Genomic DNA, 72,089 nt, shown 5'->3' on the forward strand with positions numbered 1-72,089 from the left:
CCAAAACCACAGATTGGAAAACTTAAGGGTTTGCCAAATCTTCAACTAATCCAACTAGCCTTGGCCAACGAACAGGGATGGTCGAAGACCAAATCCCTTTGTACTTATGGCTCCACTAAACCTTGATAGGTATACCTTTCCCTCTCAAGCAAAAAAAGAGTTATTTAAAGTGGATTTAAGCTTTATGACTAGCAGATGCAAAACTGGCAAATGATTGTTCTGCAATTATGCTTTATTGTGTGCTTTAAGTGAATGCCTTTTAAAAGAAAAAGAAAATGATTATGATTGTATATTAAGAATAAGAATGCTTTTAAGACTTGAAAGAAATATGCAAAGATCGGTTCATATAGGAATTGGGAAGCATGCTTTCTTTATTAAGGACTTTAAATGCATAGCAAACTAGGACCTTAAAAGATGAACAACAGACCAGTGCCTCTATCTAGGGATATTTATGACACTTTGTGGACAAGAAATGTTATCAACTACATAGACAATATTAATCATCAACTATGAAGGTTTTAGTATGTGTTACACAAAAAATAAAAACCCAATCTCACATTTAATGTAACAACATGTGATGGCACATCATGGCTAATCAAATGACAAATTTATCAAGAAGACAAAGATAACTCATCAACAAAAAAGTATGCACAATATTTGGAAAAGAAAGATCGAACCTTGTACATTAATCTTTAGGAAATTATTGCATACATAAGCTGCACTTGAAAATACTCCATTACAGTTTGTTTGCACAAAAAGATACTTCTTGTTCCTATAGACTTCCCTGATACATATAACTTACAACCCTTACAGGAAGAAGTGAATGTTTCTTTTTTTTGTAATTGTTCTAAAAAATCCTAGATCCTAGATGTCATCTACATACAAAATGACTCACTACAAATATGTGAATCAATAGGCATAGATGAAAGGACACACCCTTTCATTTTGCTAAACTAAAATCTAACTAAAACCTAACCCTTAACTACTTAATTGCTAAGATAACATAAGACACTTATAAAAGCATGAGAAATAAAAACTTCAATTCTTTGGACCCATCTTCTTCCCATATTTCCTGATATGTTTAAGGTAGCCTTCATATTTGTACATAACTGCATTAAATATTATATCCCTAAGCACTATCTCTATCTTGATTAGGTTCTCTAACTGGTCCACTGTCTCATTCATATCCAGGGCATCTGCTTGGGTGATACTGGGGGCTATACTAAGTAAAGCCTTACATTCTGAGAGCCATGCACTTCTGTCCTTGATAACCCCTACATCATCAACAAAACTAGGAATCTCACTCTGCAAAACCTCCTAGCACTCCTGGAACTTTTCCTTCAACTCTTTTGTATACTTTTCATGATTTTCAATTAACTTTGTTATCCTTCTGACAACCTTTTCTTTCAATGTCTCATCCTGTAATAACAGATTGAGTCTATCATAAATCCTTTGCTTAGAGACTATATTATCCATGTTTTTTTGATATACACCCCAAAATTCACCCAAAACCTTTTCTAAATTTTCATATCTCCTTGTCATGAATACATAGGCAACATCCGTCCTGACAGTTTTCATTTGCTTCTTCATCTTATTTTGTTCCAAGGCTAGTTTCTCAAACTTCCTTTTCCATTGGGTACTAGAGTCAGTGATTTGAGGTACTAGATGTCCTCCTCTTTTTAAATCTTCTTCATACAATGCTTTGTATTTATTCTTTTCAGTAACTTCCCATTTCAACTGAGCCTTATTAGACTTGGAAATGTCAATCCCTATATCTGTAGTGACCATAGGATCCACCTCTCTGACTTTCAACCTCATCATATGACCAAAAGCCTTATCTACATCTATTATCTTAGGTCTCTTATTGGGAGGGTATAGGGCCCATAGCAACATTTCTTCTTCATTTGGATCATACCTTGATCCAATAAAAATATCTTTTACTCCTTGGATATCCAATTTCATATCCCTCTTGTTCGAGTGTAGCAAAGTATCAAAAACAAATGAGGCACTCAAGTCCCATCCTGGAAACACAATTATACCAGCCTCCACTAGTAATTGCCTCCCCTTTTGTGGGGTCATATTCTCAACTTCTACATTGATGTCTTCCTTCAACATCCTCTTCATTTCAGCTTCATTTTTAGGGGTAATATTTGGCACTACTTCCCTGAATTTCTTACCCTTGAAGTGATACAAGAATGACTTGAACTCTTTAGATTTTATGAATTGATCATCTGATACAAAAGTGATGTTCTCAATCATTCTATCATCTATCTCTACATTCAAGATTGTGATTAATTTTTCCTGTGCATCAGGCTCTTCTTCTCTATTAGGTACCTGTAATTTTGATACAACTTCATTGTCCCCTGAATCACTTTCTACATGTTCCTCTTCTTCACCTTGGAATTCCTCCAACCTTTGTTTTTTGTCCTATAACCTTCTCTCTAAATATTCCATCACACCAACCAATTCTTCCACTTCCTTATTTCTACACAGATCCTCCATATCATCAATAAAAAGGATATAACCTTTCAGGGCCTGCCCTTTCCTGCACATGTTTATATATCCCTCAAGATCATAATTCTTCCTGGGTGTGTGTAACAACAAATTGTATTCATCTGCTAACTTTCTGTCAATGGCTTCATAAGACCTGGTTGATACAATCCTGAAATCTCAAAACACCAAAGTCCCTAGCAAAAAGGTATGCTTACATGCATCCCCAAAGTGACGAGCATTGGAAACACTAAGCTGTCTAACAATTTCTAAAAATGCAATACGATTAGCTGCTGGTTTAGGCAATACATATGGTGAACCCTCAAAATTGAACACTCTAACAAAAGTGAAATTGGCAAAGGAAAACCAATCAACCCAATTATGATTCACTTTGGTATTATGGTGCTCAAATGACCAAAGAAACTTCTTAATGGTTTTTGAAAAAGATCCTTCAATAGTCTCATTGTACATTCTGAACAAGAGTTTGATGAAAAATTCTTCAAACTTCACATAATGGGAACCTACATACCTAGAATCCCATAAAGAAACTCATAGCTGCATAGGTTGCTCCTGTCCATCCTTTCCAAAATAGTTTACTCTCAAATCCTCTGGCCACAATCCTTTGAATTTACCATAAAACAATATTATACACATTAACAAAGAATAATACTTGAAATGCTTGTGAGGACTGTTCTTCAGGTTCAAAAAACCCTCATGCAATCCGTCTGCCAGATATGCAGCAAAATCAGACGCTCTTGGCTCATGGCTCTAGACAATAGCTGCCAAAAGTAGTGGTTCCTTTCTTTCTACGTCTGGAGCCTTGACTCCTCCAACCTATCCACAAGCCATGTAGGTATATTGGAAATATTTTTTGAAATTGATATCATAAGGTGGACCGTCTTCCTCCGCCAGTCTTCCTTTCTCAACCTTATGAAAAACCAAATTCCACCCTTGATATGTGGTGTCCATCTTTCTGTATTCCTCCTCCAAATCATTGAAAGACAGAGACACCTCTGCCTCAGAATTCAAACCAAAAACTTCTTGATTTATCATTACTACGAAACGAATGAAAACAGTCTCGTCGAGTAACAAGATGCATCTTTTAGTGGCATCATAATTTTTGACCAGGAGCTTGAGCAAGTCTATGTTTATATATACATTAGGGACCAAGAGTTTTCCTAGACCAGTGCTCCATGGGTTAGATATAGGCATCGAGTTGTTTCTCCTTATGTAATTAAATAAGAACAGTTTGTGTCCTCGCACTCTGGTCCATACATCACCTATTTCCTTATACCTATCCTCCAGCTGATCATGAATTGGAAAATTTGTCTTTGACCTTCTAGACTTAGCTCCCAAAGAACTCATATGTTCGATCATGTCCTGATTTATATTCCTCTAATTCCCAGCCTCTCCTACCTTTGATTTTTTTGATGTGTCAGTAGATATTTCTGTGACCTTCCTTTTTCCTTTCGCACTTGAACCCTCCATTTTGCGAATCCTCTGTTCTCCACTCTCTAACTTCAATTAGCACTTCAGAGATAAAAAACTGATGATGGATTACTTTGTGAAAGACAATGTACATGAGACCCCTTATATTGATTTATCTCCATCATAGTTAACATCTGAAAAAAAATCCCAGTTAGATTTGCTTCATGCAATTTCTGGCCTATGTGTTGGATACATTAAATAATGGTTGTCATATCTTTTTCCACACCAAATTTCTTAATGGCTAATCAGTGTAACTCTATCTAAGAGCTTTAATTATTTGGCACCACCTGTAATGTACACTTCTTTTATTTCCCTTTTGTCCTTTTGATTGGCGTAAGTCACTCTGATAGATCCGCCTTTCTTTCCTCTATGGCATCCTACCCATCGAAAATTGACATAAATCAAGAAATGCTCATCCTATAGTAGAAGCTACCCCGATGAGTTCTCTTTTATGGTTCGCACTTCTTTCCTCTCGGTTGCTTCATCAGGTGTTAGAACAACCTGGTTGATGTTTTACCAGTTCCCCGATGACACCGACTTTTATTTTGCAAAACCCTTCTACCGCTCCACTTTATTGGCATAGCTTTTCCCGACAAAGTCTCCATGTCTACATTCTACTTTAACTTCTTCATTGAGCATCAGGACAGCATGTAAACATCTCTCACTGATGAATATAAGTTACCCTGATAAGCTTTTCAACTCCACACTCAGCACTTCTTTATCGATATAACTCTAGCTGATATTGTCGCCCACCTAGCTTTCCTTTATCAGGTATCGATGTAGCTATTTTGGTTCCCTCCCGAAAGTTAACATTTTCTCCATTGAAACCATCCTACTTCCGGTCCACACCTTTTTCCTCTCAGCTCCCCTATTCATCCTGTCAGACATCGAGGTAGCCCCATATTCCCATCTCTCGATACTCCAATAATTAAAATATTTCATCTGCACTCTTCCTTATCGGTGAGGGTTATATCGATAGCTCCATCAGCTATCGGTATAACAACTTCCTCGCACTTCCGATATTGAATTCTTTTGCCGATGGATATATCCTCTTACTTAATCCTTGGTATAAGCTACCCCGATAATAACGTCTCACTTCTTTTGCACTTGGCTATGCAGTCTTGTCGGTATAACCTATGTCGATAATTGAAATTTTACAAATTTGAAAATTACCATAAATGTTAATGGCTCCAATTCTTCATATAGGGTGTATGTAAGCCAAAGGCACATCTAATTTCATCATACTGACTCCTCTGATATATTCCAGAATGTTGATACGATGGACTCTTTATGCAGGCTTTACTTAGTGCATGCCCTTAGTGTGTCCAAGTGATACCTTGACACTCCTGAAACAATAGATCCTTAGAGAAATTTACTCATGCTAATAAGGTTCCTGCCCATGCAAACCAATAGTAAATGCTCTTATGATAGGAAAAAAGGCCTTCATATAGCACAAAATATTTTGTAAAAAATATGTGCTAACAGTGGCTCTTTCTGGGGATGTATGTTCTCTTTAAGGACATAGCATGATCCTAGTTATCTCTGGAAAGCAGACCAAAATGAAAATTGAAAACAGAAAGCAAAAAGAAACTTAAACTACTATGATACAAAAATACTCCCTGCTCATCAAGAGAAGAAATGCTTAAGGTACTGAGCATGAACCGGGAACTCCTACACTTGACCATGAATATCCTGCAAGTAGTAAGAGTTTTCTCCACTTTTTTATGAGATGATGAAGGGTCATAGCCAAAGCGCATCAAATTTTCCATGCTTTCCTTTATCCCGATCCTTGGCATTCCACTCTAACACCCATTCTCCTCCTTCAAATGACCTGTCACAGGCTTTCTTGTCATGTAAAGCCTTTACCATTTGCTATCTTTGCAAATTTCTTTCCCGAGCCTCTTTTGTACATTCATCCAACTCAAGCAAAGCCATCAATCTGTCCCCCATAAAGTCTACTTCTTCTGAAAATTCCTCTGTAACAAATTTATAGATTGGGAGCAAATTACTCAAGGGTAATCTTGCTTCTTTTCCATATACAAGCTCATATGGAGCAAATCCCATGGACTTCTTGACTGTGACTCTATCAGCCCATACTGCTAATATCAACTTCAAATCCCAAGCTCTTTTATTATCACCCAACATCCTTTTGATAATCTTCAACAAGTTTTTATTGCTGGATTCTTCTTGTCCATTTCCTTGGGGATGGTAAGGTGATGAATAGGACAAAGTGATGCCATAATTTTCACAAAAATCAAAGAACTCCTTAGATCTGAAGCACATCCCATTGTCTACCACAATCTTTCGAGGTACTCCAAATCTAGTCAAAATGTTTTCTAAGAGAAACTTTGTCACCACTTTGCTTGTAACCTGTCTTGTGGGAATAACTTCAACCCACTTAGTAAAATAATCAGTAGCCACCAAAATCCATTTATGCCCACCACTAGATTTATTTTCTATTTCCCCTATGAAGTTAATACCCCACATCTGGAATGGTTCTTCTACATGTATCGGTCTGAGAGGATTAACTCAATTATACTTGAGCTTCCCTAAAAAACTTTTGACAAGCTTCACATTTCGTGATATAAGTATGACAATCCTTGAAAACTTGAGGCCAATAATAACCCTTATTAAGAATTTTATGAGCAGTAATTTTAGCTGAGAAGTGGCCTCCACATACACCTTCATGTAAGTATTTTAAAACGAAAGATGCTTCACACTCATCTAGACATAATAAAAGAATACCATCTCTATTTTTCTAGTATAGATCTCCATTAAGTAATACATACCTAGATGTTTGAAGCTTTAAAATTCTTTTTTGACTATCATTTAAAGTATCCAAACATTTCATGTATTTCAAGAAAGAAACAATATTTGTATACCAAGGACACCTTTCAATGCTCATTTGTGCATCTTCCAACTCCATTTGATTTACTTGTGCTGCTTCAAGATTGGATTCTGCCATCAATTTTGCTAGACCCTGACCTCTTACCAAGTTTGTGATTTTTAGATCAATATTCAATTCTTGGATCTGGTTTATCCATCTGCATCTCCTTCCAGTAGTTTCTGATTATCTGAAGATGTCTTTAACAAAAACATTTGGTACATAGGCAATGGCGGTGGCACCAACTAGATAGGGCCTAAAAGATTTCACATCTTTCACAAGAGCATAAGCTTGTTTTTCATTTAAATCATAATTCAACTTGAATGCTTGCAATGTTTTTCTAAAAAATGCCATTGGCTATTCATGACCCTCATCATTCTTTTGTAACATGACAGTAACAATAGTATGGAATGAAGCAGATGAAAACACTTGAAAAGGCTTAGAGAAATCAGGTGATTTTAATACAAGGGCTTCCTTGATGGCTCTTTTGATATTTACAAAGGCTTCAAGAGCTTCATTATTCCATTTTATTTCAGCACCTTTTTTCAACATTTTAACAATAGGCTTTATGATTTTAGAGAAATTTGAAACAAATCTTCTTACAAAGTTGATTTGACTGAAAAAAGATTGAATTGCTTTAACTATTTTTGGGATTTGAATTTTATCAATATTAGCAATCCTTTCTGGATTGATTCTCACACCATCTTTTGAAACAATATGACCTAACAATTTTCCTTCAGTAACCCCAAAATGACATTTTTTAGGATTTAAAGATATGTCATATTCTAATGCTCTAATAAAAATCTTTCCTAGATCATTACAATGATCTTCTTCCTTTTTAGACTAAGTAGTCATATAATCATGGTAAACTACCAAGATATAATCAATCATACCCTCAAAGGCCACGTCCATAGCCCTCTAGAATGTAGCTCCTGCATTTGTCAGTCCAAAAGGAATCCTAGCATAGTCATAGGTACCCCAAGATGTAGTGAAAGCAATTTTGAACTTTTATGCTTCCGTAACATTGACTTGATTATAGCCTGAGAAGCCATCCATCCTAGATAACAATTCATTTCCTGTGACTTTTTGTGAAAGAGTCTCCATGTTAGGTAAAGCATAATTATCTTTCAAATATGAAACGTTTAAATTTTTAAAATCCACACATAGTCTGATGTCACCATTCTTTTTTCTGACTTGGATCAAATTGGATACCCATGTTGAGTGCCATATAGGCTCAATAATACCAACATTCCTCATTTTTATCAGCTCCTTCTTCATCTTAGGAGCCAAAGTAGGGTTTATCAGCCTTTGTTTTTGTCTGAAAGGTTTTGCATCATGCTTCAAGGGTATCTCATTCTGGAACAAATCTTCCCTGTATACTTTAAGGTCATCATATGACCAAGCGAAGACATGCCTATACTTCCTTAGAAAATTAATCAATTTTGTTCAAATTTTTGGTGTGAGATTTTTTCCAATATATACTTCTCTTGGGTTGGTTTCACTTGCCAAGTTTATTTTTTCAACATCCTCACATCCTCCTGAATTAGGTCTAAAATTCACTACATCTTTATCATCAAACATTCTTTCAAGCTCTATCAATCCTTTTGGAATTTTATTTATTTTTAGCTATAATACCTCTTGCCCAAGTACAGTCCCTCTGCCATTAATTTCCTCCACGAGTCCATTCCAATCAATCTACTGGTTTGCTTATTGATCTTCACAAAAGAGAAATCTTGGCAGATCCCTGTCATCATCAAACACTTGCCAACAAATAACATTATCAGGAACATATGATCTTATTTTAATTTCAACTTGTGTAATATCATCAAAAGGGATATCATTATGTTTAACTGTCAGGTTAGCCATAAAGTCTGCCAAAATATTATTTGACCTTTTAGTCCAATTAATGGAAAAAGCATCAAAAAGTTCAATATAATCCCAAACCTCATTCCTATAAATTATTAATTTTGTATTTCTTGCAGCAAATTTGCCTCTAACTTGTTAAACAACCAACTCTGAATCACCATAAATTGTTAGTAACTTAATGTCATACCTATTTGCTAATTTTAGTCCTAATAAGAGAGCTTCATATTTAGCAATATTATTAGTACATTCAAAAGCCAATGAGAAAGAATATTTAAAGGATTTTCCGTTAGGTGAAATAAATACAACTCCTATTCTATTTCCATCCTTACTATAGGCACCATCAAAATATAATTTCCAAATCAAACTTTCATTGTGTTCAACAGCCTCTGCAATTTTTTCAATTTCTAAAGGTTTAGAAATACTTACCTGAAAGTTGTCCATATCGGAATGACAAAAGCAAGTTACTTGATCTAGATCCACTTCCTCTATGAGGTAGGGAGATCTTGGTTCTCTATTGATTCTTACCTCTGCTCCTTTGATGGGGATGGTAGAATATGATAGATCTAATTACACATATCCACCTACCAGGTTCGACCACTATCTGGATAGCAACATTCCATAGTTCGCAGGCACTTGCACAACTGTTACATCTGTTTTATAGGTAGTGTCTGGACAAGATGGAAACCTAAACTCAATATCCTTCATGATCCCGACCACTGGGACTGACCTATTATCCATTGCATAACATTTTCCATAAGGGGTATCTACCTTCATTCCAAGCTCTTTCATGACATCCTCTAGCATAATATTTATTGTTGCTCCTGATTCTATCATGCAATTTCTTACCATCTTATTGTTTATAAGCAATGTTAAATAAAAAGGATCTATCTGTGTGAGATTTTTGGTAACAGATGTGCCAAGATACACCACAGGAGGATCTTCTTTTGATTTAGGATCTTCCATACTCACTTCTCCAACATTAGATATAATTTTTAAAGTTGCATTCTTGTAATCTGGAAATTGCATTACTTCTAGCAAAGGCATAGATATCTTCACCTGGGATAGTGCTTGAGACATGAATGAGTTACAATTTGAATTGGGATTACTTGTTTCTTCTCTACAAGCTTAATGAGATTTGGCATTTCCATTTGTTTAGTGTGTTCTAGTTCTTTTCCTTTCTTGGCACTTGCATCCTTTCCCTTGGCTGCGTCATTATTGGTCCCACTTGATTTTGTGACCTTGGCAAAAATACTTGCCAGTTTACCCTGCTCATTGTTGACATTCCTATTTCTTAGCTGGTAATTGCTTTTCACTTGTTCTACAACTGCAATAGTGAAAGTTTTCTTCTCCTCTTTAGTCAAGTTTCTCAAAGAAGGCACCGCTTCCTCTTGAAATAATTTTCTCAAGGCAGGGATATCTTCATCATCATGAGAAAAAACCTTTCGTATGTTATATTGAAAATTCTCTCTTCTTTAATGCACATCAGAATATTCTTCTTCTTCAGATAAATCCTCATCTCTTCCCCAATATGGATCAAACGAAAGGGAATTCATGGTTGGTTCATAATCCTCATTTTTATCTTCCTCTTCTATCAAGCACTAGGAAATCATACACTGTTCTGCAACATGAGGCATATTACATACATCACACCATGGATATTCATCTATAAAGTTTGTGGGTTTCTTTAATGGATCAAGAGTCTCTTTGTTTGTATTAGGTTTTACTGGTTTTCCATCCTTCCAATTTGTGTTATATGGGATGTCATGCAAGCTTGGCCTATTGTAGTTTATCTGTATGGTGGCCTTTCATTAGGATTTTGCTTACCCTTTAGGTCCTTAAGCATGTCCATGATTTGAGTAAGATCATATTTCTTGGGAACCCTAGAGTTGTACAACTTTGGATCATCTCTCTTAGCAACCTTCCTATTATTCTCAATACTAGCAGCTATCTTGAATGCTTTCTACAAGGTATCAGGTCTATGAGACAAAATCTTGGTTGCTTCATCGGGTGTCGGAACAACCTAGTTGATGTTTTACCGATTCCCCGATGACACTTACTTTTATTTTGCAAAACCCTTCTACCGCTCCGCTCTATCGACATAGCTTTTCTTGATGAAGTCTCCTTGTCTGCATTCTTCTTTAACTTCTTCATTGGGCATTGGGACAACATGTAAACATCTCTCGCCGATGGATATAAGTTACCCCGATAAGATTCTAAACTCCACACTCAACACTTCTTTATCGACATAACTCCAGCCGATATTGTCGCCTGCCTAGCTTTCCTTTATCAAGTATCGGTGTAGCTATTTTGGTTCCCTCCTTAAATTTAACATTTTCTCTGATGAAACCATCCTACTTCTGGTCCACACCTTTTTCCTCTCGGCTCCCCTATTAATCCTATCAGACATTGGGGTAGCCTCATATTCCCATCTCCCGATACTCCGATAATTTAAATGTTTCATCTGCACTCTTCCTTATCGGTGAGGGTTATATCGATAGCTCCATCGGCTATTGGTATAACAAATTCCTCACACTTCCGATATTGAATTCTTTTGCCGATGGATATATCCTCTTACTTACTCCTCGGTATAAGCTACCTTGATAATAACATCCCACTTCTTTTGCACTTGGCTATGCAGTCTTGTCAGGATAACGTATGCCGATAGTTGAAATTTTACAAATTTGAAATTACCATAAATGTTAATGGCTCCAATTCTTCATATAGGGTGTATGTAAGCCAAAGGCACTTCTAATTTCATCATACCAACTCCTTCTCTGATATCTACTAGAATGTTGATATGATGGACTCTTTGTGAAGTCTTTACTTAGTGCATGCCATTAGTGTGTCCAAGTGATACCTTGACAATCCTGAAACAACAGATCCTTAGAGAAATTTACTCGTGCTAATAAGGTTCCTGCACATGCAAACCCACAGTAAATTCTCTTATGATAGGAAAAAAGGCCTCCATATAGCACAAAATATTTTGTAAAAATATGTACTAACATTCTTCATGTTATGGAACATTCGTTTTGGATGTAGCATGTTGCAAATGATTGAGGCATAATTGTTGGAAGTCTTGCATGGTTTTGGTATTGATTTGGGTTTAGACTATGTCTTAGCCGACATTATTTTGGTCTACATATATTGTTGTAGCGTGTGAGGATATTATCTTGTTATTTGTATTGAGGGTTTAGCCAACCTATATTTCATGAGTTGAGGGTTTATATAAATAAAAGTTTGTGAATTTATGTGAGTGTGTTTGATTGAGCTGTATGTGCGAATGAGTGATTTTATCTTTTGAAAGTGTGAAGGAGAGAAAAGTGTTGTAGAGAAAACTGTGTGCCTAACCAGAATCATACTCAAGCATATAGAGATGTTATTTTCATAGTTCATGCACTCTGGATTGTTGTCTAAATATTTTTGCAAGTCAGTGAGACTTCTTGTAAGGCAACGAGTCTTCCCTAAAGGTTGTAGCCTTTTTGGGTTTCTTATTTTGAGCAGTGAGCTCTAGGCAATGTGCCTGAATGCATGTGCATTCCCATTGTAATATTTTATTTACTCCTAACATGGTATTATCTCATTGTGGGTAGGTTCCCACTATGGTTTTTTTCTTAACCAGATTTTCCACATAAAAAATATTGGTGTTATGTGTATTATTGATGTGGTGTTATGTCATGCTTTAACTGTTAATCATCAAATCGGTTTTGTGGTTTAAGTTGCAGTAAGTTTTTGTGCAAACTGATTCACCCCCCCTCTTAGTTTGCTGCATTGTTTCCAACACCTCTCCCCTCACTTTCATAGATCTTGGGTGTAAGAGAAACACACACAAGCTCCTTTTTATTTTATTAGAAGGCCTTTCTAGGTATTTCATCACCCCAAAGGATGACCTAAATGATATGTATTGGTGGGGTATATAAAGGGGTGAGAACTAAATTTGTAGGCCAATCCATCTCACGTCATGTTTGGAAAAATCTTGAAGCTTGGGTAAGATAAGGGCACAGGGCTAGTCTAGAGGGCTTTGCTGACCTTCCTAGCCCATGCTTGTGATGGAGTGGTGTTCATGGATGGGCCTTATATACCTTGTGTATATCAAGGATTCCCTTAGTCACTTTTATAAACCTAGATAGAAGACTTCATCCACCACTACATTGGTGTAGAGGATGCGGATCATACCCCAAAGTTACTCACGATGTACTTATTTGGGTTGAGATAAAAATCTCTTGGTTGGGATTATTTAGCCTCGAGAGTGAGCAAAGGGAAATATTTTTATAGGCCCATACCTATAGCTATTTTCCCTATGTGGTATTAGTGCTTGCACTATGAGCTAAGTGTAGTAGATATTCCTACTTGTCTAGCATAGACATATAAGCATTTTTGGTGTGTTCTCTTGTACACATCCAATATTTATCTCTCATCAGTCCAATTGATGTCACCTTTTGTCTTCTTGTTTATTGTCTTCAGTCCTTTTTCCATTTGAGTCAGTTTAGTTTGTCAATCTATCCTTTAGTGAATTCATCTTGTCTTTTAGCAGATTAACCTTTTATAATTAGTCTATCCTTCAACAGATTTACCCTCTAGTCTAACGGATTTGCCTTTCTTGGTTAGTCCATCATTCAATGGATCTTCTCTCTAGTCTAGTTGATTCACCCTTCCTAGTCCATCCATCCTTCTATGAATTCTCCTCATCTTTTAGTAGATTTACCTTTCATAGTCGGTCCATCCTCTAATGGATTCGCTTCCTAGTCCAGTAGATTCGTCTTTACTTTTCATTCCATACCCCAATGGATTTTCTCACTAGTATAATGGATTCACTTTTCCTAGTTAGCCCATCCTTCAGTGGATCCAGTCCCTAGTCCAATGAATTCACCTTTCCTAGTCCATCCATCCTCCAACAGAATTGCCTCCTAGTCTAGCAGTTTTGCCTTTTCCTAGTCACCTCCAATTTCCAATGGACTCACCCTATTGATTGTCAGAATTAGTTTTTCATTTAGTGGGCCTAAATATACTTAGCACAATCACTCTTTAGACATTCTAGCAAGTTTACCCTATAGTCCAATTGGTTCGTCTTGTCTTTGGCAGACCCCTACATCCACAAATCCAAATTGTCAATCTAATCAATCCTTATTAGTTCTTGACCTCATGTCTCCAGGTTGATCCTGCCTACGTCTTAATATATCATCATCATTTTTCCTTCTCTAAGACCAATCACATCTAGAGTAGGCTAATTCATCATTGTTGCTAAATCACCTCGGTCCAGAGGTCCAATTGACATCGACTATCTCATTGCCTTAGAACATAAGTCCATCTTTGGTGATAATCCCATCCATCAAAGTATCAATTAGACATTTCAACTCATGCTCGAGTGTCAAGTAGTCCTTCAACATCACATAATCCTTCATCTAGTATCATTCAATCAGTCCATCCTTAGCTAACTAAATCATTCTTGTCATCCCCCATTTGTCTTCTCACCATCTTCAGGGTCAGTCCTCCTACTAGTTTGAGCTTAATTCCTATCCTAATATGAGCTTAATCCAAATCCTAGTCTAAGCTTGTCATTCATCATATCCTATGCTTTATTTCATCATCCACCCTTCATCCTTCACCCCTACCTAACTCATCAACTAATCATCATGTCACAATCTTATTGTGATGAGTTTGTCCACCCTTCCTTTTCTTCCACTTCATCCCATTTTGATGATGATGATGAGAATCTTGTTGATCAAGATGAGATGAAATTGAAAACCTTGTTTCCATCATCCTTAGTAATATTACACCAAGAATCAACTACCAAGATCCAATCATCCATCCTAGCTACCCCCCATTCCTCCATGCACACCAACTCATAATCCTTATCATACCTTTGATAGGGGAAATCCACTATGTCATCCATCCAAATCTCCCTTTTATATCATACCCACATATCCTCCTCACGTAAAATCCATACCCCCAACCTCTCCCATGGTCATATCCCAACCTCCATATTTTTATAATAACACTACCACCTATATCCATAATCAAAATCCACTATCTCATTATCCATTATGCAATCCATAATACTAATTCTCCATCTAATCCTAATCTTCAAATCTATCACCATAATCCCCCCATTATTCCTAATCTACTATCCACTCTATCTTACATTAATCCACCATCTTCCAATCCATCCTATCTCCTCCCACAACCCACCTACATTTCTCAACACACTTCATATGATATGTACCAATCCATTGCTTCCCCACCATTGTCCAGTCAACCATGCTAACAAGTTTCTCTCGCACCATCATATGTGAACTATCTTGTCTTCCCACCATCTATGAAAGCTAACCATCCACCTCAACCTCAAATATGTAAATTTCATCACATACACAATTCTCTCACTCCAAACACCTTCCATGGATTAATCACAAAGGAGTCCTCACAAAACCCAGCTTCTAGGGTTCATGAGTCATGTCACCCCACTCCATGATGTGAGGACACTTTTGATGAGGCCCTTCCACCTCCCACACATATCATTCATTTTCCTCCTCCTAGCATTATCCAATCCCAATCCATTCAAATTGTTGAGTCCACCCTCCTTCCATTCACCCCATTTGAATAACCTTCCATCCTTCCATCCACTCCATCTGAAGAGTCTACCCACTCATCTTCCATCACACCATCCACACCAATCCCATCATGCCAAGATCTTGTTCTAGAGAATATTGAAATATCCATCAATCCAAATCAAGATCCTACCATCCCACCTCCTCCATATCAAGATCCATTATCATCCCCTCATCAATATCATTATCCTACCATTCCACCTCCTCCATCTCAAGATCCATTATCATCCCCACATCCAAATCAAGATCCTACCATCCCATCCACTCCACTTAATGATCCTTTATCACTTCCTATCCAAACTATCCACCACCATCACTCTATCCCCTTGGCTTTCTTATATTCATCCATGTCAGTTCACTCACAAAAAAAGAACACCTCATATTTACCACCCATCCCCCTCCATCCAATAAAGGACTCGCATCTTGTTCCCTACATAACAAGTATCCTATTTTAGATAAAATGCACAAAAAAATAAACTATCAAGGTAAATACTTAGGCCTACATGAGAAAGGTACTTTGGAGCCCATCCATGTCAAAGCACATCCAAGATCTCATGGTCTTAGTTTCATATCCAGAGGCACATCATCCAAAAATGTTGGTACAACTAATGCAAAATCCAAGTGTTCTTCCAAACCCACCATCACATCTTCCCATTGTTCTTCCAAATCATGTATCACCATCCCCCCCTCCATCCAAAACAACCATCCATCATCCTCTTTCATCCTCCACATCTATTTTGGGTTCATATATCCCAAAATCAACCATCACATATCCCCCACATGCTAAATCCATTTTGGGCACTTATATCCCAAAATCTCATCCTCCATCTTATCTCGCTCATTCTCTCATGCACCCATCATAAACATCTCACTCCTTTAATTCCCAATCAAGATCAACAAAGGCACATATCCCTACATTTCATCCAACATCCTACATCCATCACCCTCATCCATGTTTCATCCACATCATACACCTTCTCACACTCATACCATTGCTAATAAGAGTAATTTGGATGCCAAATAAAAAATGCATAAAGATAAATAGCTACAACAATATAAATATCACCATGTCCCCTCAAAGAGACATGCTCAAACAAAAAAAAATCCAATCAAAAAATATGATAAATCCCAAAGTCCACAAATACCCACTAAAGCTAAAGCAAAAATAATGTGGATCCCCAATGGGGTGGCTAAGGGTAACCTGGGGCTGACTGGGTGTGGGGGAGTGATTAGAGATGAGAATGACAGATGTCTTGTGTCGGTGGCACTCCCCATGGGTAGCCAGACCAACTACCTAGCAGAAGCCATAGGTACCTATCAAATGCTGGAAATTGCAAGGTGTCTTAATTGCATAATGGTATGGATTCAAGGTGATTCAAACAACATTATAAAATTTCTTAAAGGGGAGAATAAAGCTTCATGGATTCTTGAAAATCTTATAAATTTCTCAATTGAGATAATTCAAACCTTTGAAAGATGCCTCATTTCTCATGCCTATAAGGAAATTAATATCATTGCTAATTGTCTTACTAATTTGGGGGTGAAATCCAAATCTAAATGCACTTGGTATGGGGAGGAAACCTTGGCGGGAGATGTTAAAGCCCTTCTATCATATGACCAAACACATGGCAAACTTAGCAATTCGCCCACTTTTTTTGATGATGCAAATTATTGATTAAGTGATCATTATTGCGATTGGAAATTATCAGAAAGCCTTGGATATCAATGATTTGATTTTGATTTTGCAAGCTTTCTGGTTTGTTCCTAGCTTTATTGGGTTTTTTGTCTCTTAAGAGAGATGTTTGGTTTTTTACCTATTTTGGGCTCAATTATCTTTGTTTTGCAAGATGGGTGGGAGTAGATGAAGGGTGGAAACTGCAAATTGTCAGGAGTGGAAAAATAATGGGACCATTTGGTATTAGCTGCAGAAAGGTGGGGTTATGCCTTTCCTCGAGAGGCTTCATGGGAATGACTAGAGAGTGACAAACTTTTATGAAGGAGTGGAAAAATAGGAAGATCAATCTTTTTGGTAAGGTGTTTGTGGTGGATGAGAGCCTCGTTGGAGAGGTTGCCGACCTTTCTATGGAAGGCATTAAATTTTATAGGGATAGAAATCTCTTCAATGGTGTTTTTAAGAAGTTCCCCAATATAATGAAGGAGAAGGCAAATTTGGTTAAGGTTAACTAGTCCAACTTTGAGCCAAAGTAGATAAAGCCCATTTGGAGGTAACTTCTGAAAGCTATTATGGAGTTATTCACTATGGATGACAGGTTTAGGAAGATCTATGGATACCACTTTGTTCTTCTCAACCACTTTAGGCATAAGGTGAATATTTCTTTCCCCTTTTACTTGCTCTCCTCTCTGAATGCCAACATTAAGGAACATAGAGAAAATTCCCACATTAATCCAGTTCTGCATTAGGGGTTAATTTTGCTAGTCTATGAGCATTTTAAGGCTAGGGCCTCTGAGAACCCTAATAAGGCTCTCTTGGTCTCTAATTATGATGGGGAGGGAAGTGGTAGCTCTGAGAATGGGGGATGGGACACTAAGGATGAGGAGGAAGATGTCATTCCCCCCCCCGTCCCAAGAAACCTAAAAGGGAGAAAAATCATTTGTCTGCAGGGACTAGCAAGGGAAAGGGTTCTCTTTTGTGGGGGGAGCTAAGTCTATGAAGAAAGCCAAGGGGAAAGGGAAAAGCTCTGCCCTTGTGATTTCAAAAATCTCCCAAGAGCATGATGCTCCTATCTCCCCTTCAGACTCTGAGGACTCTCTTTCTCCTCATGAAAAGGAGGGGAATTCTTAGGAGTTTGTGGACTTGAGCTTTCAAGACTTTTAGCCCAAGCAAGAGATGGATATTGGGGTTTTGGAGACCGCCAAAAATAGCTTTGTGTATCTTTTCAGACTCTTTAGATGGGATTTTTATGAGATTAAAATCCTCAACCTTAAATAGAGAGCCCTCTCCTTGAAATTTGAATATTTACAAGCTAAGGAGGATTTGGGGGAGAAGTTGAATGTTACTACTGAGCCTATACAATCTAGTGGTGTGAAGGAGAAGCCTCAAGGGACCTCTGTTTGTGCCCTTTAGAATGAAAATGAGAAGAAAATGATGATAGATTGTTTAACTAATAATGTGGAGGCTATTGAAAAAATGAAGGACTGGTATGATAACAAGTTCAAGGAAGAGGAACAGAGGATCAAAAAATGTGAGACTACCTTGCATAAAATTATGGAGGATAGTCATAAAATTGTTAAGTCTACAAATGATAATATGATGATTGTGGTGGGAAAGGTTGAGAAGTTTCACCAGGATAGGGTCTTTGTTGACTTGGACCAGGATAAGGACCTGGGAACTGAGGACACTTTGGGTCCAAGCAAGAGAACTAGGGAAAGTATAAAAAAGAAGTCTGCTAATCTGCCTCGGGATATCCTAGAGCTGAAGGATATGACCTAGAAGATGAATTGGCTTGAAGTTGAAGTTGTTGATACTTTAAAGAACCTGGGTTAATGTTGTCCCTTTTGTTGGTACTACTTTGTTCCTTTGTTGGCTTTTTATTGATGTTGGGCTATGTGTTTCTATGTTTGTCTTATTTTCCTGTCAGTCCTGTTGTCTTTTTGGTCTACTTTGTTTTGAGGGGCTTGAATGATATATCATATGTAACTTCTTTGTAAAGGGTTTCAGGTCCAAAACCCACTTTTGCCTTAATAAAAAATAATGTGGATCCCAAGGAAAAAGAAGCAGTGCACCAAAGTTGCTAATCCAAAAGCTAATTATTTCCCCCCTCCAACTCCTAAATCTGTTTTAGGTCTCTATGTCACAAAATTCCCTATCTTAACTCCTCCATCCATTTCTCCACCACTCATTCCATAGCCCCCACAACATGTGCCAATGTCGGTCCTAACAACATCCCCTTATCACACTCACTTTCTATCATTCCATCCCAACACTATGTACCATCATATACCTTACACCATATGTATCCCCCATAAAAACCATCTAATCAATGCCTTTGCATAATCCATCCATCATAATAAATTTGCACTGACATCCAATAATCACTACATATGGGCTCCTACTACCTTGATATGGAACTTGATTCTTGAGTCCTCCATCCATCTCCATTATCACCTATCTTCCAAATCCACTTATCCACATCCATCTCCATCCATAAAATTCCTCCCAAAAATTAAAAAAATTCAAAAACAAATTAAACAAAAAAATCCATCCAGTGGTGAAAACTTGGCAAACAGGCACCTTGGACAAGTACCCTGATGAAAACCTAGCAAATAGGTGTCATGTGTAATCCCTCCATCATTTTTCTCTCCACACTTGGGGGTATGTTCTTGTATCCATCCATCAATCTCTTTGTCCATCGATCCTATCTACCATACCCATCATCTCCTATCCATTTCACTTCCTCCATCCTCCTTTGGATCTTGATAAAACATAAGGGCCATAATGTATACATGCTTTGGAAACATCTGGGCATCCATTTCCCCATCATACTTTTCATCCTTCTAATCCCTAGCGATCCATCTTTCTTCCCATCCATATGATCCTTCCACATACCTTCATAGTCCTTATCCACCCATCATCCTATCTTCAATACACCCTATTACATCTCTCCTAATTCCTCAACACAAACAACATACACTAAGTGGAGCATCTTATTTTCTTTGTGATGTAGTCCTTGGAAGTCGTTTCACACCCACCATCCATATAGTAATCCCTTTTTCCAACAATCCTTATTTCCCAATTCCTCCCTCCATCCATAATATGTACCTCTCCCAATCCACATCTACTTCCATCCTTCATCCAAAATCCTTTCATTTTCCTATCCTTATCTCATAATCCTTTCATCTCCCAATCCTTATCGTCATATCCTCCATCTTTCAATCACTATTTTCATATCATTCCATCACCTCTTACATCCCTTGTCATTGGTATCTCACCTTATCCCACCTCCATGCAATCCAATACTATCCATCCAATCTTCTCCTCACAAGCCACCATCTCATGCAAATCCTATCCACATCCTCCTTGCAATACAACATCAAATTCAAATCAAATCATCCACGGTCTTGTTCCCAGCCTTGTTGCAAGCCTTGATCATAATCCAATCATCATCATTGGGATGTATCCTTCCCAATCCTTGTGTTGTTTTTGGATATATCGTTCCCACATAAAAAACACCCAATCAACCATCAATACATCATGTCTTTTCATCTTGATCAGGGCAACATTACATTTGTCTTTGGATCATCCATCATCCCAATCTTTTGTACATCTTGTAAATAGTGTCTTGTACATAGTGTCAGTTGTGCATCTTCACCTAGGCTCATATGTACATATGTTCCCTTAGGTCTCATCTTTTGTGTCACTCATTTGTGTGTCTTCAATACTATTTCCCTATCTATCTAGTGCTTCAACAATCATTTACCAGTCCCTTAGAGGTTCAGGTGTCTCACTTGTCTCTTATCACAGGAATCCTAGTTTAGTATCCATCATTGGTCTTCATAGGATGTATCCTTCCTCATATCAGATCAATCAATCATCATCCATCATCCTCCCTATAGAAAAAGGTACTTGAGATACTTTTTATTTCTTTGGTTCTTTTGGATCTTTGTTTATCTTTATCTTGAGCTTCCTATTTTTACCTCCTTATGGTCACCACAAACCTTTATATAATGGTGTGTTGTGAATGGTGAAACTAGGGGCATGGTATTTATTTTTTGCCTGTGTTTTTTTTCTTGATGTGTCCCATGTTGCTACCCCATGAGATCTTGGTTGTCTCATGTTACTCTAGGGCATATCTTTTTCTTGTGGTTTTTCTAGCATCATTTCCCTCAAAGTTCCTTGCAACTTTGTGAGATACTAGACTAGCATCTTTATTTGTTGAGTCAGTCCTATGCATTGGTTGTGAAATCACCTTGTTTCATCATACCTTGGTGCCTCATAGACAATGATAAATCAAAATAAGTGCTCACTTAATGGTAGTTATCATATGATGCTCAATCTCCCCATCCATTTATCCCACATATTTCTAATCCATCCATCCTATCTCCTCATCACCCATATTGTTTCCTCTATCCCCTCATCATTTGCATTGATCTCTCAATCCACTTTTCTTTCATTCATATTCCCTTTCATCCATCATATCATTACATTTCATTTTGTCTCTTCTATATCAATGCATTATCATCTCATTACATCTTGCATAATATAGATTGGTTAGTCTATCCATTATCATTATAATCTAGTTGCATCTTGCATAATATAGACTTGTTAATCTACCCATTATCATTCTCATCTATTACATTATCATCCAGTTGTACCTTGCATAATATAGACTTGTTAGTCAATCCATTAATCATTTTCATCCTTTCATCATCAACATCATAATCCTAATCCATTGCATCCATCATGCATCTACCCTAAACATTCATCCATAATGCATGCATCATCTCATCCATCCATAATGCATGCATCATCTCATCCATCCATAATTCATGCATCATCTCATCTATTTTGAGAACACATATGCTCTCTTGAACCCGCATGTCCTCTTGAGGGGGCATCCTCATCTCCCCATCTCTCATCATCTTTCCTCGTAGTCACCCTTTTGAAAGACTGGGGCATCTTCCCTAATCTAACCATTTTCTTCTAAGCTCTATGTTTTAATCTTCTTTTAAATGATGTTATTTTCTAACACCATCTCAAAGAGGGGAAAAATCTAGACACTTAAAATTGATCACTTATGTTTGATAAATTTATTTCCATTAACCTCATCTCCCCATCTCCCATCATCTTTACTCCTAGTCGCTCTTTTGAAAGACTGGGTCATCTTCCCTAATCTAACCATTTTCTTCTAAGCTCTATGTTTTAATCTTCATTGAAATGATACTACTTTGTAGCACCATCTCAAAGAGGGGCAAAAATTAGACACCTAAAATTGATCATTTATGTTTGATCAATTTATTTCCATTATTCATCTATTATATCTATTTATATTAATTAAATAATTCACTAATTATTTAATTAATTATATTTATTCCTCCATTTTTAACCTATTTCCTAAGGTAATCAATTTAATTAATTTACCTATTCAACACTACCCTTTAGACCCCCATCCATTAATTAAATAAATACTCATGTTTATTTAGTTAAAACCTCATCAACCCTTTCCTCTAATTTTGAATTAAAATTAATTCAAAAATTATATTTACCCTAATCCATTTTCATTCTCCTACTTTCCCACTTGCCTGCTAATCTTAATCTCAATCCTAATCTCCACCTAAGCCACTCCACTAATTATTTGCACACACTTAATCCTTGATTATGTGAAAGTCAACTCCTCAATCACATCAAGCACATGGGCTTGTCCCCTCATGTGTCCTAAAGGAATTTTTAATTCCTTTTTATTCCTCTCCTTCATCCTCAACCATAGATATTCATCAATCAATATCAACCATTCATCATTTTCATTCCAAATCATATCTATCTGTTGGAATCAATGAACACTGAGAGAGGGGGTGAATCAGTGTTCTGGTATATTTAAATTTATTAATCTGATTCTTAATCAACCATATGCACAAATAAGAAACTGAAATGAAAAAACATAAAGAAATCAAGCACATAACCATAACACCAATATTTTTATGTAGAAACCTGAAAAGGGAAAAACCACTGTGGGATTTGAACCCACAATATTATTCCACTATGGCCAGTAGAAAAACAATATTACAAAAAGGGAATGCACTTGAATTCAGGCACACTGTCTAGAGCTCATTGCTCAGATACAAAAATAGGGCTATAGCCCTAGAGGAAGGCTCACTGCCTTACAGGCTAAAATAAAATGATTTCAATGATAGATTAACTAATTAGAAGCATCTTACTATGCCAAATTAAAGTTCCGATTAGGCACAAAGTGATCCGCTGCACTATTATGATAAACTGCTCTGTTATGGCCTTCTACTAATTACAAGATCAACAAAACTCAAGGTGCACATGTGAAAATGTGCTCAATCACTCCAAAATCATCACACACATCATATCCATACACAAATGCATCAACCAAGTTGATCTTATATATCCACACTAGCAAATTTGATCTCCCACAAGTCGGCTTCACAAAATGTCAAAATATGAAATGTGTAATGTTGTAAGTCGGCTTAGGTCTTCACAAAACATATTATAGATCCAAGACACATGATCACATGCTTCCCAAAAATTAGTCCAATCAACTTGAACTTGCAAGTAACCACCAGAATCAACTCAAGGAATCTGGTCCACATGTAATACCACCAAAAATGAAGATAACCCTGTTTTACTACTCAACCAGATACCAGACCTTCTAACATGACAAAGATTCATCACAAGAGGATAATATTGCATGATAATATTCTTCTCATACCCAATCAACTTGACTCAAATCACTAGAATCAAAAGCACACCACTTGAAATAAGAAATTCTCACCAAGGTTGTACATGGTGTATTACTGACAAACTTGCACCAAAACTCCATACGAGATGTCTCAAACTCCATATTGGATAAGATCAATAGGTTGAATTATCATCAATGATAACTCCTAAGAATCTACATGCATCAGATATCACCAATCTTCACCAAAGCATCACCAGAACAACATCAAATGCCAACAATCTCCCCCTTTGGCATTGATGGCAACATTGTAAAAAATGATAATTGTTCTAAAGCTCCAAAAACTACAAGCAATCTGACAATTGAAATCTGTACACTCAACTATTTCCAACTGACTCCCCCTAAGAATAAGCATCATTTTTCATTTCTCTCTCCAACTCTCTCCCTCTTTGACATCAATGGCAAAGGGAAAGAATCCGCAAAAACTTATGTACAAAAGATGTAATAATTTACATGAATTTAAAAATATCTACATATGTAACCTTCAAGGATTTTAGGTAACCATTCTATCCTCTCAAAAAATAATCTAGAACATTAATTAGAGAATTGAACATATCTGCATGCACTTCAACTCCTTTGAGATCAGATGGCACTGGTTTACCTAGTGTACCGATTGCATCTTGCTGAGCTCCGAGCAAGGTATCCATCTAGGGAGTAATCAGACTTCTCAGTTATCCCACTCTGCTCAACATTTGATCCTTTTCTTTATTCAATCCCTTTATTTTGTCAGTAAAATCAATTATTTGGGCTTCAAGGGAACTAAGAAAAACTGAATGAGGTGCAAATGAATGACCTATACTAGCAAGCTTCCCTTCAAGATCTCTTATTTGCTTATCAATGTCTGCAGTAAACTTAGGCAAAAATAGACATGATTTAAACATTTTACCACCTTCACTTAATACATCCTCTGCACTCTTTACCATTGTCTTCAAGACTTCTCTGTCATCTTCATTTGTCTTTAGATAGGTTTGAAGCCTCATCTCTTTGAATTTGTTCAATACCTTTATGTCAGCCACTTTCTCTAATGATACAAAATAAAATTCTACCTTATTCAACATATCCTTAAGCTTACTAGATGGTGAGTCATTTGTAATCGTTTTAAGGTCAGGCAAAACTTTTTCCAAAATTGTAGTGGCCAAATATATCACCTCTTTCTCCTTGGATGCAGACTTGAGTAAGTCCTCACTGGCCTTGATCTATGCAAGAGTGGATAACTTTAATGCTTGAAGAGGGGAAAGGGTGCCTAAGTCTACTAGACCATGAGAAAGATCATCATCAACTGCAATCTGCTTTCCCTTATCAGGCACAGTAGCTTTGGTCATGGTTGCGGGAGCTTTATCTATTTGCTTTTCACCCTTTTCCTTCATTGGATCTTCAATATTATCCTTTTTACCCTCTTGGCCATCATCTTTGGTCTTACCCACTTCTCCTAACTCCTCTGATATCATTTCTGCAATAATTTCTATTTTAGAAGGATCTTGAATAGCATCACCGAAGTTATCCACTGCTTGATTATCAACAACATAAACAAGAGGTTGTTCAACCAGATCAATAGATGATTGATTTTTTTGTTCACTAGAAACATCTATGGATACATTTGGGATAGATGGAGTATCTTTAGGATCAGAAGCTACTACTTTCTCTTCCAAATTTTTTTTTTCTTGAGAAGAGTCTGTCGGATTTACATCAACTCTTTGTTCAATGGAAAACTATCTCAAAATTGATTCAACTTCTTTTACCACCTCATCTTTCTTTCCTATCATGAGTTTATTTACCCTCCTCTTGATTTGAAACCTATACTTAGCATGTTTTAGTAACTAGGTGACTTCATCTCTAAAAATAATTAGAAGATATATTTACAAGCACACATTCCTTTATTCTCTCATCCTCAAGAAAATTTGTATGTCTTCGTGCACCCAAAATGTCATACAAGCTCTTGGGAATCATAGATGATTTCTATTAACACATTACTAAATTTATCCATATATTCTACAATTTCTTCTTCTATTGCCCGATGATCTTTATCCTCAAAATTTTCATAATATACAAAAACATTTTTGAAATTGCCATCATTCAAAATTTCATCAATCAACTGTTGCAAGGTCAATGGAGGTACATTCTCAAATGGCCTTTCTATCTTACCAGATTTAAGTGCTTCATCTATCTTTGATTTCTTCTTCTTTCCTACCTAGACCTTTTCAAATGGCTCTGTTGGAGTTTTAGCTTTCTTAGCGGGAGGAGCATCACCAGATATAGGCTTCCAGACTACCCTTGCATAAGTGGCAGTCTTCTTCACTTGCCTCACCTCTTCATTCGACTATGTCTCTTCTTCTCTTGCAGAGTATTGTCTTGTAGGCTTCTCCTTCTTCCTTTCCACTACTCCACTGATAGACATTGCTAGTTTAGGCTTAGGTGGAGGAGGTGCTGGCTTTCACACATTGGAGGCAGGTACAGATCTGCTAGGATTAGTCTGTGTCTACTTGGGAGGAGTCGGTTTAGCTTGTGGCTTCACCACATCTTCTTCCTTCAGATTATTTTTCTCTCTTGCCTGCTGCATTGCTTCTCGAGTAATACCCATCTGCTCTGCAAGTTCTTCTACCTCCTTTCTCACTTTCCTCTTCCTACCAACATCAGTGAACTTTTTATGTAAGGTGAGGTCCTTTTCCTTGAATGTTCCAAATATTTCTTCCTTTGGGTCTACCGTCTTTCTCAACAGGTGTTGAGCATATGCTTGAAGTGTAATAGCATCAACTTCATACCCCATGGGCATGATCCAAATTATCCTCAGCTCAACCGCTTCCATATGGCATTGATCTTTATCAACCATAAAATAAATTGTTTTCTCATACTTCTCTACTACCTCCTTAGGAATTCTTTCTTGGGCTTTTATAGGGGCTTGAAAGGTCTTAAAATATCCCCATAATGTAGATATTCTCATTGTGGAGTCACCTATGCCCCACAACCCTTCTTTAATTTCCATTTCCACTGGTTTGTCATAAGCCCATTGGAATTTTCCTTTTATTCCGGGGATCTCATTCAAGAAGTATAATACCAGAAAAATAAGAAGGGATCCAAACTTGAAAGTGTGTTTCTTGTCCTGTTTAATCTTCTTCAAGTTTCCTATCAATTCATTTAGGAGAACTGTGCATAGATCATACCTTTTATCTTTCTTGAGCATCTGATATGTTGAAAATATTATAGTACTGGAGAAGGAGTTCTACCTGCTTGATTGATAAACTTTGCAACCTACCACCATCTAGGCAAATCAGACATCATGCTCCAAGATATCACTGATAGTCATTGCCCAGTTGACAAATTTGGAATTGGTAGCGGCTATCACTATGGTTTTCTTGTACTTTTCTTAGTTTGGGCACTTCACCAGTTGTACTTAAGCATGTGAATGCTTGAATGGCCTACTTGGTGATCCAGTGCAATCTATCCAACCAGATGACTTCATCATGAACTTTGCTAAGAATATACTAGACCCATTCTAGTTTATCAAATACTAGGAAGTGAACAAACTATGTGAAACCCTTGTCATGAAGAATCTTATGTTCTGGTTTCAGGCTCCCAAGACTGTCCACTAAATGCCTATTGTAGAGGGTAAGCATATCTGCATTTTAAAGTTCTTCAATATCACAATGAATGTATGCCCTTATATCCTCGTTGTGAAGAACTCCACATGACACTGAGGAAAATGCTCCTTCCAGATCATCTTCGATCAATTTGAAAGGACATCTCTTGAAAAGAGGCCTTTCCCTCTCCAAAATCTCAACCACTAGAGGCGTAGAAATACTGGATGCAGATGCCATGATGATCCTAGGGTTTTAAATGATAGCTCACGAACAAATAAATACCTTTTAATTCGCAACTAGGCACAGTAAATTATTGGATAATCGCTTCAAGCTTCTTTTCTTTGTCAAATCTCTTTCACTCAAATGCTCTGCTCTTTTCTCTCAATCACATTGTGAAGAATAAGCTTTCAAAATGTCTTTTTAACTTAGTTTGCAGTTGTAATAAATGCTCAACCATAAAGCTTCCGGTTACACTATTTTTCATTAATTCTTCCACCGGATTGCCAAACTACTGACAAAATCTTTCAGATATCAACTACATTATTGATCTAAACTTTTGAAACCTTTCAGAACTATTTACAGATCTTTGCAAGGGTTTTTTTAAGAATTTGCATGAAAAAATCCCCCTAAGGCCAAAACGCCCTAGTTATCGGATGAGGTTCCATCACCGGATTTAAGTGTGGAGTCGTTCTACACATTTTTATTTTCTTTCTTTACCCACATTTTCTTATGTTGATCTCTGATTTAATCAATGTTTGCTTTGCCTTTCTCATCAAATTTGTTCTTATTCACTAATGCATTCTTGCTTCAGCAATGCCTTGCAATATGACCTTGTTTGTTACATGCATGACAGACAACATTCCTCTACATAGGCCTAAAGCTCATCTAATTTGGTCTCATCTTGCATTGGTTAGATATATGCCCAAACATCCCACAAGCATAACATCTCTTGTTCTAAAAATTGGTCATCATTCTGCACATATTTGACTTATGTCCAAAATTGTTGCATTTGAAACATTAACAGGTAAAGGTAGGACCATAGTTTATTACACTATTCGTAATTCCATTATTCATCCTACTTCTGTATTGATTTCCCATATGTCTAAATTCATTGCAAGTAAAGCATCTACCATTGAATTTATAGGCATTAAGTTGTCTTATCAGAGGTTTCTTTCTTTATTGATGATTTGATTTTTTATTGCTCTGTCCAGAACCGAAGGATTTTCCTTTCTAATATCCAAGTCCTCTTGTATCTTTCCCATGTCTCTAACTATCCAACATCTCATCCAACTAGGTTGAACTAGATTTGAACTTCTCTTTGTACTCATTAGTAGTAGTCAGCTCATCTCTCAAAATTATGACATGTCTCTCAGGTTCTTGTCCATCATTCTTTGTCTGCACCAATTCAAGCTCCAACTGATCATTCTCATATATCAATATGCAACACTCATCGGATCTATCCTTCAAGGATTGAGTTAGGATTTCTTCATTATTCTTCTGATCTTCAATCTCCTTAGTCAGCCTCATAACAATACATTACATCTCATTCTTTAAAATGACATTCTCCCTGGCCAGCTTCTCACATTCATCAGTCTTGTCTTGTAGAATTTGGTTGTCAATACTTTTGTAGTGTCATAAAATTGCGACCCTAGTAATTTATGACTACATTAGGGTCCTCACTCATGCGAACTTGAATCCTCTAGCCTGATCAGAGACCAAAGAGTACTCAGCTTGTGAAAACTGCTTCTTCCTTGACCTTCACATCACTTTGTCCACACCCTGCCCTGGAGACAGGGGTAGGACATGGTGCCCTTGTCCCCCCTTGGATAGGGGCGTGGCACCCTTGTCCTCCCAGGATAGGGGCATGGCGCCCCTGTCCATGCCCTATTTTAGGGTAGGACCTTTCTAGTGCAAGCATTGTGAGTTGTGCAGTGAGTAGGAAATCTCCCCAATATCGACCCATGATGAAATTAAAATCCTTCAAATATGTATTTAAGGGGCATTCATCCTCTCATTTTCATAATTTCAATAAGTGGGAGAGATTCAAGCTGCATAAGAGATCAAGCATTCAAGCATTCAAGTATTCTTTTTCGACATTGAGCATTCTCAAGTCTCCCTTCAAGGCTAGGTGTTGCGTTCAAGTCAAGGATTCAACCATTGAAGAGGAGATCCCTTTCAAAATTAAATTCCACACAAGCATTTCTATCAAAATTGCTACTACAACCTCAATTGAGGTGATTTACAATTCAGTCTTTCATTTGCATCTACTTGCAAGTACTTTCTTTCATTACTTGATTAATTCCAAAACTGGGGCTTGACCTAAAAGAAAACCCCCAATCCCAACACATTTCCCTCTCTTTTATGTGTGTAGGTTGTAGGTACGTAGCTATACTTTTGGATTCAGGCTTCATTTGTAGAGGCAGAAAAACCCTTTTCGTTTTGCGGATTTTTCGGAGGACCGTGTACATTCTGGCCACAGTCCAAACAATTTTTCATCAAATTTGCAGGGCGACTTCGTCTCGACATTTTACTGCTAAATGTAGGTGCACATTTTCATCTCATATTCATATCTCAAGTTATAATCGATTCTTTATCACTTTTACACTACATAATTCAATCAATTTCCATTTCAAATTGAACAAAAGGGAATAAGGGGATCATCATAACATCCTTAATTCATTCAGAATTCAATCTATCATCTTTGTGTGGAGATTGGATCTAGTGAATTACCCCTTATCTCCCTAATGTAATGGTGAAAAGTGCTTGAAGGATAATCAATAGTGAAACTCTCATATCTCTTTGAGGGAAAGGGTTAGTTTTCCTCTTGATCTATCACTCATCATTTTCCCACCATCACATTTTGGTGAACTTGATGTCTTGCATGCTATCCTTTGAACAACATTGCATATTTTTCATTTACAAGTTTCAACTTTTTGCAAACTTAGTGGTTAATTCATTAAAAACCCTAGTTTTTAAATTTAAAATTGAACTTGTGATTTGTAAAAATTGCTTGTGTTTGTCTTAGATCTGAAAATTGTTGTGTTTGTCAAATTCAATTTCCTCATTGTCTTTTTCAATTCGCAATTAAAATTTATAAAATTAAGAGGTTACTTGTTAAAACCCTAATTTTCAAAAATCATATTGAGCTTGTAGAAATATTAGATTTCAACTTAATTTTCAGATTTCTGATTATTCTCAGATTTGTCTTCAATCCCACAATTCAAAATTTCAATTTCCCCCCTTTTTTTTCCCAAAATTCAAATTTCAAAATTAAGTGGTTAGGTCATCAAACCCTAATTTTTAAAATTAATTAGATTTTGTGTGAATTTCAAATCAATTTCAGTTACATTCAGATTCTTAAACATTTTCCAAGGTGTCCCTATCCATTAGGTTTCACCCTTTTTAAAATTGTACTCCAATTCCTCTTTTTCTTCAACACCCTAATAGGGTCCTATTTTCACCTTTGTGCCTTCATTTTGCCCATCTAGAGATCATAAAATTTGCCAATTTTTGGGGGTTATCTTTGAAATCATGGTAATATCCATCCTTGAAAAATTTCGAAAAAAGTTGGTCGGACCATGTGCATTCCTGCCACAGTCCTCAACTTTTTTCCCGAAAGTTTAGGAGATTGTTATGACTGTATTTATTAGCCTAAATCTGAAAGATTGGTTGATTTTATCGATTTTTGAACACTCTAGAATTAGAAATACCTTCAAAATTCAACATTTCAACTTTCAAGAAAAATTTTTAAATTAAGAGGTTAATTATTGTTTGCCCTAGTTTTAAAAAAATCTGATTTTAAAATTAAGTGGTTTTTCCTTGGCCCAATTCTTAAAATTCCAATTTCCTTTCATTTTTTAAAATTGTGTCATTCCCTTCCTCCAACAAAGTTTAAATTGTGTAATCATTATTTTCTTACATTTTGCATTACTCAATTTTTGCAAGCTCTATCCTACAATTTAAAATTCAAAATTTCCCTCTAGTGCATGAGTTTTACCACTATTAGTCCTACCTATCCTATCCCCATTAGATAAAGCATTATAATTAAGGCTTCCCAAGGTTTAATTACCGAGGAGATGGAGCCTAATTTGGGTGACTTATTTAATGAGGATCATGCTAATTCTTCCCATCCTAATCATGTGTCTATTTACCCCATTGATGGATCTCATGATGAAGAAGAGGCTTTAACTAGGGTTTCTTTAGATCAATTTTCCACATTGGACAATCAATTTGATAGCTTTCAACAATGGATGTCCCAAGAGTACCCTAATAGTGAAGCTCTTCAGTTAATTCAAGGTCTTAAGTGCATGCTTCAAAGTGATAAGAATGGAATTGAAATATTGTGTGGCATTATACATATGGCTGATTCTAATGTCATGCCTATCAACATTTTTGCCGAAACCCTAGGTTACTCACAACCTTCAACACAAGTCAATTCCTCTATTCCTTTGACCAATCCTATGACTAGTATTCCTACTTTCACATCTAACATCATGGCTACTTCAACTCAAAATGTCATTCCTACAACCATAGGTCATGGGGGAAATATCTCTTCTTCATTTAATCCTCCATTGTTACCTATATCTTCCATAAGTGTTCCTACTATTCCTCAACCAATTAGTGTGACATAAGGGGGTAATTCCTTCAACAACTTTATTCCTCCTTTAAGTGTCCCTTTTCCTATGCAATCATCAACAATGCCTACTTATCATAGTGTGCCACCACCTTATTCTTAGTCCATGCCTTCTTTCAACAACATCACACCACCTTCTCAATCACATATGTCTAACATCAACTCTTCTACCAAAATGACAATTAACAATCTTTCCCAAAATGTGTCTTCCTTACAACAAAAAATTGCTTCCATGAGTCAATCCAAGTTTAGTGTGCCCACCTTTGATGTTGTGAGCCCACTTTCTCTTGACATTGTTAAATTCGTGCCACCTAAACATGTTGAGATTCATCAATTGGAACTCTATAATGGGAAAGGTGATCCTCTTATGCATGTCAAAACATTTCAAACCTTGTGTACTGATTTTGCTTATGATCAACGCTTTCTTGTAAAACTATTTACAAGAACATTAAGAGATAAGGTTGTACAATGGTATTGCTCTCTGCCTTCTTATTCCATTACTTCCTTTCAACAATTAGCAAATGCTTTCATCCAACAATTTCAAAAAAATATTGGTCCTAAAATCACTTTGACTGATTTAATTCATTATAAACAAGGTGTTATAGAAAAAGTGACTGATTTCATTGGTAGATATAAGCATTTGTGTGCTCAAATTTCTTTTCTTGTGCCTGATAATGATATTCAAAGAATTTTCATTTCTAATTTACAAAAAGATATCAGGGAAAAGCTTCTTTTGTCTGAGTTTACTTCCTTTCCACAGTTGTGCGTAACACTCCACAATTATCAATTGGCTGTGAGTCAAATGGAGAAATCCACTCCTATGGCTCCGAGTGATAAGGGGGAGAGTGTTCAACAACCATTTGTGAAGTTAAAACCAACAAAAAGCTTCATCAAGTTCAATGATCCAATCAACAACAACCATGTGTATGCTACAACAGGTGTGCCTCCTATTTCTAATTTTTTCCAAAGAGAAAGATAGTTTACTCCTTTGAATGAATCTTTGCATAGTATTATGTCTCAGTTATTGCAAAAAAATGTTATCAAACTTCCTCCTATAAAACAAGTTTATCCTTCCAATTTTGCATCTCCTCATTTTGATAACAATTCCTTTTGCCAATTTCATCGTCAACCTAGTCATGATACTGAGAAATGTTTTGCATTAAAACATAAGGATCAAGACTTGATTGATAATAATACTATATATGTGGCAGGTGTGAATGATAAAGGGAATAAATTAGTGGCTCCTCCTAATCAAAATATTAAGATTTTCATTGATCCCTTGCCATCTCATACCTCTAATGTTATTGAGATTGCGCCTAGTTGTCTCTCTTCTGAAACACTCATATGTATGGCTCCAAACTTGGTTAACATGGTAGAAACACAAGATTTTCCTAAGGATCCCTATATTACATTTGACCCTAGTGAGACCATTAGAGCACCTGATGGCCCTTTATACATAGCTGCATAGGTTAAGGATATCCCTTGTCGTGGTGCCCTGATTGATCCCTCTTGTATGGTTAATGTCATAACTGAAGAGTATCTTTTCACTTTACGATGGTATAAACCATTATATGATGCTTCTAATGTAGTTGTGAATTTATTTGATGGCTTCTCTTGTCCTACCATTGGTTCTATCACCCTTCCTATTGAAGTCCATGCTAAATCCATGAATGTTGACTTTGTTATCATACCTTCCTCTGAGCAATTCCATGTGAAGTTGGGATATCCTTGGCTATCTTCCATGAAGGCTATTGCTTCTCCAATCCACAAGTATCTGAAATTTCCTCACAATGGAGAAACTGTGAACCATAGCCTATTTCTTCCATTCGAAAGAAGCCTTGGTGTTCCTATTGATCTCTTTTGGCCTAAATAGTTTCAATCTCTTCCATCAAGGAGTGACGCTCTTTTTCAATTTTATCAAAAATGGAAGAATGATATTATCTTACCCTTAAGTCAACCTAGATCACCAATACTTGACATTACTATTACTCTTCAAGATGAGGTTCTTCCCCTCTTAGATAGAACTAATCTCCCTCCTAAGGAAAATTGTCCACCTACTCCTATGGATGTGACTTTACCTTCTCTTAAGGATAAACACAATATTCTTCCTAAGGTTATATCTATACCTCCTCCTCATTATAGACTTGGTCTCCTTCCTACACCTAATATTCCTCCTTTCTATGGCATAGTCCCACCTCCTTCATCTTATTGAGAGAAGAGGCATTCTTCTCCTATTGTTCAACCAAAAGGACCTCAACCTAAACCTTCCACTATAAAGGAGGAAACCATTCCTACTTCTTCAAATGTTCTTCCTTCTTCTCAACCTTCCACTAAGACTCAACAGAATTGTTGTGCAAGAGAACACTGATGAAGACGTCATGTTTGAGCTCGTGAAGCTATCCCTCAAAATACTCACTCTACTCAGACTCCAACAATGGACATGATTCCTTTTTCTCCTAAGCAATATGTTCAACCAACATCTCCAAATCATAAGCTGCATAAAACATGTGATGGTTTTACTCCTATTCATGTTCTTGCTCCCCTTGCTTTAAACTTTGATGAAGAAATGTGTGAAAATGTTATTCATAATGGTAATACAGCTCCTAATGCTTCTGACAATGAGCATGAATATATTGATGTGGAAAAACATTTATCGGATGAGTTTTCACAAACCCTAATCCTAGCTCCTAGAATCAAACAAACTGACTTACAACATGAGCATAGTCCTTGTTTGGATCTTGTGGTAGCTCCATTTGTTTTTCTTGACATCACTCCTCTGGCATATTACTCGCCTTCCTGAAATAGTGATTAGTAAGATCGGGAGGTGGATGTCATGCTAGACTAGCAATATTAGCACCGTGGATCTTTCTCTCTCCTTTCTATCTTTGTTTGTGACCATTCTTCTATATGTATCCATGTTCTTCAATTGTTCCCTTATTGTCTACTTGGGGACAATGCAAAGCATTGAGATCTTTTCTTGGTCTCTTTCATGTTGACTCAAAAGACATCCTCTCTTCCCTTTCTTCTAAGGTAGTGTCCTTCCTTGGGGAATGAAGATTATTATATGCATATACATACATGATATACATGAGTTATCATACAACATACTGACCCCAAGGAAAGAGACACTACCTCATATTTTGTGTTCATTATCCTTGGGTTTATACCTTGATTGGGGGCTAAATCCTTGTGATAACATGCTCCCTCCTTCTCTTTCTTGGGTGTATCCTACCTTAAGGAAATCGCTCCCAATAAGGTGCATGTGATCACTTTAACGTGGGGGGATACAGTCCGCTCATTCTTTCCTTCTTGTGATACTTAGAATTACTTAGTGAATTTTTCTTTGCTTTGTAATCTTTTGTATCCTTGTTTTCATGAATCATACTGAAAGTAACTTTGCTACTTGTAGTCCTGGTTCTCCCCTTTTCAATCTTCCCTTTTACTTTCTCAATCGAAGTCCTAAGATCCTAAGTCCATTGGGGGCTTGGCGCATCTTTCCTCCTTGACATGGTGAAAGTCTTTCAATCTTGTTTCCTTGTAATTTACCGATAGTATTTCCATACGCTTATACTCCCGCTAAAGTGGGGCATAAATGTAGTGTCATAAAATTGCGACCCTAGCAATTTACAACTACATTAGTGATGAGGAGGTAGAATAGAAGTTAGTCTTCTTTTGAGGTTGGTGGGCTTTGTTCTCAATGTGCTTCCCAAATCAATCCCTAGGCATAAATGGGATTCTTCTAAACCTTTCTCCTATCTCCTCCTCTCTATTCAACACTGCTTGCACCCTATTGTATTGGACATCACTCCTCCTTACCTTCCATGCTAAGGCATTCAAGTCTGAAATGAGGTCCTCTTGAGTGTCACCAAAAATGAACAAGTTTGGTTGTCCAACTGGCTGAATCTCCTCTCTTCCAAGAATGGGCAACTGTTGGAGAACCATGGTTTACCTAACCTATTTGCACCTTTAAGTATTTCAATCATATTAATGTGTTGATTGAGCATCTGGACAGGTCTGCAAAGTATGATGACTGTCCTTCACCTTTCAATAGTGAAAATATCCAACTTGGATGCAAAGAACGTTGGTTTACTCAAGGCAACTTCTAGGTTCAAGTGGTCATTTTGGTCAAATGACTTAATGGAATTCTATGGATCTTGTAGTAGGGTGTCTTAGGTCTTTACTCATCAATTTTTATGATTTGAAACAATCAATTGCTTCTCCTTCCTTACCGATTTCATGAAATGGTCAAATTTGCTCCAAAAAGGCTACTAGAATTAGCCCTAGTTTTTAATGAAAATTGTTCACCCTGCTCAACCTGCTAAACTTCATGACAAACCCTTGGAGATGTGGTCAATTGATGATGTAAACTCAAATATTTTTACTATGGCAAGTACTGTACAGACTGTTTGAGGACTGTCCCACAAAATAGGCACTTTTCAAGGGTTTTTAAGAGTTTTGGTGAGGGTTTGCAAATTAAAGGTCTCCTCCATGATGCTAGACCCAAGTTAAATGTTCAAACCTTGCTTTAACATATACCAAACACTTTCAAGGATTCAAACCTCATCTACTAATATTGTCATTATGTCAAACAAATGTCATACTGCTGCATTTACTCAGAAATAACAGTCTAGATGACTGGGACAGTGATGTTTTCAAGGTTTTGCATACTTTGTTAACATTAATAAAGAAAATACAATGAAAGTATATCACATATGGATGCAAAAATGTCTTGAAAATAGTTGGAGCAACCTGCAAACAAGTAGGGAAGGATTCTTTTCATGACTGTTGGTCATTTACCTGCCTTACTGCACTTTGACAGTATCAAAACAATTACAACTTTCTTTCTTTGTTTGATTTACTTCCTCACTCTGTCCATGGCCTGCAAACAGGTGTTAATGGCATGATAGAATAATGCATATAACCTCTCCAAAGAGCTTGTAAGTTTGAACACTCAAAAGGATACCACAAAGTATGACAATATTATATGACTGTGACAAAGAGTGCACTGTTCTAGGATCCTTATTTAGGTCCTTTACAATCAAATTGTGTAACTTGTCATCTTAACATTGAAACCACTTGCAAATAAATTTCCATGATGCATAAAAGAGGAATCCATCATTCCACACTATCCACTAGGGAGGTTGGCAATGAGGTTTTATCCATGAAACAGTGACACGCTGTTTTTACAATCTGATTACACCTTTGCTTCTTGCAACCAACCAAGTCATGAGAGAGACAAGGATGGTAAAATACAATTAAGACTCTTGCCAACTTAATTCTTCTTCAACATATCAAAGTACAGTGCTATGAACAACAAAGTACCATTCAAACAACTTTAAGGATACCCAAGCCAAGTTGCTCACTCCACATACTTGCCATGGGTTTACAAACACTTGTGCATTGTTAGAAAAGGAAAATAGAGGTATGATATAGTATGTACAGAGGGTCCAACAAATTTTTTCAAAGCCATGGATGAAAAGACCTTGAAGAAACTAGTTGGACCATGAAAGTCCTTCCATTGGAACCACAAAACAGTACCTTTCCCAAGAGCACTTCAAACAAAACTTGTTCCCAATCACTACACAAACATCAAAAGAGATCACACTAATTAAAAACAGGAGAAGTATGGACTCATGAAGCCATGGTACGGACTGTACTCTCAAAAAGTGCAGAAAACTAGTTAAAACTCACAGAAAACAAGAGCAAAACAAGTATTTTTCTTAATTTTCCAATATGAACAACCCATACAATGATTGGAACATGGTTTTTATACATGTGCTGACTTACTGAAGCCCTTGTATGGATAGGTACAGGCTGGAACTAACCAAAACCACCAAAAACCACTTTTTTGACAACTTTTGACAACTTTTTGTTGCTCAAAAATTGCATTTTGACTTCCGGTGACTTGGCACTCAAACCAATGACTCAAAATCATTTAGAAACACTAAATAAACATGCTCCAATGCCTTTAAAGGATTTATAACATCAAAAATTCAAAAATGCTCATTTGGACCCAAAATTGACAATTTTTGGCCCACTGAGAAAAAAACAAAAATCTTGGAAACTCTTAAACACAGACGAGTTCCAAGCGTTATTACACCACAAAAAAAACCTATTAAACCTACTAGAAGCATAAAATAAACACACATGCTTAATTTGCAATAAAATGTTATACCTGCTAGGATTTGAGCATTCGGGTGCTCAGGTGCTCCTGCACCATACTCCCCTAAGGACAAAGAAGTCATGTGACTCCTTTGGGCAGTAAAGAAAGAGGAATTCCAGCTTTGAGAAAGTCACTTTCAGGTATCCATGTGGCTTTAGAAGCTGGTTTATCCTTCCACTTGATGAGATGCTCCAAGTAGGTATGGTGTCTTGTCTTTTTGATGATTCTTGAATCTAGTACCTGCTGAGGAATGGGAGTAGAAGAAGAGGGGAGAGAAAGATCAAAAAGGGAATGAGAAAGATCTAAAACTCTTTGTGAATCTGATGGTAGCTCCCCTTTGAATGGCACCAAATCTGCAACATTGAAAATAGGAGACATAGAAGCTTCATTAGGCAAATCAACTTTGTAAGCATTATGGCCATATTTAGCCAAGATTTTGCATGGTACTACTCTTCTCATTTGCAACTTAGTAGGCACTCCTTTCTGTAACCATGACTTGTTGAGATGGACCATCACATAATCACCCACTGAAAATTGAACATCTCTTTTTGAAGCATCAACTCTCTCCTTAACTTTTTGAGTAGTTTCCTGTAAAGACTTCTATACCTGCTCATGAATTTCTTTCATAGACTGTGCCATATCTTCTGTTGTACCACTCACTTGCTACAAATTAGTTACATCATTTAACTCAAAAACACCTCTAGGATGCATTCCATAAACAATCTGAAATGGGCTCTTACCAGTGGATCTGTTTACACTGTCATTGTATGCAAACTCTGCCTGATGGATGAGTTGATCCCAACTTTGCCCATATTCTTTGGTAAGACATCTGAGTAGATTACCCAATGTTTTGTTCACCACTTCTGTTTGGCCATCTGTCTATGGATGGTAAGCTGAGCCAAAAGACAAGTTAGTACCCAATTTCTTCCATAAAGTTTTCCAAAAATGACCCAAAAACTTAGCATCTCTATCAGATACAATACTGGATGGCAAACCATGAATTCTTACAACTTCGTTAAAGAAAAGAAAAGCAATGTGACTAGCATCATTAGTAGTTTTGCAAGGTATGAAATGTGCCATTTTACTGAATCTGTCAACAACCACTAAAATACTATCACACCCTGCTTTAGTTCTGGGCAAACCTACCACAAAATCCATACTGATGCAATCCCAAGGCCTAGAAGGTATGGGAAGAGGCTGATACAAACTAGCATTAGTGCTAGTACCCTTGGCTTTCTAACATACCATGCATTAATCAACATATTTCCTGACATCTGCCTGCATCTTAGGCCAAAAATAGTGCCTCTGAACCAATTCCAAAGTCTTATTAAGACCAAAGTGACCACTCAAGCAACCATTGTGCTTTTCCTGTATCAGATTCTCCCTCATTGAACCTTTTGGCACACACAACTATCCACCCCTGAATAACAATCCATTCTACAAAGTATAGTCAGCATATTCACTACAAAAAGTATTCTAAAAATCTTGACCAACCTTGTAAATATCAGCAAAATCAGAATCATGTGGATATAAATCCTTAAAACATTCTATACCAGTACTTCTAATCTAAATTTCTTGAACAGTAAGTAACCTTCTACTCAATGCATCAGCTACTTTATTACACTGTCCTTTCTTATGCTTCAAAGTAAAGGTATATGCTTGCAAAGACTCTACCCATTTAACATGTCTGTGACTAAGCTTATCCTATGAATTGAGAAAACTAAGTGCCTGGTTGTCAGTGTAAACCACAAATTCTTTAGGAAGAAGATAATGCCTCCATTTCCTAAGTGCCTGAACCAAAGCATACATTTCAAGATCATATGAAGAATATTTCTTCTTAGCATCATTAAGCTTTTTACTGAAAAATGCAATAGGTCTATTATCCTGACTCAAAACAGCACCAATAGCAATATTACTTGCATCACACTCTAAGGTAAACAATTTGTCAAAACTAGGTAGAATCAACACTAGTTGAGTAGCAACCCGGACTTTCAGCAATTCAAATCCCCTGTTGGCTGCTTCTGTCCACTGAAATTTCACTTTCACACCACCCTTAATGGTTTGTAACATAGGTGCACATATTTCACTGAAACCTCTGATAAATTTCCTATAAAATTGAGCAAGTCCATGAAAACTCCTGACATCACTAGCATTCTTAGGGGTTGGCCAATTAACTATGGCTTCTACCTTATCTGGATCCATCTTCAAATCACCCCCTGAAACAACAAAACCCAAATAAACCAGCTCTTGCTTAAGGAAATCACATTTTTCTAGATTGATAGTAAGTTGTTCATCATTCAATCTTTGTAAGACAATCTGCAAATGTTGGAGGTGTTCTTCCTTGGTTTGACTGAAAATTAAGATGTCATCAAGGTACACAACTACAAACCTGCCTATGAAGTCATGTAACACCTCATTCATCAATCTCATAAATGTACTGGGTGCATTTGTTAACCCAAATGGCATGACTAGCCATTCATATAACCCCTCATTTGTCTTGAAAGCTGTTTTCCATTCATCCCCCTCTTTGATGCGGATTTGATGATAACCACTTTTTAGGTCTATCTTACTGAAATATTTTTCTCCCCCTAAACAATCCATAAGATCTTCTATCCTGGGAATGGGGAATCTATACCTGATTGTGATCCTGTTTATTGCTCTTGAATCTGTACAAAGTCTCCAAGCCCCACCTTTCTTAGGTGCTAACACTGTGGGTACTGCACATGGACTAATACTTTTTCTAATCATTCCTTGGTCTAATAGCTCTTGGATTTGTCTTGCCACTTCCTGATTTTGTTCAGGTGTCATTTTGTAAGCAGCTTTGTTTGGTAAGGATGCACCTGGGATGAAATCTATCTAGTGGCTAATGGCTCTCTGAGGAGGTAGAGAGGTTGGTTGACCATCATTAACAATTGACATAAACTAATCTAGAAGTTGTTGCACCTCATTTGGGATTTCTATCTTCCTTTCTTTCTTTTCATCAACTAGTTTCGTTACCAATGCAAAACCTATACCATCTCCTTCTTTTAGGGTATGGATGAACTCTTTTTCACCAACTAACAAAGTGTTGGGAACTTGTGGTTTTCTGCCCTCACTTCCTTCATTAATGGACTGAATTTTATAGTTGATACCATTCTTGAAAAATGAGTATGAGTTCTTTTCACCATCATATTGTGCTTTCCTGTCAAATTGCCAAGGTCTTCCTAAAAGCAAATGACAAGCATCCATAGGTAGTATATCACACAAAATCTTATCTTGGTACTCACCTATGTTAAACTCTACCCATGTTTATTCACTCACCAATACATGCTGCCCTTTTTCCAACCTTGTGACCTTGTAGGGCTCATTGTGCTATATTCTAGGTAGATGAAGTTTTGTAGCAACTTCTTCTGATATGATGTTATCAGTTGATCCTGAGTCAATGATAACTTTGCACACCTTTCCTTGGATCTTACATTTGATCCTGAAAAGAGCTTTCCTTTGAGACATATCTTTTTGAGATGGCTCTTTCATGAGGATCCTCCTGATCATGAGGTTTTCCCCTTCTTCTGATGGTAGACACCTTTGATTTGGTGTGGTTTCCTCTTGCACAAAATGGACTCTCTTATCACCTCCTTGAGATGAGCTTGGCTTTTCTGGGCATCTATATGTTGGATGGCCTAGTTTTTGACAGTTATAACATTTCATGGTGGAGCAATATGAACCTCTTCCAGGTCCATTAGATCTACCCCTTCCTGGGTTGCCTAATCCCCTACCCCTATAGTTGGGTCTACTCTGAGAATCCCCGCTTTTCTCAATAAGCTTAGACTCTCCCTGGGACCTATGAACTATGTATCTTCCCCCCAAACTGCCTCTATGACTGCCTCTGTTTCCTCTGCCTCTGCCTCTACCATTATGTTCTTGTTTCTTCTTGTTTCTCTCTTCTACCTTCAGTGCTAATTGATAACACTTCTATAATGTGTTGGGACACCATAGGCTTAACTCTTCCTGAATATTCCATCTTAACCCATTGAGATACCGAGCTACTCTGACATTTTCATCTTCTTGTACCTTAGATCTAAGGCTTAGTTTTTGGAATTCTTCAGTGTAACTACTGACATCTAGGTCTTTCTGTCTCAAGTTTTGTCTCTTCCTATGCAACTGGATTTCATAATCTTCAGGCATGTAGGTGTCTTTGATCTTAGTTACCATTGTCTTCCAAGTGGTTATGGGTTTCTTTCCCTCTTTCACCCTTTCCTCTTGGATGAATTTCCACCAAGTTAAGGCTGCCCCTCTCATTCTCGATTTGGCTACCTTCACCTTCTATGCTTCAGTAATGCCATCACATTCAAAGTGATTCTCTAGACCCTCTATCCACTCCATTAGTGCTTCTGGTTCCATCTTACCACTAAAAAGGGACACTCCATCTAGGGCCTTTCCAGTCAAAGCTTTCAAAGCTTGTAAAAAGGTTTCTTGTTCTCTGTCCAAGATTGGATCTGGTTCTAGGACTTCTTCCTCTAAGGTCTCCTTCTTATCTTCAGCATTTTCTACTCTCTCACTGACTTCTTCGGTCTTGACTTCTACTTGGTTCAACTTTCTTTCAAGTTGTTGTAATCTTTCCCTAAGGAGTCTATTTTCTTCAACCTGATCCTCCATCCTCTTTGCTAACTCTGCATTGGTCACCATGTTGTTGGTGTTGTCTCCCACTGACTCACTACCTGACATATGCTAATCTCTCAACCCAAATCTAAATTGGCTCTGATACCACTATGATGAGGAGGTAGAATAGAAGTTAGTCTTCTTTTGAGGTTGGTGGGCTTTGTTCTCAATGTGCTTCCCAAATCAATCCCTAGGCACAAATGGGATTCTTCTAAACCTTTCTCCTATCTCCTCCTCTCTATTCAACACTGCTTGCACCCTATTGTATTGGACATCACTCCTCCTTACCTTCCATGCTAAGGCATTCAAGTCTGAAATGAGGTCCTCTTGAGTGTCACAAAAAATGAACAAGTTTGGTTGTCCAACTGGCTGAATCTCCTCTCTTCCAAGAATGGGCAACTGTTGGAGAACCATGGTTTACCTAACCTTGTTTGCACCTTTAAGGATTTCAATCATATTAATGTGTTGATTGAGCATCTGGACAGGTCTACAAAGTATGATGACTGTCCTTCACCTTTCAATAGTGAAAATATCCAACTTGGATGCAAAGAACGTTGGTTTACTCAAGGCAACTTCTAGGTTCAAGTGGTCATTTTGGTCAAATGACTTAATGCAATGTTGTGGATCTTGTAGTAGGGTGTCTTAGGTCTTTACTCATCAATTTTTATGATTTGAAACAATCAATTGCTTCTCCTTCCTTACCGATTTCATGAAATGGTCAAATTTGCTCCAAAAAGGCTACTAGAATTAGCCCTAGTTTTTAATGAAAATTGTTCACCCTGCTCAACCTGCTAAACTTCATGACAAACCCTTGGAGATGTGGTCAATTGATGATGTAAACTCAAATATTTTTTCTATGGCAAGTACTGTATGGACTGTTTGAGGACTGTCCCACAAAATAGGCACTTTTCAAGGGTTTTTAAGAGTTTTGGTGAGGGTTTGCAAATTAAAGGTCTCCATGATGCTAGACCCAAGTTAAATGTTCAAACCTTTCTTTAACATATACCAAACACTTTCAAGGATTCAAACCTCATCTACTAATATTGTCATTATGTCAAACAAATGTCATACTGCTGCATTTACTCATAAATAACAGTCTAGATGACTGGGACAGTGATGTTTTCAAGGTTTTGCATACTTTGTTAACATTAATAAAGCAAATACAATGAAAGTATATCACATATGGATGCAACAATTTCTTGAAAATAGTTGGAGCAACCTGCAAACAAGTAGGGAAGGATTCTTTTCATGACTGTTGGTCATTTACCCGCCTTACTGCACTTTGACAGTATCAAAACAATTACAACTTTCTTTCTTTGTTTGATTTACTTCCTCACTCTGTCCATGGCCTGCAAACAGGTGTTAATGGCATGATAGAATAATGCATATAACCTCTCCAAAGAGCTTGTAAGTTTGAACACTCAAAAGGATACCACAAAGTATGACAATATTATATGACTGTGACAAAGAGTGCACTGTTCTAGGATCCTTATTTAGGTCCTTTACAATCAAATTGTGTAACTTGTCATCTCAACATTGAAACCACTTGCAAATACATTTCCATGATGCATAAAAGAGGAATCCATCATTCCACACTATCCACTAGGGAGGTTGGCAATGAGGTTTTATCCATGAAACAGTGACACACTGTTTTTACAATCTGATTACACCTTTGCTTCTTGCAACCAACCAAGTCATGAGAGAGACAAGGATGGTAAAATACAATTAAGACTCTTGCCAACTTAATTCTTCTTCAACATATCAAAGTACAGTGCTATGAACAACAAAGTACCATTCAAACAACTTTAAGGATACCCAAGCCAAGTTGCTCACTCCACATACTTGCCATGGGTTTACAAACACTTGTGCATTGTTAGAAAAGGAAAATAGAGGTATGATACAGTATGTAGAGAGGGTCCAACAAATTTCCTCAAAGCCATGGATGAAAAGACCTTGAAGAAACTAGTTGGAACATGAAAGTCCTTCCATTGGAACCACAAAACAGTGCCTTTCCCAAGAGCACTTCAAACAAAACTTGTTCCCAATCACTGCACAAACATCAACAGAGATCACACTAATTAAAAATAGGAGAAGTACGGACTCATGAAGCCATGGTACAGACTGTACTCTCAAAAAGTGCAGAAAACTAGTTAAAACTCACAGAAAACAAGAGCAAAACAAGTATTTTTCTTAATTTTCCAATATGAACAACCCATACAATGATTGGAACATGGTTTTTATACATGTGCTGACTTATTGAAGCCCTTGTATGGACAAGTACAGGCTCGAACTAACCAAAACCACCAAAAACCACTTTTTTGACAACTTTTGACAGCTTTTTGACAAGTTTTTGTTGCTCAAAAATTGCATTTTGACTTCCAGTGACTTGGCACTCAAACCAATGACTCAAAATCATTTAGAAACACTAAATAAACATGCTCCAATGCCTTTCAAGGCTTTACAACATCAAAAATTCAAAAATGCTCATTTGGACCCAAAATTGACAATTTTTGGCCCACTAAGAAAAAAACAAAAATCTTGGAAACTCTTAAACACAGATGAGTTCCAAGCCTTATTACACCACAAAAAAAACCTATTAAACCTACTAGAAGCATAAAATAAACACACATGCTTAATTTGCAATAAAATGTTATACCTGCTAGGATTTGAGCATTCAGGTGCTCAGGTGCTCCTGCACCAATTAGGGTCCTCACGCATGCGAAATTGAATCCTCTATCCTAATCGGACACCAGAGAGTGCTCGGCTTGTGAAAACTGCTTCTTCCTTGGCCTCTGCATCACTCTGTCCACACTCTGTACTAGAGATAGGGGTAGGACAGGGGCGTGGCACCCCTGTCCCTGCCATATTTTGGGGCAAGACCTTTCTAGTGCAAGCATTGTGGTAAATCTCCTCGATGTTGGCCCATGACAAAATTCAAATCCTTCAAACATGTATTTAAGGGGCATTCGTCCTCTCATTTGCATTAGTTAAATAAGTGGGAGAGATTCAAGTTGCATAAGAGATCAACCATTCAAGCATTCTTTTCCAGCATTGAGCATTCTCAAGTCTCCCTTCAAGGCTAGGTGTTGCATTCAAGTCAAGGATTAAATCATTTAAGAGGAGATCCCTTTCAACATTCAATTCCACACAAGCATTTCTATCAACATTGCTACTACAACCTCCCTTGAGGTGATTTACAATTCAGTCTTTCATTTACATCTACTTGTAAGTACTTTCTTTCATTACTTGGTTCATTCCAAAACTGGGGCTTGACCTAAAGGCAAACCCCCAATCCCAACATATTTCCCTCTCTTTTATGTGTGTAGGTTGTAGGTGCACAACTGTACTTTCAGGGGCTTCATTTGCAGAGGCGGAAAAACCCTTTTCATTTCGTGGATTGTTTGAAGGACCGTGTACATTTCGGCCATGGTTCGGATAATTTTTCGTCAATTTGTAGGGTGAATTCGTCTCGACATTTTATTGTCAAATCTAGGTGCACAACTTCATCTCATATTTAGATCTCAAGTTATAATCGGTTCTTTGTCACTTTTGCACTACATAGTTCAAACAATTTCCATTTCAAATCAAACAAAAGGGAATAAGGGGATCATTATAACATCCTTAATTCATTCAGAATTCAATCTATCATCTTTGTGTGGAGATTGGATCTAGTGAACTACCCCCTATCTCCCTAATGTGATGGTGAAAAGTTCTTGAAGGATAATCACTAGTGAAAATATCATCTCTCTTTGAGGGAAAGGGTTAGTTTTCCTCTTGATCTATCACTCATCATTTTCCCACCATCACAACTTTGTTCTTATTTTTCCTTCAACTTTTACATCAACTCCTTTCTCTTTTACCAATAAGTGTTTACTTGATCTTTCAGGGTTTCAATGAAGTCTTCAACTGCACTCATATTTCTTTTCAAGATACTCTTTTCCTTCATTGCAGCATCAAGATCTTCAAGTGCCACAACATGTTGTCTCTACAAATCGGAGTCCATTGATTTAATCTTCCTCAAGTTGTTAGGCTTCCTTGGAGGAACTAGGCTCTAATACCAATTGTTTGAATCGATGAAAATTGAGAGTGGGGGTGGGGTGAATCAGTGTTCTGGTATTTTTTAAATTTATTAATCTGATTCTTAATCAATCGGATGCACAAATAAGAAACTGAAATGTAGAAACACAAAACAATCAAGCACATAGCCATAACACCAATATTTTTATGTGGAAACTCAGAAAGGGAAAAAACACGGTGGGATTTGAACGCACAATATTATTCCTCTATCACCAGTAGCAAAACAATATTACAAAAGGGGAATGCACTTGTATTTAGGCACACTGCCTAGAGCTCACTGCTCAAATACAAAAACAAGGCTACAGCCCCGGAGGAAGGCTTACTACCTTACAGGATAATATAAAATGATATCAATGATAGATGAACTAATTAGAAGCATCTGACTATGCTAAATTACAATTTTGGTAAGGCACAAAGTGATCTGTTGCACTGTTCTAATAAACTACTATGTGCTACCTTGCTACTGATTACTGGATCAACAAACCTCTTGGTGCACACATGAAACTATGCTCAATCACTCCAAAATCATCACACATGGCATATCCATACACAAATGCATCAACCAAGTTGATCTTATATATCTGGACTAGCAAATTTGATCTCCCATAAGTCGGCTTCACAAAATGTAAAAGTATGAAATGTGTAATGTTGCAAGTTAGCTTAGGTCTTCACAAAACATAATCTGGATCCAAGACACATGATCACATGCTTCCCAAAATTCGGTCCAATCACCTTGAACATGCTAATAACCACCAGAATCAACTCAAGGAATCCAGTCGACACCTTATACCACCAAAAATGAAGATAACCTTGTTTTACTACTCAACCGGATGCCAGACCTTCTAACATGCCAAATAATCATCACCAAAGGATAATATTACATGATAATCCACTTCTCATACCCAATCAACTTGACTCAAATCACTGGAAACAAAAGCACACCACCAAAAATAAGAAATGCTCACCAAGACTGTACACAGAGTATTACTGATAGACTTGCACCAAAACTCCATACCAGATAAGATCAATAGGTTGAGTTGCCATCAGTGAAAACTCCTAAGAATCTACATGCATCAGATATCACCAATCTCCACCAGAGCATCACCGGAACAAAATCAAATGCCAACACTATCAAACCCTTATCCATTTTTATTTTCTTCTTCTTCATCATCATCACGCTATCTCTCTCACATAATAATCTCTCACCCTTTTTGCATTAGATCTTCATTATGCTACATAAATCTTGACTGAGAACACATCCAACCAAACATCATGGGAAAATCCACTCAACAAAGGGGTTTGAAATGGCTTTTATATGCTCTGTTTGACCTCTTTTCGCCTAATCTTGATGTTGCTTTGATTTATAGTTTTAGGTTGATTTCTTAGTTTTTTTTTTCTATTTTGAAAGCATATTTTCACTGCACACACCTATGTACATGCCTAGCATTATTTATAACTAAAAGTTACTCTAGATTATTTTTTGTCCTTCATTGTGGGCCATCAATAACAAGATCCATTTGCCTAGATTGAAAATGAGATTTTGACTCAAACACTATAAGAATAAGATTTGAATCCATACCACTATTTAGACCTTGATGGGGCATGGTCATTTCCTAATATTGATTGATAGACGATGATGAGAATTGAAATATGACATCTTTTAATCATAATTTATGCTTAAAAACTCTTAATACTTTGTTAATTAATGTGCCTAACAATAGATTATATGCATGCATGTTTATTTATTTTTCTCTTATACTCTGCTAATTAGAGGATATATATTAGAAATATTATTTTGTGTTGTATTATCTTTGTGATTAATCAATGATGAAATAGTTGATATCTAGAATTGTTGTCGTTATATCGTGTTCTATTTTTCCTGGATATTCTTTTAGATATGTTTGGATGTTATTGCAAGATATGGAGTTATGAACTTTTTGGTCACTCCTAATCACTCTACCCAGATGAAGCTTTTGTTTTCTCCAAGACTATTTTATCATCTATTCTATGAAACTTCAAGTTTCATTTGAATAATAAATGCATTTGTAAAGTTTTCTGATATTTAAGTTAGTAGTTGTTACTCATCTAGGTGAGTAACATTATATTTGAATTCAAATAAAGATATGCATATATATCACATTTCTTTCAGTAGAAATCTAGTTAGCTAGTCCATAAGTTAGTCATCAGTTTCAAAGTCTCACTGTTTGTAAGTTTCAAAACTTGTTTTACTCCCTCCTGGGAGCCGATTGCAATGAAAATTAAAGTTGATTAAAGATATATGTGTTCATGAATCCCACCAGAGGAAGAGTAGGGCCCGCTCAACCGAAGGGAGGTGATCCCAGTTTGATTTTGTTTTTATTTCAATTATGCATGTTGATCTAGTTACATTATTTTTTGTGTGTTTATGGTGATTCTAAGAGTTGAAAATAAATTTCAATACGTAGTTTCTTTTTATTCAGTAGCTCTTTGAGATAGATTAGTTTATTCATTTAGGTTCAAATTCACATTTCATTAGTTCATTTCAAATTTATCAAGTTGATTCATTCATCTTATTATATTTTTAATGTTAATGGTGATTAAAGTTGTGGTTAAGACAAAAGATTTGTTAAACTTTTTCATGGAATTTTGCTTGCTTTAAATATTCTGTAGAATAGATTTCTAGTTTTTTGCAAGCGTAAAATAGATTTCATTTTCCAACAAGAAAAATAGGTTTTTGAACTCATGTTGTAGTTTAGATATGGTTTATCCCTAATTGAATGATTCCACGAATTAGTTCTAATTAAGTCTAATTTACATCACACTAGAAGCACCAAAATCCTCTTTAGAATAGACTTAGTATCTTTAGTTTTAGCTTTAGGAACATGTCATTAGCTTAGGATTTAGTTCTCAAAAAGAGATCTCGAGAGCTCCTGGTAGAGCATGATTGAATCATAATTCATTGTTCTCAGTGCAGAACCCCCCAACTTAAACACTTCCTTATCACATATATCTCTAAGACACACCTGATTTGATAATGAGAAATTAAATGATGCATTGTGACATCAATAGCCTCGCTACCAAAGTTTGAAGCCTTAGTGTTGATAAGGAAGAGAGTTAAGTTGTTGATGAGAAGAGATAGAGATACTTTTGAAAGATTCCTTCCATGTCATTATAATATTTGTAGACACCTAAAAATGTCTCATTGATCATGTACTAATTATTCCTCTAATTGATTAAATAATCTTTATTATTTAATTAATTTAATTAATCTATTTCTTCTAATTTCATATTTCCTCATCATCTTACTAATTATTCTATTTCCTATTTCTATCATCGTTTAATCATTTTAACCATTTTCTAAATATTAATTAAATATTTATTATTTAATTAATTATGGTTAATTCCTCAATTTAAATAATTTTTATTATTTAAATAAATTAATTCTCAATTTCTATCTCTCTGATCAACTAATCATTCAAGCCTCTTCTAAATATTAATTATTTAATTAATTGTGATTTAATTCCTTTATTTCAAATAATCTTAATTATTTAATTAAAGTCCATTTCTAAATAATTAAATAGTTTCTTTAAATTATTTAATTAACCAATTAATTCTTCTATTTCCAAATCCTTAAATTCTAATTTCATTTAATTTCATATTCTTCTAGTTTATTCCAAATTCAAATACATGTGCATGATTTCAAAAACCAAATTGAAAATCAAAGTCAAGTTCTAAATATATTCAAATATTAAATTGAATTAAATAAATTCAATTATTTGAATTAAATCTCATGCAAAGATTAAATCTAAATGCAAGCACATGCTAAATTAATTAATTAATTCAATTATCTCTCCAGTCTCTATTTCCATCTTTTAGTTAGCTTTTTCTAAATTAAGCTTTCTGTGTCATCTTCTTTATTTCCACTAATCATTCTTTTTCTTCCTTCAATCAGTTGACTCAATTAATCTATTCAATCTATTGAGTTCTACTCCTACAATCTGCAGTTCAACTATCAATTTTCATGTGAGCTCACATGAGTTCTACCTCTTGATCAATTTGTTCCACCTTTCAATCAATCTCCATTTTCAATAATCATGAACTTTGAATCTTTGTGTCACTTGCAGGTTACCAATGCAATATCTAAGAGCCATCATACCACGAAGAGGAGAAGAGCAATGGAAGCAATATGTGATCTTGGGATAGGGAGTTTTGATTTGATTTGATTATTTTAATTCCTATTTGCTTGATTGTGTTATTCCATTGTCTTATTTGTTAAATTCTTTGGTTAGATAGGGATTCGTGATTTCCCTTTTGCTTCTAATTGATTACTTGTTTTTAAGATGAATTTTACACATTAGACATTCTGGTGAACCCGACATGAAATAACAATAATTTAACCTTCATTATTTTTCTGTGTGATTTTTGCAGATTGTGCGGATTTTTTATTTTTTTTTACAGGTTGCACAAATTTTGAGAAAATATTTTTTCATCACGCAATCGCATAGACAACATCACGCATTTGACCCTTCGGGGTCACGCATTCATTCTAACAAGGTCATGCAATCGCCTTGTCTAGATCGCGCAATCGCCCTTTCCGAATCACGCATTCGCAGGAAGCTTTGCTATTTAGTTTTTTTTTCTTCCATCTGTTGTCTGTTCAGTTTAATTGTATCTTAAATTTGGTTAATCCGGGATCAAATTGCTTTTATTTTTATGATTTGATTAATACAGTTTATGGAAAGAAAAGTTTAGTTCAAGATTTCAGGTGCAAGAAGGACGAAACAACAAAGGAGAGAAGCCAAACGCTATCAAAGGGTTCATCAGGTAGAAAAATTGATACAGGATTCAGAAGAACAACTGGCCTTAGACAGATATAATAGCCTAGTTCTTTCTTATATAGTTAAATATGATCTAATCGATATTGAATGGATGATGAGGGATTTGGCTAGGGCTTCACAGTTGGATTCGCAGGTTCCTGATCGGGTTTAGTTTTTTTATTTTTTAACTTTTGTTGTTGTTTTCCTTTTGTCACGCAATCGACATGTTAGTGCTACACAATCGACCAGATATCGTCACACATTCATCTATCAGATTTATGCATTCACTCTCTCAAATTCACGCATTCGGTCTGTAAGTATCACGCAAATGCACAGGTAAAATTACGCATTTGCCTTTGTCAAGTTTTGAGTTTCTATTTTCTGTTAGTTTGATTGTACTACTAATCTTCTATTTACAACTTGTGGTAGATTTTTAGAGAGGATTAGATTAGTATTTTTGCATGCACACTTCACACTTCATTTTTAGTGCTTAAAATCAACAACAGTTAAAATGGACATGCATGGATAATCTCACATTTCGTTGTTGGTGCTTAAAATGAACATGGGCTAAAATTGACATGCATGCATCTCACACTTGGTTTTTGGTGCTTAAAATCAACAAATGGTTAAAATTGACATGTATGCCTTCATACTTGGATTTGGTGTTTAAAATGGACATCCACATACGTATCTAACACCTAAATTTGGGCTATAAAATGGACGTGAATCAGGCTACATTAGATTAAATCATTTTTCATTTTCTTAAGGTAAAGAACTTTTTATTGTGTCTGGGGTGGACCTACTATTGCACTAACTAACTTTCTACCCGCCATCAGGCTCTTGGGAGAAATAAGGAAGGTGACAACGACATCCAAATTTTCTTTTATTCTACGTAGTGAGGGGTATCTTTGACTAGGGATTTCATCACCCCACAAAGGTACTTCAAATTGGGATGCGTTGGGGATATCATCTCTCCCAGCGTACTCTCGAGCAGGTTTTTTGAGCCGCTATATAAATATATTGGTTAGGCGGCTAGAGTGTTGAGTGAATTTGACATATGTGGGGGCCTTTCCTACACTGATAAGCTCAACTAAAGCCTTAAGTGGCTTGTTCTGAGAATCCATCATTAGATCGGGACCCCTTGAAACCTAATACTAAGAACCAATTTAGTTGTCAAAAATCCTACATTCAATGGTTCAGGGAGTGCAGATTGTACCCCATAGACACCCCTCATGTACCTTAAATTATGAGACAGAAACCCCTTGGTGATAAGATCTTCGGATCTTCAGGGTAAGAGAGACTGGCATACCCAAGAAGTGTGTGCCGTGGAGTGGAGCCAGTGCTGCCAAACTCTCTATCTGTCCATCTTGTTTCAGTATTTTGTTGTGGGGGCCTCACTGAATGGTTTCCACTATCTAGCCTAAGATTGTATTCCATGATTTTTTATGTATCAATGTGCTAGACCAAGTATTGAGTCAGTCCCTTGGGCTATTTTAGGCCCTTTCCCACGTATCTCCAAATTTTCTGAGATTGTATGAAAATTGAGTCAGTCAGCTATACATACCTACCAGCAATTATTCTCAGATTTGGAAAACTACAAAACATTGTCCTACACATGAGGCTATAGAAAACAAAGTCCATTTTGAAACCGAAACACAAAAGTCCTTACACACTTGTGACCCTAAGTAGTCTTTTACATAGTCCTTTGCATAGTCCTAATCATGTCCTTATTATCATCCTACGTCCTTTGCATAGTCCCAATCACGTCCTCATTATTATCCTACGTCTTTTGCATAGTCCTAATCACATCCTCATTATCATCCTATGTCCTTTGCATAGTCCTAATCATGTCCTCATTATCATCCTACATCTTTTGTATAGTCCTAATCACATCCTCATTTTCGTCCTACGTCTTTTGCATAGTCCTAATCACATCCTCATTATCATCCTAAGTCTTTTGCATTATCACCCATATTAGATACATAGTCTTACATTATCATATACGTCTTCATCTAGACCTCATATACGTCTAAGTCCATTTTTAGTTATAGGTTCATAGCATGTGCCTTCATGGGTCTCCCGGGTGATGGTTTGCTCCCCTTTGAGCAACCTAATTTAGTTCCAAACAATAGTCAACGAGAAATCATTGATAGTCTTGCTAACTTAGTTTGTGATTTAAGAAGAAGCGCACCTCAATATATAGGAGTCATACACGAGATAAACATTGAGTCTAGAATTTCTCGTATAATTGATAGAGAGATTGAGGCTGAACAACTTCATCAACAAATGGAAAGACTTGCATTAGAGAAATCTAGGATTGCTCAGAAGTTATCACATCAAAATCCTCAATAGAGAGTCTAGTGTAGCCTTGCATTTACATCTATAGTCTAGGGTTAAGGCGTCATCTTGCATAGAAACACCCTCATATAAGTAATTTTAGATGCCTGTCACAAGGTCATAGAAAGTGAATTGAATATTGGACCTGAACATCACACAGTCTGTAAACCCTACTTGGAATTTAGACATGTCAACAGGTCAACACTTAGGTACATAGACAATGTCCACCATAAATGAATTACAACAGCATTTGACAAAGGAAGAAATTGAATCTGCTTAGCAAGACCCACATGTTCTCATGATCTTAGATGCACTTATACATAGCGATAGGGACAAGTATCTTTCATTTTTAATACAAAATGGGGCAAAACTACCTGAGGATTTTGATGTCACAAAGATTTTACCACTAGGAAAAACTTTAGGTCAAGATAATAGTCAAACACCACCCTTGACACAAATACAAGCAATGACCTCCAGTTTTCTTCAAAACATACCTATCCAAACAAATGTCAACACAAATGCAAACTTTCAAACAAGTGTGTCATCTTCAGCAATCAATACTAGTATACCATCACAGAGCATACCAATAATATCAAGTGTCTCAACACCTATTCAAACACAAGCAACAAGTGCAACCCAACCCCCAGTTTCCTATTCTATGGGATCCACATATAGTCAACAAAATGAAAATCTAAGTATTGCCAATACAACAAGTACAACTCAACCAAACATGGGTTCGCATATCAGCTATTTCACAGTACCTAGTGGAACACACAACACACAAGGTTATAATCTTGGTACCTTCCAACAACCTCCTAGTTATGCAACCATGAATCTTTTTGTGGGACATACACAAAGACAAGGTATACCTTTAACACAAACAGATATTCTGACACAACAACTATAGAATTTACAACAACAAATGACAACCATGCAAACTGGTAACGACAAGAAAAGCTACACAATGTAGGACTTACACCCTTATCCATTCAATCACACATTATACATGTCGCCTTTCCCACAACATTTTGAGATGCCCAAATTTGATGGATATCGAGGGAAGGGTGATCCTAGAGATCATATCAGAGAATTTTTTACGACATGTATAGAGGTTGCCTCAGAAGATACTTATCTAACGAGACTATTTCCTTAAAGTCTAGGAGGACCGACTTTAGAGTGGTTTTCACATTTACCACCAACCATCACATCATGGGGAGAATTAGCTAAACAATTTATTGCAAACTTCTCGCACAAAATTGACACCACGGTTACTTTGATGGACTTGTGTGCCACTAAACAGTATGAGAATGAAACATTTGCATCCTTCATACAATGATGGAGGGCTCTCTATAGGAGGTGCAAGATAGTTATCCCAGAAATAGAGCAAGTGGATATGTTTACATAAAATTTGATTCCTAAGATTAAATATTTGATACAAATACAATGTTTAACCACATTCAAACAAATCATGGAAAAAGCTCTCAAATGTGAGAAGGGACTAGTAGAACAATGTCTTATTAAGTATGGCAATACCAATAGCAATGACAAATCTAAGTTTTGGTCAAAAAAAAAAAATGTGACCAATGATGGTATTGTGACGCCATAACGATAAATAGAACTCAACCCGTTTTATCTTTCGGAATGAGTATGTCATCTAATCCACATACAGGGAATAACACAACCTCAACAAATGTAAATGCTACACAAAACATGAACACAAGATATCCCAGGGTAAATGCTCCAAGAAGAAATTATACACCTCTAGGAGAACCTATTGAGTCAGTGCTCAAAAAGTTAATACAGAAAAACATGATCACTTTACCTAAGGTAAGAGTTTATGAACCAGGTCCTTTCAAACCCACATGGTGGAATGATAATGATTTCTGCAATTATCATAGGACTAAAGGTCACAAAATGGCAAGTTGCTACAAATTGAAAAACTTGGTCCAAGATATGATAGACCAAGGGGACATCACAATTGATACCGATAAAACCTCAGCAAACACAAATCATATGATTTTTAAGGATCCTTTTGTTAAGAATGACAAGGGGAAAGCTACCACATCAGGTACCCAAGACAATACAACTAACTACACAAAGGTCTCATATGACTACACTATTCATGCAATTAGCTCAGGAGATGTAGAAAACAATGATTTACAAGAAACACTGGATCAAGATGACCACTATCAAAACACTCACACAAATGATAACCAAATTTGCATGATATTAGAAGCACCGAAGTACGATGATGATAGAAATCTTTGTCTTAGAGACTGGGGGCATGATCAACCATCTCACTCAGGTTGGTTTGAAGATGAACTCATAGAACATATCATGGATGTCAAACATACCCATAAAGACTATGAAGAGGGATTTAACATAAATCTTGATAAAACAACCTATGATACAAATGATACAATCATTACGATCATCATAACTCCCAAAGACAAAGACTGTGCAGTATTTACTCGTAGATCAAAGGTAACTTTACAAGGAATACCACAAAATCAACCACCAGCAGTAGGAACTTACAATGTTGTTGACCAACTTAAGAAAACTCTTGCAAAGATATCATTATTCAAACTATTGTGAATTTCGCCCACTCATAGAGCTATACTAGACAAAGCACTTCAAGATTCAATAATGAACAGAGATATAGATGAAAATGCCTTCTAGTCTATGGTGGGAAATCTGACACAAGGCACATGTATTGCATTCACAGAACAAGATATTCCTAGTGATAGACTGTTTCATAATGACCCTCTACATCTAGAACCTTACATTCATAAGAGAAGAATCAGAAGAGTACTCATAGAGGGGGAAGCTGGTCTCAACATTTGTACTTTAAATTTGGTCAAAGCACTAGGTTATTCTAAACTTCACATTGACTCTTCCAAGAGGATAAATATCAAGGCTTACAATGATGAAGAACATTCATCTAAAGGCATTGTAACATTACCCATACAAGTAGGATCAATAACAACAGAGGTCGCTTTTCAAGTCTTGGACAGAGAGCTAGGATATAACATGTTATTGGGATACCCATGGATCCACACCATGCAAGTAGTACCATCCACATTCCATCAATGTGTCAAATTCCCATACAATGGTATTGAAATCACCATAAAGGGTGATCCAAATCCATTTCAACATTGCAATTATCTAAAAGATAGTGTGGATAATCAGGTACCTATCAATTAGGTCACACCTCTCACTACATAGCTGGAAACATTAAAGATCACAGAAATAAAAAAGGAAATGCCTACAACATCCTCCTTACAAATCAAAGATATGGGTTGTGGAGATTATTCTATTGCAAATACTTTAACTGGGAAACAATTGTCTCTTTCTCCTAAGTCCTTTGGGAAACCTCACACTACAATACAAAAATAGGACAAAGGAAAAGAAATTGTCAGATACACAGACTCATGCTCTTTCATTAGATGGGGTGACTTACAAGAAGAATCCTTGAATGAAGATGTTAACCATTGGATATATAGAGAAGAATATCATATGACAATACCCAGAATACACACAGATCAGTATGGCAATGGATTCAAAATACTCCAAAGACATGGATATGATGGTACCACAAGCCTTGGGTTACAGAAACAAGTAAGACTAGAACCTGTTGTTCCTAATGATAATCCAGGGAATCAAGGATTGGGATACAATCATGTACAACATATCACAAAAGCAAGACAGCGTACCCTTAATATTCTAAATCGACCAAACAAACCATCAGATTTTATATCACAAAGGAATTTGTCCACACAGGCAATCCCATCTTCATCTCAAACAAGTAATCAAGTACCTACATCACCTAGTGCAGAATCAGATGGAGAAGACATGAGACAACTCTTGCAAGAACCTACCACTGAGTTACAAAATGATGCAGTTATTGACACAATAGTATAGGCTAATGTGGCAACAGATGTAGGTTTACCACCACCACCTGAATCCCACCCATGGTTATTGTCACTACTTCTACCACGAGAAGCCACTCAAGCTCAACCTAATGAAACAGATGAAGAAAGATTGCAAAGGCTTATACTAGGCTTAAGAAGGGTAACTAATGTCCAAAGAAGATCAGTCAATCTACAACAGAATCAGAGACAGGGACAAGAAGAAATAAGTGATGATAGATTATATGATGAAACATATATTGAAAGTGAGACAAACTCTCATGACTATGAATTCTTATCACTCCATGATTCTAGCCCACCAGAAAGTGTAATATTAAGGAATCAAATAAGGCTTATACAGGATGAAGATACACAAAGTCAGTCAAACAATCAAGTCTTCATGGTATCAATCTACTAAAGAAGGAAGTAATGATTTAACCCTAGTGCATTCACATTTGATTGATTGGGGGCAAGAAGGAAAACCAATGCTGGATTGGTTTGAAAATGACGAAGCAATTTCAGAATTTTTAGGAGTCAGAGAGGGATTTCCACAAGGTGATCATAAAGCAGGGTTTGTTATAGACCTGAATAGAATGACATACTCTAGACAAGAAAGTACTTATGCAACAAAAGATAAAGATCAAACTACCCATAATGGAAAGAGTGACTTGGGTAACCTTCCTATGGAAAGAGAAAGTTCAACATTACTTACAAAGGAAACAAAAGAAGTAAACATAGCAGAAGGGGAGGTTGTACATAACATCCATCTGGCAAAATCACTAAGCAAAGAGAAAAAGATAGATTTATCCATTTTTTCAAACAAAGACCTATCAACTTTGCTTGGTCCTATTCAGACATGCCAGGCTTAGACCCTGAATTAGTGTTGCATAACTTACCTTTGATACCAAGAGTTAAACATTACAAAAAAAAATTGATAAAATGCATCCAAGTATCTCATTACTGGTTAAAATAGAACTACAAAAGTTGTTGGATGTAGGTTTTATTAGACCTATTGACTACACGAAATGGATATCCAACCTGGTACGCATAAGAATCTGTACTAATTTTCAGGATCTAAATAAAACTTGTCCTAAGGATGACTTTCCGCTACCTAATATCGATATGATAGTTGACCTAACAGTTGGAAATGAGATGCTATCCTTAATGGATGATTTTTTAGGATACAACCAAATTAAAATTGCGCCAGAAGATCAGCATAAAATAGCCTTTACATGCCCATGGGTAACATACTGTTGGAATGTGATGCCATTTGGTCTCAAAAATGTCAGAGCAACATACCAAACAGCCATGACATCATTGTTTCATGACATGATCCACAACGTAATGGAAGATTACGTGGATGATATATTGGCTAAATCACAAACAAGAGAAAGTCACCTTGCAATTCTTACACAGATATTTGATCGGTTAGAACAATATAATGTCAAATTAAATCCAAAGAAGTGTGTGTTTGGCGTAACAATAGGTAAATTGTTAGGGTTTATAGTGTCAAACAAAGGAATTGAAATAGACCCTACTAAGGTCAAGGCAATCATTGATATGCAACCTCCATCAAAACTTAAACAACTCAGAGGGTTACAAGGAAGACTACAATCCATAAGGAGATTCATAGCACAGTTGGCAGATAAGTGTCACCCATTCCAGCATTTACTCAGGAAAGGAGTTACTTTTAAATGGACAGAACAATTCCAGGAAGCTTTCCAAGCTCTGAAAGATTATCTTTTGAACACACTAGTGTTAATATCTCCTACTCCAGGACAACCTCTATTGTTATACATATCAGCAACGAACTCAGCTCTAGGAGCTCTATTGGCACAACATGACAAAAATAGAAAAGAAAGAGCCATTTATTATATAAGTAGGACTTTGATCGGCTATGAGCTTAATTATACTCCCATAGAGTGAGCATGCTTAGCAGTAATCGTTGCATCCCAAAAGCTCAGACATTACATGTTGAGTCATAAGGTACAACTCATTGCATGCTTTAACCCACTCAAGTACCTATTGAGTAGAGCAACATTGACTGGGAGATTGGCTAAGTGGGTAATGATCTTGAGTGAGTTTGATATAGAATACATAGATAGAAAAGTCATCAAAGGACAAATTATAGTAGATCAATTAGCAGAGGCTCCTATACAAGACAATCACCCATTGCTAATAGACTTTCCAAACGAATCTGTGTTTACATTAACTACCTCAGTAATGTGGAAGTTATATGTTGATGGGTCATATATAAGTCACTGATCTGGAGCAGGGATTCTCTTCATTACTCCTCAAGGGGACGTTATACCTAAGTCATTTAGGATCAATTTCCAATGCACCAACAATATGGCTGAATATGAAGCTCTCCTCATAGGGCTTCGTACAACTGTACAATGGAAAATACAAGAATTACAGGTCTGGTGATTCGCAGTTGATTGTAAACTAGGTCAATGATGATTACAACATGAAGGATGACAAACTCATGCCCTATAAAAAGTTGGTCAAATATTACAAGGAGCAATTCAACAAAATTAGCTTCGAACAAATCCCAAGAATACAAAACAAGGTAGCAAATGCAATGGCAACCATAGGATCTCTTCTGAATATGCCTGCTAACGAAACTTAGTTTGAGTTCATCATAGAACAGTTGATGCTACCTGCATATGAGACTCCCCTATCAGAATATGTATGTGCAATCATGGGTCCAGAATCATCTTGGTACAATGAAATATACACATATTTACATACTCAATACATGTCACCGGATCTGTCTAGGAATCAAAAGAAGACATTTATTCATCAGGCATCTAAGTACACCATTATAGCTGATACTTTGTATAGAAAGGGTTTCGATGGAACTCTTCTCTGATGCCTAGATGAGAATGAGGCACACCTTGCTTTAAAAGAAGTCCATGATGGAATATGTGGGGCTCACCAAAGCGGTCCACCATTGTCAAAGAAATTGTTGAGAACATGTTATTACTGGCCAACCATGGAAAAGGACACTTACAAGTATGTACAGAAGTGTAAACAATGCCAAATGCATGGAGACCTTATTCATGCACCAGCACAAGATCTTCAACCCATCACATCACCATGGCCATTTTCACAATGGGGATTAGATCTAGTGGGTAAAATCAACCGTACTTCTTCCAATGGGAACACGTTCATCTTGACATCCACTGAATACTTTACCAAATGGGTTGAGGCAATTCCTCTAGCATACACCACTAGAAAATAGATAGCAAAATTCATGCTCAACTATATTATATGTAGATACAGAGTTCCAATGTGCTTTGTTACAGATAATGGGCATCCATTTAAAAACAAAGAAGTGAAAGAGTTGTGTGACAAATTCCACATACAACAGAGATTTGCCACACCATACTATCCACAAAGTAATGGGCAAGCAGAGGCTACAAATAAAACAATACTACAAATTCTTAAGAAAGTAGTCACTAACACAGGACAGGACTAGCATCTCTAGTTAAATCTCACTCTCTGGGCTTACAGAATAGGAGTACGCACACCTACAAGAGCAACACCATATTCCTTGGTCTATGGGATAGAAGTGATACTCCCCATTGAAATAGAAATACCGTCTCTAAGAGTCTCCTTACAGAACATCATATCAGAGGAAGACTATGGGGTAGCAAGGTTACAAGAACTCAAAAACCTTGATGAAAAAAGACAAACAACATTTAACCATCTACAAGGATATCAAAATAGACTGAGATGAAGTTATAATAAACAGGTCCGCCCATGAAATTTTCAAGTGGGAGATCTAGTACTTAAAGAGAATCAAAGGAACCTAGCGGAACGAGAAAGGCCAGGGAAATTCGAACCTAACTGGCTAGGTCCTTTCATTATAACAAGGGTCATAGGCAATGGAGCATATAATTTGGCTACCATGGAGGGAGATCCACTCTCTGACCCTATGAACAACATGCACCTCAAGCGATATTATACCTAAGGGCTATGTAGTTTAGGTTTTTTTTTTTTGCATTGCATATCATATCATTTAAAACACTGCATTACATATAGTTTCTTTTTTAAATGCATAACATTCTCAAAAGTTTTGGCAATTACATATAGCAGCATCAATAAATAAAAGGCAACTGTCCAAGTTTATCATTTGTTTGCATTCAAGAGAAGCAAGGGTCATTTCCTCTCTTAGATATTCAGACATGAAGTCTTTGAGGTCCTAAGGTCATTCATTTTCAACATTACCCTGTGACGACACTTTACTTATGGTTGGGTAGTGATTTCACTATTTGAGACTTGTTAACCCACAATCTATCAATTGCTATATCTCAAACACAATAAATCTCTAATTCATTCTAGACACCTAGTTGATCATATGACTAGTGAAACATCTAAAATTCTACTTCAATGTCGTTGTGATTGTCACACCCAAGTAGGTTTCATTACTTACAAGTCAAGGCAAGAAAAAAAAAAAAAAAATGCTATGCCAAATTCATCTCAAGGAAAAAGATCAATGATATATAACTGAAATATCACGCATACATGTGCGACAAAAAAAACTTGACTATGGGAACATGCAAGTAACTCCATCAAGGCTATGGGCGCCTACTGGCAATGGAGCAATATTTGAGAAATTACAGTCTATAACCTCGTCAGAGCTCTCAAGGCTTGCTAGCAGCGAGGCTCTATTCAGGATGCTTTTGAAGTTAGAATAATCCATGTAGCTAGTCATATAGGATGCTAAGGATCTTTAGTGAACATAAGAGCAGGAATTGACTCATTTGCACACACAAGGGCAAAAGAAGATCAAAGTTTCAAGAACCAATGGGGAAGTTTTTCTCGTCTCCATTTGTAAATCCTAGTCACTAAGTGTGTTGAGATAAATGTTCCAAGGGACCTTAGGGATTGATTGACCGCTTATCTATGAAATTTTTTGCACCTCCATTTCAATTGGTGTATTAACAAATGCTAAAACAAACATAGTCAACCTTGTTCGAATAGGAAATGCATCTTCATCCTGCATATTGCATTCACATAGCTCATGTCAAAAATTCATTTGTCTCCACATACATTTTGTAGATCATCATGTTATACAGGTCTGCACACTGGGGGCATAACTAAAAAAATCCAAAAAATCGGATAAAGTCCTGAAAAAAATCCAAAAAATCGTATAAAGTCCTAAAAAAATCCAAAAAAATCATATAAAGTCCTGAAAAAATCCAAAAAAACAGTGAAAAACATAAAATTCAAAAACAGTGAAAAACATAAAATTCAAAAACACTAAAAAACACAAAATCCAAAAAGTCATATAACGTCCTTCGAAAAATCCAAAAACATTGAAAATCATAAAATACCAAAAAATTCATATAATGTCTTGAAAAAATCAACCTAAAACATTAAAATACGATCCTGAAAAAAATCAATCAAAAACATTCAAATACCGATCTACATAATCCAAAAACATCAAAAAAGCTCTTGGAAAAGAACTAAAAATCAAAAATCAATCTTGTGAGAAACAAATACCCTAGCAGATATCCAACAAACACTTCGCACGAAGTTAACAAAGGATACGACTATCTAGTCAAACATCTACAATCAACTGATCGAACTGTCTTATCAATCATATCATATCCATATCAACATGATCATTATCTTGTCTTAAATAGAAGAGGATACACTCGAAATCAGACAGGTCAGTCTTAAACAGGGTCCGCAACTTTCTGAGATAAGACATTATCAACCATCACATCAAGCAACTGAGAACGAAGGCACAAGATCAATATAGCTGCTGAATTTTGTCTGGGTCAATCTTTATCTTTTTATCATTTGGCGACAGATATTGTTCCTATGCTACTCAAGGATGTCTACAAGTGACTAGAGGAGCAATGATGGGCATTATCTTTTTCTTTGTTTGTTGTTTGTGGTGTGAACCGATGAAATTCTAGGGAAATTGCTCTAGTGGGTGTCTGTGATAAGAGCATTCACATCAAGGTGAAATAGCCACACATACCTCGATCCCTAGCATAATTTCCATAATGGAGGCTTCACTCCTTGTCTGCTATGTGTTTGTTTCTACAATGAGATATCTTTGCATCTTGGTTCCTTATACCTTGATGTGCTAAGCTTCATTGTTCAATAATAAGGCTCAGTGATGAATATATATTGATGCAATAAAATATGTGACACAAGTTCATGATTCATTCAATTTCATTCTCATTCTCATCTCATTTGCTTATTGATAGTTTGTTGATTTTGCATCTTCTATCTAAATCGTATTATTTCTAACATTCTTTCTACCATCCATTTTTCTTTCTATCATCTAACTAACATTTCTTCAAGGTGTATCTAAGTTAAAATTGGTTCAACCATTATCATACAAAAAACATTCATTATAGATTCATTTGCATTCATTAAACATTCCATCACATTTCATATAGATTCATTTGTATTTCATTATACATTTCATTGCATTTCATATAAATTCCATTAAGCATTCATTATAGATTCCATTTGCATTTATTTAGATTTTGTTTACCATCATTAATACATACATGTACTACCATTGCATTCATAATCATATAGAATCGAATAGATATACATCATAAAACTCATAGCATCATATAAGCATACATGAGAAGCAAAACATACATAGATCACTATCAAAACCCGTATGTCATATATATATAACTAAAAAATGATAATGAGTGTGAATACAATAAATAAGCCCGAAGGCTCAGATAACATGATCAACCAACACTGCCTCTGTCAGCAGGTGGATCCTGTCCACTAGATCCTACCCTAGGATGTCAAGGTGGTTCCATAATGCCACTACTAGTCTGTCGTGAAGTAGATCTACTCGATCTCCTCCCATAAATGCACTAAAGCTAGGCTCTCTCTGACCCTCAGGGATGGCTCTCTCATATGCCTACCGATAATAAATAGACTCCTACGCAGTAGTGAAATATCTACCTGCCTGGTCACGCGCATCTATACCTGCTCTAAAAAGCTAATCAAAGGCATCCATGGTAATCTGACATCTCTGCACCACCTCATCTCTCTCCCTCTAGAGACAATCTCTCTCAGCCTCAAGGGCACCATAATCTGCATGATAAGTATCTCGCTCAATATCTTATCTAGTGACCTCATCCTCCAAACTCTGGACCCGCGCTCTAAGAGTCTGCAGCTCATCCTCCTCATCAACCTGTCCTCTCCCACCCTCTACACTAGGCACATCCTCTATCTCTAACATATCCTCATCATCACCTCCACTCTCACTGCTTGATGGCTCAGAAGAATCATCGCTATCCTCAACCACTGTCTAGGATGGTGAATCTGTTGTGTTGTAATAGAAACAACAAGATCAGTCAAAGGCACTGGCCCTTGCCTAGCAAACCACGCATCATACTCTGCCATCATCCTTGGATCCACTCCACCCCTACCCCAACCCCAGAGTAATGGCTATAGAGAATCAAACTCAGTAGAAGCAACATGTGGTTGTATGCACACACCCCAATCAGATACCTCCCGTGATACACGAGAAAAATATGCAGTAACCACTAGTGTCACCTATACCTCACCGAACTGTATCATAACCTGCCTTGGAAGATACATCTCAATAATCCACTAGGTCTCAAAGGTCCTACCAATAAGATATCTCTGCTATCGGTAGAAAGACAAGTGCACTACATCATCAGGCCAACCGGGGCAATCTAAGTATGGTCTCCAAATAAAATGCTGCAATATGTCAAACTGATGTCTCCAGTACAAGGTGTTCCCCGAACCTCTGTGTCTAATACCTGTTGTATACCTCAAAGCATAAGGCTCACCAGGCTGCAAATCTAAATGAATGACCCTAGAAATAGAAATGTGCTCCCATGCCCATGTCTAGAGAAAAGTAACACCACAACTGATAGAACGGTATCCAAGATACACAATACCATGCATCTGATAGTACAACATGGCTAGTAGACAAGGACCCCATGCATACAGTCGATGATGAACGATCATATCATGGAGCACTCTACCCCATCCAACTGGAAACCCATGACCTTGTCTGTTAGGTATCAGTAAATCACTGACAACACCGCATAATACAATAGTCAGGTCATCATAGTCTAATCGGGCCCAAGGGATGTCATAACAACCACTGATCTGCAAGTCCTGAATCTCACACTTGAAAAAGTGCACATAGTCCAGCAATGCCATCATCATGGTCATATACCACTCTCTCACCATGAATGGGAATCCACAGTATACACCATACATCCTCTAACGTAATTGATGCCTCACCAGTTGGAAGATGAAAAGAATAGGTCTTGGAATGCTACCGCTCTATCAAAGTTGTAATCATGGCCCTGCTGGCCGTAACCTCTGGCAAATGTAAAACATGATAAAGACTAAGCTGTCGGATATGCTTGATCTCCTCATCCGGTAAGTCAGCTCAAAGATCAAGTCCACTAGGTCTGCTATGTCGGTAGTATAACACTCCAATGTTCTCCTGCAACGAGAAAATGTTTGAAATATCAGATATCGGATCCTGAAAAAAAAAAAAATTTCAAACGCATGACAAAAAATTACATATACAACGAATGCGTGATAGTTATGACTAATGTGGTACAATTATGACTCTTGCGTGACGTTTAAAGCTCTTGCGTAACAATAACCACGGATGCGGCATGATATACATGAATGCGGCATGATAAACACTAAGGCGTAACACTTACGATGCATGCGTAGCATTTAGAACATTTGTGGTACAGTTAACACTAATGCGTAAACATCGACAGGCGATTGCGTGACACAATGCAAAAAATGATCATGGAATTTTTTTTGGAAAATAGCAAAAAAGGGGCATAAATCAGGAAAAAAATAGGAAAAATACCATGCCGCTAGTCCCAAGAGGTCTCTGATATGAACGTACTCGGTCAAATAGGTGCAATCGATCTCTATATCCAACCATGATGATCAAATACTTAGAAAGAAGCACACAAATTGCAGAGAAAACCAAGGAATTACCAAATTGAAAATGAGCAAATGAAAACCTACAAATCTCTATTTATAGCTCAAAATTAGGGTGTTTTGACACCTTGACGCCCGTGGTCCCCGCCAGCTTCAAACACCTCACAGCCTACTCAAACGATTTCGAAATCGCATTAAATTTCACACGCTTGCTCATTACACTGATATTGAAAATATGGTCTCAATTTTGGAATTTTCCAACCACCTTTTCCAAGGGGGCATATTTACACTATACAGCAGTATCACCAAGGCATACTAGGGCAGAATTTTTCATTTTCTTTGAAACAATGTCATTCCGACTTTGTCTCAAAGAGGGGCAAATGTAGACACCTAAAAATGTCTCATTGATCATGTACTAATTATTCCTCTAATTGATTAAATAATCTTTATCATTTAATTAATTTAATTAATCTATTTCTTCTAATTTCGCATTTCCTCATCATCTTACTAATTATTCTATTTCCTATTGCTATCATCATTTAATCATTTTAACCATTTTCTAAATATATTTTTTTTGATCGGTAAGAGGCCGTAGCCAAAAATTTATTAATCAAAATTAATTTTCTACTTCACTCCACTCGTGCGGGCGCCGGTAGGAAAGAGTGGAGGCGAGAAAACCTCCGGCCTTGTCTAGGACCATAGTCTAGATAGTTTCTACATCTAATTACAATAAGCATGGATGCAGAATAATACAATAACACCCCGGGCTAGGGTGAGCAAGTGGGAAGATAATTTCTTTCCCTTACAGGCCCATATTACTATTTTTCAATTGTCATTGTTCTCCTTGTGCTTTGTTTAAGAGTTTGAGCCTTGATTGCATGTAGTCTTTTGTCATTTTAGCAGCTTTCATCCTATCATTTGTTCAAGATGGCCCTGTACCTCCTGCATGGTTAGTTTTCAAAACACTTGCCCAGATTGTTAGTCACATGTAGTATTCCAACGTGATTTGACATCCTTCTCTGATGTTTCTAAAATCTTAACCTCATATATCTGAAATTATAAAGTCATCAATATGGCATATTCATAAACAGAGTTTCTAGATAATTTCCATTTTGAGAAGTGATCATCCATAGTTATGAATCACCTGTTTACCACCTTTTGCTTATGTACCCAGATGCTATCCCTAAAAATGGATGATATCCAGGATACAATAACAAAAGGGGGTAAATGGGACTTATGTCTTGCCTGAGTCCAGCTAAGGGTAATAGAGGTAGATGAGTTTTATGGCAGAACCACATATTACCCATAGTCTATGGATTGTCATATAACCATTCAATTATAGAAAGCTCAGCAGCAAGTATCAAATGAGTATATGGTAGGGCACTTAGGGGTTCCTATAGGCAACACATTCAGAAAATGAGGGCTTTTATTTTACCGAAATGGTGCACCTGTTGAATCGAAGAAACCTATCAATGTTTCATCGATAAGATGATTTATTGAATAGACTTGGGCGTCGATGAACTTCAAAAGGGGCTTATCACAAGCGATATTTTTCATCGATAGAAGGTTATCGAAGAAACCAAAGGAGGTTATGTCGATGAAGCAAGGCTACCAAAGAAATTGTAGTATCGGTAGGAAATGTAATGGAATCACCGAAGGAGGTAAATCTTCCAAAAAGATAAGATCAAAGAAACTAGGGAAGGTTTCATTGATAGGACAGTTTGAGAGAAGAAGGGTGTCAAAGAGATACTAAGGTTATTGGCTGACAGAGACAGTTTCATCAAAAGATAAAAGGTCGATAAAACATAAGTGAGTTTCATTGATATAAAAGGGTATCGAGGGAAAGGGGACATCGATGAACCTAAGAGGGGCTCATCAAAGCATAGATTCCATCGAAAGAGGATATCGAAGAAAGTAGAGATGGTTTTCATTGATGGGAAAAGGCTACCGAGGAAATACTGCCATCGGCAAAACATGAAGGAAACTTACCGAAAGAAGCGTTCTTATCGAAAGTACGATCAACAAAAAGATATCGATAATAATATGAGTTTTGAGGAGGCTAAAGGTACGTTACTGATGAGTGTGGTTTTACCATTGCAACTTTATCGAGGAAGATTACTAATGAGCTCATCGATGAAAGATGATAGTGGAAGAAAATCAACAAAAGATAGATGGCATCGATGAAACAAAACACCCATTCATCAAAGGAGTGTAATGATGTCGATAGAAAAAGTGTTTCGAAGGAGGGATAAAGGTAGTTACCAAAACCCAAGGTTTCTTCGACATAAGACCCAACGATGTCTCATCAAAAAAAAGGGGAATCGAAGAAATCTATCGATGTTTCACTGATAAGATGATTTATCGAATAGACTTAGGCCTTGATGAACTTCAAAAGGGACTAATTGAAAGCGTTGTTTTCATCGATATAAGGTATATTGATGAAACAAAAGGAGGTTCCATCGATGAAGCAGGGCTAATGAAGAAACTTCAGAATCGGTAGGATAAGTAATGAAAGTTCTACCAAAATGATGAAATCAAAGAAATTGGGGAAGGTTTCATCGATAGGACTATTCGAGAAAGGAGGGTGTCGAAGAGATACTAAAGTTATTGCCCGACAACAGACTTTTCATTGAAAGATAAAAGGTCGATGAAACATCAGAGAGTTTCATCAATATAAAGAGGGTAGCGAAGGAAAGGGAACACCGATGGACCTAAGAGGGACTCATCAAAAGCATTGATTCCATCGAAAGAGGATATCGAAGAAAGCAAAGCCAGTTTTCATCGACGGGAAAAGGCTACCAAGGAAATAATACCATCGACACAATGAAGGAAACTTACTGAAAGAAGCGTTCTTATCGAAAGAATGATCACGATCAAACAGAAGGAGGCTACATCGATAAAAGATATCAATAAGAATATGAGTTTCGAGGAAGCTAAAAAGCATGTTACCGATGTGTGTGGTTTAACCGATGCAACTTTATCGAGGAATATTACTAATGAGCTCATCGATGAAAGATGATAGTGAAGAAAATCATCAAAAGAAAGAAGGCCTCGATGAAACAATAGACCCATTCATCGAAGGAGTGTAGTGATGTCGATAGAAAAAGTGTTTTGATGGAAGGATAAAGGAAATACCGAAGCCCAAGGTTTCTTTGACATGAGACCCAACGATGTCTCATCGATATAAAAGAGTAACGAAGGAAAGGAAACACTGATAAACTTCAGAAAGGACTCATCGGAGATAGTAATTCCATCGAAAAGGATATCGATGAAGGTGGAGATGGTTTTCATCGACGGGAAAAGGTATTCGAGGAGATAATACCATCGGTGCAAAGGGTCACCGAAAGAAACGTTCACATAAAAAGAATAAGGTTGATTAGACAAAAGGCAGTTTCATCGATAAAAGATATCGATAAGGAAATAGGTTTTGAGGAGGCTAAAAGGCATGTCTCTAATATGCAATGTTTTGCCGATACAACTTTATTGGTGGAAGAAGTATTCGGTGAGACAATAGATCCATTTATCGATGGGGCATTGATATCGATGGAAGAAGTATTTCGATGGAAAAATAAAGGAGGTCACTGAAGCCCAAGGTTTCATTGACATAAAACCCAATGGGTATCAGATAGGAAGTAGTGAGGAGATAGCCCTAGCGACCAAAAACAATATATCGATGAATGAAGGGAATATGTGATCGAAGTGATATTCGAAACAAAATTTTTAGTTAATGGCTTATGTTGAGAAGCCAATATTTAAACTGAATGTTTGTCTGAGTATCTATACGAAAATACAGGGGGCCGGAAGAGGAATAAATAAGGGGGTTAAAACAGAGTTTGGGCAAGAGAAACATAAGGGGATGAAAGGAGGAACATACTAATGACAACTTAGGACATGAAAACAAAAGATTGATGCCATTGGCTCCCAAATTGGCCAACTCATCCACTCTTTTATTGCCCTCCCTATAAATATGATTGATTATGAACCTATCAAAATCTCTGCATAGGTCAAGAGCTTTTGACAGTAGAGTATTTATTCTCCAATTAGGAATACTACCTTTCCTCAGAGCATTGACAATTATAGCCAAAACTCCTTCAATTTCCAAGTTCTTAACACCTAGTTTCCTGCATAAATGCAGACCCTCAGCCAGGGCCATAAGTTCTACCCAATTGTTGGTGTTGATGCCAACTAGAGAGGCAAGGGTTTCTAGTTCCTTGCCTTCCCAATTATGAACAACACATCCTATCCCTGCTTGCCCTAGGTTGCCACGGGATGCCCCATCAAATTTTAGCTTCATCCAACCTTCGCCTGGGGGCTGCCATCTGCATGCATTCCTTGATCGAAGACTTGCAATAGGACCAACACCTACATAGGAAGGAAAGGATAATCCTTCCCAATGTTTTTTCATTTTTTCATCCCAATAAGTGATAGAGGCATTCTTCAATGTGCCTACTGACAATCAGTTGTTCATGAGCTTAGTGATAGTTGACTCCATCTTGTTAATGATTCTGGGAGCATCTAGCTTTTCATTCTTAAAGAGATGTTTATTTCTCTCCTTCCATAGTTCCCACATTATGGAAGAGGGAAGAACTATCCATAAACCTTCAAAGACATAGCCATGCCTAAGGAGGGGCCATGCTTTGAGCATTCCAAAGATGGTGTAGGGGAAGGTTGTAGACTATTCAAGTTTGTTGGTGAACCAGATCCAACATTTGTCAGCAAAGGGGCAGTTAAGGAGGATATGATTAGTGTCTTCCTCATCTGCCTCACAAAGAGGACATCTGCTAGGGCCCTTATACCCCATTCTTCTAAATTTGTCCGTAGTTTAAGAGCTTGTTCTGAACCGCAAGCCAAGAGAAGATACCTGCCTTAGGAAAACAGTATTTATCCCAACAAAGTTTCAAGGGAAGCTCAGTCATAGGTCTTATATACGATTTCGAGATGAGAGTGTACCCATCCTTGGAGTTGTATTCTCCTCTTAGGGAGCCATCCCAGATGAGCTTGTCCTCATTATGACCTAAGGCAATGTTCCTTGATTTGAGAATTGCCATAAGTTTTTGTTTATCCCTTACCGAGATATCCTCATCTTCCCTCTCGATCCACTGCCAACCAACCCCATCTGCTGAAGGGGAGATATAGTTGTTTAACAGGGGGACCTCTATGAGATTCAAGAAGGATATGAGTAGAACCAAAGTCATGGATATTATCAATATCCTTATATCCACCCCAAGAATCTGACCAGAAAAGAGAT

The sequence above is a fragment of the Cryptomeria japonica genome, chromosome 4 (assembly GCF_030272615.1).
Source record: "Cryptomeria japonica chromosome 4, Sugi_1.0, whole genome shotgun sequence".
Taxonomy (NCBI): domain Eukaryota; kingdom Viridiplantae; phylum Streptophyta; class Pinopsida; order Cupressales; family Cupressaceae; genus Cryptomeria; species Cryptomeria japonica.